The 72,089-nt window shown below is 44.2% G+C and overlaps 1 protein-coding gene, 1 long non-coding RNA gene and 1 pseudogene across 3 annotated transcripts; all 3 read left to right on the forward strand.

The window, feature by feature from the left end:
* Positions 1-4,318: 4,318 nt before the first annotated feature.
* On the forward strand, positions 4,319-17,149 carry Fam156b (family with sequence similarity 156 member B). Its single transcript, XM_074062439.1, has 2 exons — positions 4,319-4,756; positions 15,282-17,149. The coding sequence occupies exon 2, from the start codon at positions 15,403-15,405 to the stop codon at positions 16,039-16,041; it is 639 nt and encodes a 212-aa protein (XP_073918540.1). The 5' UTR covers positions 4,319-4,756; positions 15,282-15,402; the 3' UTR covers positions 16,042-17,149.
* Positions 17,150-17,156: 7 nt separating this feature from the next.
* On the forward strand, positions 17,157-25,258 carry LOC141419538 (uncharacterized). 2 transcript variants are annotated; one of them, XR_012444188.1, is made up of 4 exons: positions 17,157-17,352; positions 21,125-21,260; positions 24,757-24,816; positions 24,973-25,258. It is a non-coding gene; the product is annotated as an uncharacterized lncRNA (long non-coding RNA). The 2 variants fall into 2 exon arrangements; XR_012444187.1 differs by having other exon boundaries at positions 24,757-25,258.
* Positions 25,259-26,210: 952 nt separating this feature from the next.
* Positions 26,211-26,279, forward strand: LOC141420006 (small nucleolar RNA U3; annotated as a pseudogene).
* The last annotated feature ends 45,810 nt before the right edge of the window (positions 26,280-72,089 follow it).

Consider the following 72,089-nt stretch of genomic DNA (forward strand, 5'->3'; position numbering starts at 1 on the left):
TGGTTCCTGTATACTAAATATATTTATGTTTTTCAAGTATATCAAGCCTTCTAAAATACAAAATTTAGATAAACACAGTAACAAAAAGTTGATGGCGCTGATATACTGTTCTGTTAGTTGCTAAACTGTCCATCAGAATTTTAACCATGGCTCTTTAAAGTTTTTGTCATTACAGTTCTGATCCTTCTGGGGCATTTACAATCAAGTCCATAAAAAATGACTGTAATAAGTACTTATGTGTCAACCAGTAGCTTTCTAGACATCTGCTTTTGTTGGATTTTGTTCTGTACTGTCCTTGTCTAGAAGCCCATTGCCTAAGAGTCACTCCTTTTAAGCCTCTATTACTTAAATTTGGCCAAAAGTGTCTAGTTGGCACTAACTCCCACCTGATCTGCCTGTTACTTCCCCCACCCCCCAGACGTGGGACCAAAACCAACCAACCAAATAAAAATCCAGGTAAGAGCAAATCCTCACGATGAGGGAAAAAATGACCAATCTAGAAAGATTGGTCTTTGGCCATACCACCCCGAACACACCCACTCTCATCTGGTCTCGGAAGCGAAGCAGGGTCGGACCTGGTTAGTATTTAGGTGGGAGAAAGATCTTCAGGGGAGACTGCTCAGAGACAAACAGTTTGGAGACCGGGGGGTGGGGGGGGAATGCGATCAAAGTTCAAATGGAGTCGCTCGTGCCAGACCTCTCAAAATAACCACAGCCGAGAGGAATGAGGATATGGTTCTTATACGTGTGTAGCTATCTGGCATTAAAGCCCTTCCAGACACAAACTCATTTTTTAGAAAGGGTCTTCTACTTAGAGAGAAAAATGACTATTCTTACTGGCCCTAGACATGTCCTTTGATACTTAAAGATGGTGTTTTTAACGTTTTTTTAAACAACGCATTTTCTGGGACATATACACTGATAATATATTGTTGCCATAGTAATTGTACTCAGAAAAAAAAAAGATACTGTCTGTGTAAAAAAATAAAATGTCCAACCATTAAAACCCCATTGGATGGGGCCCTTTTGTTGTTATTTTATCTATCCCCACTACAGTTAAAGTAGCAAAAATTGCTCCTTAGATCCACCGCAGCCGAGTAAAGCCAGCATCTCCCAAGTGGGAGTGCATCCCTGACCCAGCCTCACCATGCAAGACCACCCTCTGGAACACCTGCACCTTCCTTGGCAGGTCTCCAGTTCCCAGGAGACAACAGGGGACCACAAACAACGGGACAACAGCCCTGCTCTCATCACTCTGGAACCTGACTAGTCTACGCACGTAGGAAGCTCAAACATGGGACACGCCCCTGCTCTCCTCTACACACTTGGACTCTCACCTTTTGGGTTGGCCCTTGCAAGGTTTCCCCACGTACTGAAGGTCGTAAGAGAGCCGTTGTTGGGACCTCCGAACAGCCATACTTTGTATCATGCACCCACCAACAGATTGGGTGTCACAACGGCTCACATACTCCCCAGGTTTGTGAGGTTGCTGGTAAGCGATACTAAAGGTCCCAGAGTAAAGAAAACAACACAGGCTATATTTGTTATGGAAAGCGGGACAACAGGTCTTGTCCTGGTGTTGGAGCCAACGTGGCTATTTTTCTGGGATTTACTGTGTGTCTAGAATTTGCCTTGGATTTCCTACTCTGGGGCCACAAGCAGCTTTCTGCAAGCTCAAAAGTGTCACAGACCTCCAGCTAGGCCCTTCAAGGTTTCCTGTAACTGTGACCACAGTCTGTACTGGGGATAGAGGGGAAACTCTGTGCCAGCTTGTTCCTCTGTAACTGGCTTGTCTTTCTGGCCACCTGTGAACCATCTACTGCAAAACCCCCCTGGTTACATAAACCACCTGGGGGTATACAACTCATTTCCTGACTCTGATCGGGTCTCAGGGCTTTGAGAAATTATTTCCCCCGAGTCTGCTAGTGTTATAAAAATTCCTGCTTCCTGCAAAGTGGTCTCGGTGACTTTGTTTCCCTTGCTATTTCCCGCAACACTGGGGGCATGTTTGATGTCACCCTGCTTGGTTTCCTTGGTATTGTGGTTCATCAGGATCATTATAAAGGCCACCATAGAAAGAAAAACAGCCTTCCATGTAATGATGCTATAAAAATACAAACCCCTAAATCAAGATGATTCTCCTTGACCCTAGGTGGGTCCGAGTGTCAAAGGGGGGGAATAATGTAGCAGGGAGGAGGGCCAAAAAAAAAGGAAGAAGAAACAAGCAAGTCTTCTGATAATGTGGGAATGGGGGGGGGGATGACATAGCAGGGAGATAAAACTTTAAAAATCTAAGTGTGAAAAGATCGTGTAGCACTGGGGATAAAGTAGCCAACAGAGTTACATGCAACCATATATGGGTGAAACCTTGCTTTTTGTTTCTGTAACCTGCTTGCAAGGGTATATAAGGTGACACCCCTCTGTTCTCAGGGCTCACTTTGGATATGAATCCGATGAGCTGCTGCCAGCACTCTAATAAATATTGCTTCCTGAAAAGCCTTGGTGTCTTGTGTCTCTGTTCCAGATTCATGTAACACAAACAAACAAACACGCTAGCTAGGGGTGTGGCTCAAGTCACAATGGACATTAGGCCCTGAGTTCAAACCCCAGTGCCAGCAAAAGAAAAAAGTAGTAAACACATTGGAAACAGTCAGTGTTGATCATCACCTGTGTGGTATACTAGAGCCCATCACTCTGTCTCTCAGAGAAACGCACAGTCCCCTCTTCAAACCTTCTAAAACTCTTTTGGTAGCCCCTTTTTCCCTCCAGGGTGTAGGTCAGGGCCTTTGGGCCTGTTCTCTATCACTCTCTCCTCTGTAAAGTCATGTTCACTGTCCTGGTGGTGGGTGAGTACAATGTGACCGGAAGGTTGTCAGTTGGCACCGGAGTTCTGTAGTTTAGGAGAGGACAGAGCAGGATGTGTGGATCTGGATCGAAGTGTACAGTTGCCTAGGATGGATACGAATCAAGGATCCACCACTTAATTCTTTACTAACATTGGACAGGTTACTTAACCTCTCTGTGGTTCAGTTACCACATACACTTTTTTTTTTTTTTTGGTGGTGCTGGAGATCAAACCCAGGATCTCACAACTATTAGTCAAGTCCTCCACCACTGAGCTACATCTCCAGCCCTCAGTTCACTTACTTGGGGGCTGGGGATGCAGCTCAGTGGTAGAGCGCCCACCTGGCTTGTGTGAGGCCCCGGGTTCCATCGACGCCACCGGCACAAAAAAAGTCACCTCATTTATAAAATGAGGATATGATGATATTCGGGGATAATTATTTGGTTTTCCCCCCTCCATTTAGACCACGCATATTCTTCCTTTTTCAAAGTATAAAGGGCTATTCACAGGTTACTTCCAGCGAAAAAGTGAAATCTCTCTCCATATCCATTTATCTGCTTAGACAGGTATGAAAGATGCCCTGCTTCTTTTCACCTTGCTGAGAATGTTTCACTTCACCTGCGTCCAGCGCCCCGAAATAAGTCCGACTAAAGAAATCCTGCAGGCTTCTGTGTGCCCGGGAAATGGCGGACCACAACCAATCACTCTTCACCATAGGACTCAGATTAAAGTTTGCTGTCTGCGCACTCTCTGTGCATAGACATGGGAGTGTGCTCCCATGACACTCGCGAATGGCAAGCCCTCCTGCTCCTTGATCTCTGTGCGTCTCACGGACGATCCACTTAGATGGGACGTATGTTCTCCTAAACTACCCGGGCACGGGGAAAAACATTCCCTGTTCAGCCGACTGCGCGTTCCTCTGACTACATAAACATCCCCCACCCTCGCCTCAGGAAATATACTCATCCGCGGCCTATTTCTACCTGTGAAATTGAAAGGCAAAGGAACTCCGCGGAGACACTCTGGTTCTCCTCCTGTGAGGCGCCGGAATAAGACTTTTGTCTTTGCCGGTGGGCTTCTTCCGCCCACGCAAAAAACGACGGGTAAGTAAACGAAAGGAGAAGAGCAGGCACCCGTCATCCTGTTCACACTCTAACCCAGAACCAACCGCCCCTCGCGGACTCCCACGGGCCCCACCCGTGACGTCACCTCCGCGGCCAGGAATCTCTTCCCAAGGCCTCAATAAGTGCATCGCCGCGTCCGGACCCACGCTGCAGAGGTCGCGCCGGGCCGCCGCGGTCCGCTGCTGGGAGGACGGCCGTGACGCCGGCTCTCCGCGGAGCCGAGCTGGACCGCGCAGGCCAAGACGCCCTCCGCCGCCCGCTCGGGCGGACAAACCCGCCACTGCCTCCCTTCCGGCTCGCACCGCAGCGGCGGCAGTGAACCAAGGCCCAACTTCTCTAAAGCGTCCCTTCCCTGTGACGCAGGCCGCGCCCGCAGGCCCCGCCTTTCCCGATGAGGCCTCTCTAGCCTGCGGAGGTCGGCTCCTCTCGGTGGTCTTAACCCTTCGGTTCCAAGCGTCGCGCTGCGTTTCCAGGGCTGAGCAAAGGAGGCGGCGCGCTGGGGACCAGACGGCAGGAACTGCTCCGGAGAAAGAACGCGCGTGAGACAGTCCGACAGAGACTGAGACAGAGAAAAGCGAGTGGGAGAGAGCCTCAAAGAAAGACAGAGAGAGCGTGAGAGACGAGGGAGAGACAGAGACCGAGAGACGACGGGGGTGGAAGAGACGCGCAGAAGGAGCGAGAGACTCAGACCTACAGAGGGATTGGGAGACAGGCAGAGGGACAGAGAGAGAAAGAGAGTCAGCGACACACACACACAGTCAGAGAGAGTCTCCCTAGAACAGGCCAGGTGAGAGAAGGAGAAGGGGTGAGAGAGACTCGGAGAGAATCTCCTACAACAGGCCAGCTGTGCGTTTGGATCCTGGGACCAGAATCCTGCTTTGGCCATCCGTGAAGGGCGCTTTCTGAGGGATCGGTTGATTTTCTCAGACGCCTCATCTCTTCGGTGTCAGAATGGCGGTTGGACAGTCTGCATGTGGCGTAATTCTCTTTCTCTAGCTGAGGACTGCTGTTTTTTAAGTGGACAGATGGGACCGAAACTTCCCATGGGCATCATTAAGAACCTGGGGTGTCATTGGGCTCCTAGCAGTGTTCAACAGGTTCACAAATAACCTGTTTCACGGCCATCGCCTCCCTCCCCGCCTCATCTCCCTTCGAAGTGTTTTCAACGAAGGCAATGTTTCCCAAACGGAAACGTCAGAGAAACTCTTCCTGGGATCCGTGACAAGGGAGAGGGGTCAGAATGTCACTTAGGAATAGACATGCTTTTAGTAAACTCTGTGATCCCAGCATTAGCATGCAAATATTTAGACCATTTTCCCCAGACAACTATGCCAGCTGCAGTGTATGACGCTCAGAGGAGGAAGGCATCTCTGGTTGTCCTCTTTGCTGGAGTGCATCCATCCTGGGCAGTAGACCTCTGTGGATCAGAAACTTGGTGTTAGGATTAGTCACAGATTTCCATTGGGATTTCCAATACTTGACGCACCCCTATTGGGAGTTATTGATTTGTGCATTGACCCGTGTGTGTCAGGGATGTTTCCTTAGTTTTGTCCAAAAAGGACAAATGAATGGCCTTGCTTGGCTGAACCTCTTGGTACCAGCAGTAGAGAGAAAGGCCAGAAAGGAAGGATTTCTATATTTTAAGGAGCAAAACGTCAACAGTTCCCCATCAAAGGGGCAGTGTCTCTTCACCTGCGCCATGTTGGCATTTAAGAAAACATTTTGTGAACAGTTTTTGTAGGGAAGTCTTGGTTTTACTCTGTTCAGCTGGGTGTTGATTACTTTGAAAATCATACTTGTGACTGTGAGAAATTGCTAGGTTGAAACTAAATCACAGGGATCTATTTGTTTACCAACATGTGGGTGGGAAATAAACTCAGGTTGTATATTCGGCTTTGAGCTGGGTAGCCAGTCGTGCCTTGCAAGGAATATTTATGTTCTCAAAGCAGTGGTCTTGCGCTCCCAACAGAATCTACATATGATATTTAGGAGATGGTGAGAATTTAAAGGTAAGGAGAGCCAGGGGTAATTAGAAGATGGTGAGTGCAAATTAAAACAGGTGACAATGGTGAGAAGAGAGAGGATTGAGGTAATGAAAATAGTAGGTGGACCTTTGTTTTTTAACAGACCTAAGTAAGAAATGGTCACCATCAAGAACTAGCTGTGTGACCTTCAGTGAGGTGCTAAACCCATCTGATCCTCAGTTACCGCATCTGAAAGTGGGGATAATAATACTGGCTGAGCATCCCTAATCTGAAACTCTAAAATCCAAAATGCTCCAAAAACCTGAAGCTTTTTGAGCACCAGTATGATGTCACAGGTGGAGATTCCACAGCTGACCTCCTCTGACAGCTTGTTAAAGCGCAGGTGGGGTTGGGGGGGTGTAACTCAGTGATAAAGTGTTGACTTAGCATGCTTGAGACCCTGGGTTCAATCCCAAGTGCAGCAGACATGCACACGCATAAATGCAAGCACGTTAAAATTGCCTCTAGGCTATGTGTACAAAATATGTATGGGAAACACAAATGAATGTCAGGATATTTCATTATGTAAATATTCCAAAATGTGGCGGGGTTGGTGGGGGCGGGGGGGGGAATCTGAAATTCAGAGTACTTCTGGCCCTAGGTCTGTCAGGTAAGGGATACTCAACCTGTAACATGTGTCACACCGTTCCTGACCACCCAGGCTGCGGGGCCTCCTCTGTGTTCCGGTCCTCCCCTGGCTCATATCATCACTTGTTGTGTAGTCATTTTCAGTTCAGCTCCCTGTCCACAGACTATGAGTCTTCTGAGGACTGTTACCCTGCAGAATATATTGCACATGAGTGGATGCAGAGAGTATCTCAGCTTAACTTTCTGTTCATCCACAGAGTGTCTGTGTCCTTTATCCCCACAGTGCCCAGAGTCCAGAACCATGTGGTATGAATGCAGTAGCCATGTGTTCCCTGTCATGGTGTGTGGGTTATGCCAGCTGGTTCCCAGCTGGAAATAATCTACCGTGAATGCATGGGCATGGTGGATCCTCTGGTGGAATACCTGCTCATTCAGTGGAGTAAGAAGGATTGTGTCTTCTGTCCCCACTGTGTTCCAAAATGTCTTAATATCAGCATAGTCCCCAACTGTTCCCCCTTTATTGTAGATCTTGGAGAGAATTTTGCTTCCTCAGACTGAGCTCTGTCCTTACGATGGGGCTGTTGGCTACCTCAGTGACAGGAATGCTGAACAGAGTGTGCCCTCAGTACAGACATGTTGGATGAATACACTCTGGCCAGTCAGGGTATGTTGTTTTGTAGGTGAGAACGTGTAAATGTCTCTGAGGCTGCCACCATCAGGATCTGCGATGTAAACCCCGAGACCGGTGGCCTTGGTGACTAGGTGGGCACTTCACTGGTGAGAGTAGACTCTCTCTTTGTCTTCCTCATGCTGCTTTGGTCCCTCCTCCTCTTCACCCTTCCCTGGGCCCTTCCTTTGCACTCCCACTGCTGTTCTGTGTCTATGTCTTTACGGCCCACCTAGCAGGAGATCCCTAACTTGAGGACTGTGTTTCACTGGCCTCTTTGTTTTCTTCCTTCATACTCGAAAGTGGGCATCACTGGACGTTTACTGACTTCAGTGTTCTTTTGTAGTGATGCTGTTAAGAAGAGTATCCTTTCCATTCTAGATCCAGTGAGATAGAGGCTGTCTGTGTGGGTACCAAAAATACAGAGCATCTGCGTGCCAGGGGCCGGACACGCTTAGTCACCTGCGGGGTGGTGCATGGCTGGAACTCTGACTCCCTTTTCCCTGACATTGCACAAGGTAGGCACACAACTGCTTCCACACCCATCACCATGCAGAGATGTCAGTCCTTTCTGGGAAAACATCATTGTATTATTTGACTGATAATATTAAATGAATTAGGTTCCTTTGAATGGAAATAAATTCTTTTTGTAAGCATAGTTCATATCACTGGGGAAAGGTGGAGAAAGTATCCTGTGTCATGGCTTTAATTTTCAAAACCAGTACAACTGTCTTCATCGTGCTCAGCACCAGGACACAGCATGCATTTTCTCATTTAGCTGCTTGCTATCTCCTCGCCCACACCAGAACGCAAGCTAATGGGAGCAGGCGCTTCTCGAGGTTTGTTTGGGTGGCATTCCAGGCACTGAGAACACAGACTGGCATGAGTAAGGAATGGTAAATATTTGCTGCATCGGTTATCTGATCCGTGGGCCAGCTTGGGATGCATGGGTCCAGCCTCCAGGACTTTCCTGTCCAAACTCTCCGCCTCTGGATTACTTTCTAGCTCAGGCTTCCAAGGAGGCCGGAGAGTGCAGAGAGGCAGTGCCCTGCCACCAAGGGCACGTGCATCTGGAGTCAGGCAGTCCTGGGCCAGAATGCTGACCCTTCCTGCTCTTGTTATCTTAAGGACAGTACCCAATCTCTCAATGCAGGAATTTCCTTCTTTGCAACGGGACAATACGGATCCTACAGGGTCGACATACTGAGATGTTTATAACGGGCCCCAGATTCTCCTTACTTCATTGGATAGATATCTGTGAATGTCCACTGGGGTTGAGCCTCTGTGATGGGTGAACCAGAGAAACTCACTGGCCTCTGTTGGCTCCCAGGCCAGTGGGTAACAAAGACAGGTAACCATCTATTGCCAGCTGAGTGGGGTTGGGGCTGGGTGAGGGGAAATACAGGGTGTTTCAGGAGCTCTGAGGAAGGCCTCCTGTCCAGAAGTAGTAGGAGAAAGCTCAGGGAAGGCCTTGTGGAAGAAGTGCTGTATCAGCTGAGTCCTGAAGAGTGAATGGGAGGTGAAAGTCTGGCAAGGAACCATCCTATTCCTAAACCTTTACTCTAAGACCACTATGACCATCCATTCCACTGGCTCCCAAATAAATGAGGAATGGGGAAGTGACCCAGCACTGGCCAACATGAAAGGATGAAAATGTCTGCTGGGGGCGGGGCGGAGCTTCTGGGATACTTGTTCACAGGAAAGATACACTAATAGAAAGTGCCATCTTGCACTTGGATATTGCCACATGTGGATGTCAGTCCTGGACCGAATGTAACAGAAGAGGACCCGTGGTCCTTGATGGCATCAGTGGGTCACAGATGATGTCTGGCTGGGGCCCACCCTTCTCCTGACTGTTTTGTGAGATAGTGAATTGCCTCTCTGGTTAGACTTGATTGAGGGGGTTTTCTCTTTACTTATTGCCAAAAGCAGACTTCCCTATGTTGTGGATGTTTTTGAGAGAGCATTATAGTGTGGTGGGTTAAGGATACCAGCTCTGCTTCCAGACAGACTTCCTTGCAGTTCACTTCTGCCATGTGTGTTCCTGTCATTCTGAGGAAGTAATTGTCCTCATCTGTGAAATGACTTTGTTATTAATAATCACAATACCTAACTCAGAGGGTTGTATTTGTGAATATGTAATGAGGTAGTGCAGGGAAAATACGTAGAAAGGAGCCTGGCACTTTTCTTATTATTACATCTACTGATGCTGCCGTGGGATACTTTGGAGGGAGGGCTTTACACTACACTCGTACTGTAGAGCAAAGAACATAAAAGTCCCATTAGACTTCTCTGGCAGCCCGAGAGCCTTTCTTTCCCTGCCCCTCTTCTCAGCCTCAGGTGGATGACCCTTCCCCAGAATGCTGGCTGGGCCAATGTGGGCCCCTGTCGAGGGACCACATCTTCCCAGTTCAGCTCCAGCTCTGTCCTCAGGTCAGTTGAGGCTGCTTCTTAGTTTGCAGGATGCCCCAGGACAGGTCACAGAGGGTGTGACTTTGTGTTGCTCCTTCATAGCATCGGAAGCTTTCCGAGACCTGGTCCCTCTTTCTCTCTCCAAGCTCATCTTCCTCTGCTCACACCAGATTCCAGCGTGGGACCCTGCCACTGAAGTCTGTCTCTCCCGCCATTCAGACTCCCCATTTGTGAAATGACAGTCACTCTGCTGGTCTTGAGGTTTGTTGGCAGATCCAAGTGAGATAATTAATTCTTTTTTGGGGGGGGCGGTGCACACTGGGGTTTGAACTCAGGGGCTCGTGCTTGCTAGGCAGGCTTTCTTACCCCTTGAACCACTCTATCAGCCCAAGTGCGATAATGGGATGGATGTAAAACACCTAGTTCACATTTCCTGGCACGTGGAAGGCACTAAATAAGTGGAAGCTGATTTCCGTCACATTTCTTGTAATCCACATCACCTGGCATTTGATAGTAAGCTAGCCCAGTAAATATTTTTGGATTGGACTGCACGAAGATATGGTATATTGTGAATGTGTTAGTCGAGGCTTTCCAGAGAAACCAAACCAGTAGGATATGCATACATCTATGGATCTGTGCATATCCATGTCTATGTATGAATAGATTTATTTATTTCAAGGACCTGGCTCCATGGGATTGGGAGTGCTGGGAAATCCAAAATCCAGAAGGCAGGTAGCATAGCTGTATATTCGCATTAAGAGTTGATTGACAGTCTTGAGTGTGAAATCCACAGGCAGAGTTGCTGTGTTACAGTCTTCAGGCTGAACTGCTTCTACCCTGGGAAGCTTCAGTCTTTGCTCTTGAGGCCTTAAGCTGATTCGATGAAGCCCACTCACATCAGGAGGGTAATATGCTTTACTATAAATTCTAGTGACTGTAAAATTGACCATCATGGTGGGGAAACAGTACACTGAGGGACAGCGCCTCTCAAACTGAAGCTCTGACCAATAAACGTCCTGGGTTCATTCATGTCCAATGGTCTTTTTCCCTCTCTTTGGAAGCTGCATGAGATGAAAATGAAGGAAACTCGAGGCCAAAGTGTTTGAAGCAGAAATTTGACACCGGGTCTTTATCCCGCTGGGTCAAGAGACTGTTGAAGGAATGAAATGGAGTAAGATGCTGAAGGAAGGAAGGAAAGTCACATTTATTGCTCCGGCTGTTGCCTTCCCCCCAAAGAGGGGACTTCTCTCTGCCTCTGGAGAGGATCATGAGTAACTTCATGTGTGTGGTTTGAGAATCTTGGGGTGCACCCAGAGATAAGATAGTAAAATATTTCACAGACATGATGGGAACAGGATGGGGGGGAGGGTTGGGCGGAGAAAGGGAGAGCAAAGAGTGGTAAAATCTGGGTCATTTGTGAGCTGATGTTTCTAAAGTCTCAGTATTTCTTCATAAAAAGAGAATTGTGAGAATTACTTTATTTCTGTGAGAACTGGCTTTCTAAATGAAGAAATATGATCCCAAGAGAGTCCCTGTGACGTGTGAAAATTGTTTGGGAGGTAATTGGCTTAAGATCCCATTCCAGATAAACACTTACACATACGTGTTTGTGTGGAATGGCGATGGCCCACAAGATGTCATTGACAAACTTGTTGGAGATATAGCTTTCGGTAACTATTATGAGACTCCCTTTCTGGGATGTTTGTTTGTGTTTGTATGTGTGCACAGCCAGGTCATATGATTTGAAATGTTTTAAACTGTTTTGTGTTTCCTGCCCCGATATTTAATTACTAAACATTTCTAAGCACCTAGTGTGCTCTGAAGAAACTAGGAAATTCTTGGTTTCCAACTCTGCTGAAAAGACAGAGGTTGGACGGCTGCTCAAAAGTTTCAGTTCAATGTGTTTTTTTCTTTTTCTTTCATCCAAGGCATGTTTATTGAAAGAATATGGAGAGGTGCTCTTACTGCAGCATGGACCACTTGGGTCTTTTTTCAATTAACATACGAGAAAGACTGCAGTATTTTGCTTTCTCATCAGCAAAGTATGAGAGTTCCAATTGCTTGGCATGTTTTCCAGCCCTTGGTGTTGCCAGTACTTTTCTCATTCTAACAGAATTTACTCATTCTAACAGGTGAGAGGCGTACATCACCACACCTTTAATTTGCTTGTATAAATGGTTCGTGATGTTGAAGACTGTTGCATGTGCTCGCATTCTTTCCCCCATTTTCTAATTTGGCTTGTTTCTCTTTCTATTAACTTTGCAAATACTGTCTATATTCTGGCTCTGTGATTCGCAAGCATTTTCTCTTAGTGCATAGCTTTGCTTTTCATTGTCTGAACTTACTGCCTTTTCCTGAGTCAAAGTTTTAAATTTTGATGATGTCCAGCTTGTCAATTTTCTTCCTTTCATGGATTGTGCTTTTGGTTCAAGACTTGCTCTTGCCTATTCTCTGGCCCTGAAGATGTCCTTGCTTACTGTTTTCCGAACGTCTTTTTATTGTACCTTTGACAGTTACCTCTGAACCAATTTTAGTGATTGTATATACAAACTATGAGGTGGAGGTTCACATTTTTGCATATGGATATACAAGACCATTTGTTGGAAAGATTCTCCTTTCTCTTGTATCCCTGCCAAAGCTCATTTGTCCATATTTGTATGGACCTAAGTGTCTATTCCTTTCCAAGACAGCAGTCTTCATTACTGCAACCCGATAGCAAGTCTTAAAAGCGAATGGTATGATTTCTCCAAATTCATTCTTGTTTTTGAAAGTTTGTAAGTTCCACATGAATTGTAGAATCAGCTTGTTTATATGTACAGGATTTTGATGGGCATCGGACTAATTGAACTTGGGGTAATTAACTTTTTTTCCCCATAGTGAATCTTCTAATCCGTGAACACATTGGTTTTAATTAGGTCTTCTTTGATTTCTTTCATTAGCATTTTATGGTGTTCTGCGTACAGATCTGTGTATATTTTGTTAGTTTTCTATGTGCCTATTTCATGGTGTTTGTAACTATCGTAAATAGCATTGCTTTTAAGTTTAGTTTTGTAGTATTCATACAGTTGTTTTCTGTGTGTTGACCTTTGTTTGTTTGTTTGTTTTCTTGGGTTTTGAGACAGGGTCTCACTGTATAGTCCAAGCTGGTATGGAACGCGCTGTGTAGCACAGGCTGGCCTAGAACTCAATCCTCCTGCCTCATCCTCCTGAGTGCTGGGGTTACAAGCGTGTGCCACCATGCCTGGCTTGATCTCGTCTCTTGTAACATTCCTAAACTCACTTATTAGTTCTAGGAATTTGCATGGAGGTATATTGGGTGTTCCACGTGGATAGTCATGGAATCTATAAGAAAGGGCAGTTTTATTGCCTCCTTTCCCGTTTGCACACTCTTACTTCCCTGGTATTGCCTCACTGACTTGGACTTCCAGCATGGAGTCAAATAGCCATGGTAAGAGTGGCTGTCCTTGCCTTGTTCTCAACCTTATGGAGAAAGCATTCAATTCTTGACCATTAAGTAGGGTATCGGTTGTAGGTTGTTTTGTGTATGCCCTTTAACAGGTCCAGGAAATGGTCCTCTATTCCTAGTGTGGCAGGCTTTTTCATAGCATCAGTGGATTTTGCATCTTATCCTGTTAAGACTTTTTTTTTGCATATCTTGATATGATGCTGTCATTTTGCCTCTTCACCTAACCTCACAATCCATGGATTACATTGACTGTTTTCCACTTGGTGAAAGAATAACGTTGGCCTTCTTGGCATAAAACCCTCTTCATCGTGGTTTTTGGTTCTTTTCATATATGGCTGGACTGGAACTGTTGTTATTTTTTGTTGAAGAATTTTGTGCTAATGCTAAGAAAAAATATCGGTGTGTGGTGTTCCTGGTATCAGTGTAATAAAGTCATTTGGAAATGCTCCCTCTACTTTGTTTTCTGCAAGGAATTATATAGAATTGGTATAATTTCTTTTTTTTTTTTTTGCCTTTGAGCTATTTTGCACCTTTCTTTTCTTTTTCTTTTATTCATATGTGCATACAATGTTTGGGTCATTTCTCCCCTCTTCCCCCTGCTCCCTCCCTTACCCCTCCACCTCCTCTCTCTCCCCCCCCACCCCTTGCTACCAGACAGAAACTATTTTGCCCTTATCTCTAATTTTGTTGAAGAGAGAGTATAAGCAATAATAGGAAGGACCAAGGGTTTTTGCTAGTTGAGATAAGGATAGCTATACAGGGAGTTGACTTGCATTGCTTTCCTGTGCATGTGTGTTACCTTCTAAATTAATTCTTCTCAAAATAACCTTTTCTCTAGTTCCTGGTTCCCTTCTCCTATTGGCCTCTAAAGCGTCATTTAAAGTATCTGCATTAGTTTCTCTGCATTGAGGGCAACAAATGCTATCTAGTTTTTGGGTGTCTTACCTATCCTCATACCTCCCAAGTGTGCTCTTGCTTTATCATGTGATCGAAGTCCAATCCCCTTGTTGTGTTTGCCCTTGATCTAATGTCCGCATATGAGGGAGAACATACGATTTTTGGTCTTTTGGGCCAGGCTAACCTCACTCAGAATGATGTTCTCCAGTTCCATCCATTTACTTGCGAATGATAGCATTTCATTCTTCTTCATGGCTGCATAAAATTCCATTGTGTATAAATACCATCTTTTCTTATTCCATTCGTCAGTAGTGGGGCTGGTAGAATTTGCCAGTAAAACTCTCTGGACCTGGAGATCTTTTTGCAAATGTTTCTAACTACTAATTCAATGTTGTAAACAATATAGGACCATGCATACTATGTCATCTCGGGTGAATTCTGGTAGCTTGCTTATGATTTTCCAGTAATTGGTCCATTTCTAAGATTTGGAATTTATTTGTGTAGATGATTGTAGATGACCATTTGCCCCTTTTCTGTTTTCTGGGTCTGTAGTGAAGTCTTTTCTTTTCCTTCCTGCTATTGATAACTTATTTTCTTTCTTTCTCCCCCCACCCCCGGACAGTCCTGCTGCAGGTTTATCAATTGCATTAATTATTTCAAAGAACCAGTGTTTGATTTAATTGAATTCCACCTCTCTCTCTCTCTCTCTCTCTCTCTCTCTCTCCCTATTTTTTAGTAAAAGGAATTCTTATTTACACAGAGTGCTAATTGTGAGATGATTTCCATAGGCAGGAGCACCCTTTGTAACCAGATATAAAACCAGTGATTGTGAAGGTAAAAATTCCAAAGACTGTGTCACCATGGAACAAATACTTACAATTTCATAATGTCTACTGTATGGAAATATATGAATGCTTATGAGAAGAGCACATGCTAGTCAGGCATTGCTTGTTCTTATAATTATTGTTGAGAAGGATTACAAAGAGTCAGCAGGGAACTGACACCGTACATTACATTTCATCATTTTACGTTACATGCCTCTTAGATGGAATCATTGGTGTCACTTCTGAAACCTTTGTGGTATGCCATCAACATTCTAAGCTCTGGACTTGTATTATCTCATGGAATCCTCAGAAGGAGCCCAGGAGATGGGTCTTATTCTCAGCTCCATTTCATAGCTAGAAGAGGCAGAACAGGAAGGTTAAGTAAGATGAGTAATCACAGGCATTCTTTCTTCTCTTGTCCCCTTTTGTCACAGTCTCGCTTCTCCTGGCCACACACGGTCCTCGCTATCTTCTAGTTATTCCAAAACCTCCAGCTTCATCTTATGGTCTAAACCCCAGAGGCCCAGTGGAGCTTCCAGCTCATACTACACTCCCATGGATCCACTCCAGAAATGGGAACCAGCATTGATTTCCAGGTCTGCCCAGACAACCTCTGCAGCCGCCTCCCAGAAGGGCACGGGGGCCTCTCAGCCTTTCTCCTCAGAACAGCTCTTCAGTGAGCTGAGTGCCAGGGCTGACTCTATCGCCCATGCTCCTCTGCCAGAAGGGCCCCTCCAGCAGGAATACAGGAAGGAGAAGAGCCTGCAGGAGCAGCGCTGGGAAAGGCTGGGATTCTCTCAGAGGAAGAAGGCATTCCTGGGCCACCTGAGACGCAGGCACCATGATCACATGGCACCTTACCCAGTCGAAAGGGACACCAGAGTCTCTCCCTCCGGTGACAGAGCTCAGAATCTGTTCCGATGTGAATGTCGATACTGCCAGGGCCACGGGTCTACTATTGCTGAGATCACTGGGGAGAGAAATGGGGCCCCCAATCCTTCTTTCTGGGAAATGCTAGTGCAGGGCCTCAGTGGCTTGACCCTCAGCCTGGGCGCCAACCGGCCAGGCCTTCTGCCTGAGGGGGCACAGCAGCAGCAGCAGCAGGAGCCTGAGGAGAAGTGCCAACTGGAGGGGCAGGAGGAGAGCAAGAGGATGTTCCAGAGGCTGCTCAAGCAGTGGTTGGAAGAAAACTGAGACCCAACATAAACAGACAGTGCTGTGTTGCCAGCTCCTAGGTGTGGGCTCCTCTGGGGAACCAAACAGTGAGCTGTCCTCGCAGGATTCCCAAAATCTGCATTATGATTGGAATCCTCCCAGCATGAGATTTGATCACTCCCAGGAAGGCCCCTGTCTTTCCTGCCTGTTGTCTGTGGAGTGCTGAGAGGCACTCTGGGGCGAGGGAGTCTGCGCACCAGTGGTCCTCACCTCATCTCATGTGGCCCCCGTGATGCATGTTGTCTTTTCCCCTTCCTGGATCTCCATCTCTGCTCCCTACCTACCTTGTTGTCAGTAAGATGTAAGATGTCTGTGTAGTGTGAACGCCTTGTTGATGTCCCTGTGCTTTTGTGCCATTTTATTGACTGCCTCCCAGGTGAGTGCCATGTCTGTTTGAAATGGAGGTATGTGACACTGAGATCCAGGCTCAAGAATCTGCAGCTAAACAAAGTGTGGGAAAAGGGATGTGGAATTAGATCATTGTATTGTATGACTATGATAAGCTAACTGTAAGTAAATGTCTCCATGTTTCCTTGCTCCTTAACAATTGAGTAGTATTCTCCCACTCAGGACTTTCTGATGGGGTACCTCATCATCAATGCCGAATAAACATATATATGAAAAGGAAAGTAACTTTAGAATTCAGACTTGTTTATCAATACTGGTTTCTTTCTTGTGTGATCTGAGATCACCGCCTTCAAACCCTTGACCAGTAGAGCAGAGGGCACAAAGAGGAGCTCGGCACAGTAGAGACTCAGAATGAGGGTGGTCTGCAGTGGGGATGGGGGGCAATGAGAATATAGTCCAGTTGCCATTGGAGGTGCCGCCATGGGATCAGCCTTCAGAACAGTCAGGTAGAAAGGTTGGGAGAGTATCCTTTTGCCCCACAGGAGAGCTAGAAGCAGAGTCTGCTGGCCCCAGTAGGAGCCCTGTGGGTTGGCATAGTGCCCTGGCTGAGGGATCCAGGGACTGTTCCTTGTAGCCTGATGCACCAGTTTGGTGAACAGCAGTTTTATGCTCACTTTCTGAGAACCAGAGCATCATTGAGTTGTTTCAAAGTCACCTTGGAATTTAGATATGTGTCTTTTAATTTCAGGAGACCTGAATGATTAAATCTACCTTTTCTCCCCTACAGAATGCCATGATGTGTACCCAGCCAGGGATCGTGCTGTTCCTCTGAGCTGAAAACAAATTCTGCTTTGTGTCAGTCTGTGCTTTTAGGGAAGCCTCGGAGCTGCATTGCTGCAAAATTCTATGTGTCTCCTGGCAACAGAAGTGCCTTGGGAACAGGTGAGTTTCTTAAATTCTGGACTTGGGATCTCATCAGAGATCAAGAATTAAATTTCCCCTATCAGGATTCTCTCCCAACTTCTGGGGAAAAGAATACATATATATATGTATATATGAAGGCTATACTTTCTTGAAACTCAAAGGCCTAAATTTAACTGGTGATTCAGGCTGTGTTTAGAAGAGATAACGTGACATTGCAATTTGGCTGATTATTTACCAGTTGTCAGACATCATTCTATGTATTTCCATACATTAGCTCATTTCCCCTCTCCCATGGGCCCATCGTTTTAGCAACAGTGTCAGTTCCATGTTAGGGAGCTTGCCAAGGTCACACGTACAGCAGAACTGGAGGACAAGCCTAGGCAAGCTGCATTCTAGCTGGCACCCTCCACCAGTTCCCCCTCTGTCATGGCCAGGGTTAAGTGCAAGACCCAGTGACCTCAGTGGACATTACATACCTTAAAGGGCCAACTCTTGGTAAGATGCGTTGTTGAATCCTCACCACAAGGCATTGGGGCAGGCATAATTATTCCCATGTTGCAGAGAGTTCAAGGAGGTTGTAAAGTGGTGGCCGTAGACACAGCCCTCTGTCTGACTCCCCACATACCAACCCGTACTCTGCAGACTTTCTAAATCAGTCCATATGGCACACTAGGTACATTTTGCCACCAACAATCAATCGTTGAACCAATCACCAACTTTTTGTTTTGTTTTTGTAGTACTGGGGTTTGAACTCAGGCTGTTTGCTAGGCAGGTGCTCTACCACTTGAGCCACTCCACCAGTCTTTTTTTTTTGTTTCCCCCGCGTGGCTTATTTTTGAGATAGGGTCTAGCTTTATGCCTGGGCTGGCCTGGACCGTGATCTTCCTGTGTGTGCTTCCTCAAGTAGCTGGGATGACAGGCACACGCCACCATGCCTAGCCATTGGTTGAGATGGGGGTCTCACAGACTTTTCTCCAGGGCCGTCCTCAAACTGTGATCCTCCCTCAAACTGTGATCCTCCCAGTCTCCGCCTCCTGAGGGTCTAGGATTACAGGCTTGAACCAACGTTTTAATTGTCTCACTTTACCTCTCCATATTCTATGCTGCGCTGACTGCCATGGTGGGGGAATGAGTAATTGTGGAGGTAGTCCTTGCCCTCAGTTGTTGAGCAATTAATCAGGGAGAAAGATCGGACATAGTCCATTTTTTTGTGCTGCTATGACAGAATACCACAGACTGTGCAGTTAGTAGAGCTCAGAAGATTATTTCTCACAGTTCTGGAGCCTGGGAAGTACAAGATCAAGGTGCTGACATCTGGTGTCTGGTGAGTGCCTTATCGCTGTGTTCTCACATGGCACAACATGGAAGGGCAAGCACAGATGAACGTTGCATCCTCACATGGGTGCAGAGCCACACACACTCCCACAGACCTCTTTTATAGCCCTGTTTATTCACCAGGATAGAACCCTCATGACAGCTCCCATTAAGCCCTGCCCCCCAGCACTGCTACATTGGGGGTTAAGTTTCAATGTGAGTTTTAGAGGTGACCAAAGTGGTCAAACAACAGCAGGGACCATGGATAGGTTAGAAAGTGAATAGTTGATCCCCTCTCTGACACAGGTTGCCAGGAGATGAGATGAGTGAGAAGGATCCCAGTTGAATGAAGTAGACATGGAGGGCTTGCTGAGGAGTTCCGTTGCTGCAGAACCACAGTGTGCAGGAAGATGCGTGGAGAATGGCTATGTGGGTGTACTTCAGGGAGTCAGGCCCCCCCTCCCTGTACCCACCTGCAAGTATTTGCCTCCATACCCAGGTATGGGGTGTAGGAGTGGATAGAGGATGGTGTCCGAGACATGGTACTATCCCAAGTTACAGACTAGGAGCTGGAATCCTGTGCTGCCACACAGATCTCCAACATGTCAAAATCTAGACCAGATATTCAATTAAAAGCGCCAGCAGATAAGAAAGTATGGGGGCAGAGTAGGGTTAAGATGGAATGCACCAGTAGAAAATCTGTATAGACTTAGAACAGGTAAAGAAATGGAAAGAGGAAATGAAAAATCTTCCCACAATTGAAGCAGCCAGGTGCAGCTGGCTTGAGGGGTGAATTTTATCCAACATTTCAAAGAAGAAATAATACCAGACCTTCACAAACTCTTCCAGAATATGGAAGGGGTGGTGGGGGAGGGGACATTTCCCAATACATTCTACAAGAATAGTATTGTTCTACTACTAAAGCCAATATCCATCACGAATGTCAATGCAGAAATCCTCAAGAAAATATTGGCAAACCAAATTCAAGAACATATACAAAAGATGACACAACATTTCTAAGTAGGATTTCTCCTAGGAATCTGCAATTGGCTAACATTCAAATTTCAATTAAGGTGTATATTAAAGGACAGAATCCATATGATCATCTTGATAAGGGGTTTGGGAGGCATCTCACAAAAGACCCATTTGTGATTAAAAATGGGTCTTCAACTTACAAAGGGCATCTACTGTAAGCCTACAGGTGACATTATATATTGTGGAGAAAGAAGGAAAGCTTTCCCTGTAAGACTGAGGACAAGGCAAGGATGTCTCTTGGCACCACTGTTGTCCACTGTTATGCTGTGGTTCCTATCTAGTGCAGTCGTGCAAGAAAAAAAAAATGAAAGAAAGAAAAACAAGAAAAAAGGAAACATGGAAAAATTAGAAAGGAAGATATATGTCCACACAGAGATGTGCTAGGGTTTGTCCACTACAAATTCATGTTGAAATTTGATCCCTCGTCAGAGATTGAGATGGGACTAGGAGGGACCTTTAAGAGGAGATAGTGCTCTGCTCTCATGAATGAATTGGTACATTCGTGTAACTAATAGGGGAGTGGGACTGGGGATGTGACTCAGTGGTAGAGCATTTACTTAGCATGTCCAAGGCCCTGGGTTTGATCCGCTGTGCCTCTAGTGTGGAAAAGAAAGAAAGAAGAAAGAAGGATGAATGTGTTAAAGCGTTATCTGGAGCATGGGTCTTAGAAAGTCAGTTTGGCCAGGACTCTCGTGCTCCATGACTCCTTGCCACATAATGTCATCCTCCTGAGGACTGTGCCAGCAAGAAAGCCATCACTAGATGCGGCTCCCTAACCTTGGACCAGGACTGTAAGCCCAAATAAACCGTTTTTCTTTATACCTTTCCAGTCTGTGATGCTGTGTTACTAGCAACCCCAAATAGACTATGACAACGTGTATTCTGACGTTCATAGCGGCATCATTCATGATGGCCCCAAAGTGAAAGCAATTAAATAGCTATCAGTTGGTGAAGGGATGAAGGAAAGGCTGAATATTACTGAACAATGTACACGGAGAAACTACTGGTATGTGCTACACCATGTGCTACATGTTTGAACCTCAAAACCATTTTGCTAAGTGGCAAATCCAGGCACACAGGACCATTTATTATGGGAGTCTGTTGACAACAAACGCCCAGGAAGGGAAATTCCACAGAGACAGGACATAGATTCGGGGTTTCCTGGGCCTGGAGGAAGTCATAGAGGTTGGCTGCTTATATGGGTAGCAAGAATCTTTTCTTTGGGGAGGAGAGATAGAAGTATTCTGAAACAGGATTGTGGTTTGCACAGCAGCTGTATAAATTTACTAAAAGTCACCTATTGCACCTACCTTTAGTTAGATGAATTTTATGGCATGACAATCATGCCTCAATAAAGCTGTTTTAAAAATGTTATGCACATGTGAAAGTTAGTCATGGATGAAAAGGCATGCAATCTTTTTTTTTCCTTTTTTAATAATAGTGAGGAATTCTCTGCCCTTTCTTCCCGTGTTTTGGGTCCTGCCTACGTCTGCTACCTCATTGCCGTCCTCCTCTGTGTATACTTGACGTTCCAGCCAGACGGAGTCATTGTGCACATCTGGGCAGAAAGCGTGCTGGTGAGTGTGCACATTATGTGCGCATGCATGTCTGTGCGCATGCATGTCTGTGCGCACAATCAGAAGCAGGCACCCTTGGGGTGATCATAGTTATTGGCTCGAAACTCCATCTCTCTGGGCAGGTTTCCATAATTCATCCCGCATACTAAATTCCATGTACTCCTTTTCTATTTGCAAATCTCAAGGACCTGGCTTTGGTGTCCATAGTTAAGCAACCTCAGCTCTCAGCATCAACCTCTGTTCTAAGGAAGACATTGGAGTGGGGAGGGCTGTTGTCTCACCCCAGGGCCCTCTGCCTGAGCCAGGGACCCCGTGGGGATGAGCATCAGCAGTTTCCAAGACAACAGCATTCAGATGCCTTCCCACCTGTGAGGCTCTTCTCCTCCCCTCTGCCTGCCTGGCTAGCAAGTAGGAAAGGGGACGTTGTGGAATAAACACGCCGAGTCCTAGAGATTGTTCTCTACATGGCCGTAAAATAAGTACCTCAAACATAGCTCTTGAAAAAGAAGTTTTAAAAACCCAGTAACAACAAACAAGGCTACAAAGTCCAAGATTATATTTGAAAACAAGACAGGTGAAGTGGAGCATGTGCTTATGGTTCTCAACCTCGTCTGTGATTCAGCTCTCCTCGGGACCATTTTTAAGGAACAGGTGGCAAGGGCTGCATCCCCAGACATCCTGATTTAGACAGCCTGGAATGGGGCCCCAGCACGAACCTTACTTTACACTCCACTTAGGAAAGCCTAGGCTACAGCTCTAGAAATGGATCTGTCTTGATAGGAGGAAACCCCAAATCAGACATTTGAGGCCCCTCTATTAAAAGGAAAGCAAGCTTTTTAATGATTCACTGCTGTGCTGGATGGATTTCTTAGGACAAGGAATGGAAAGATGCCTCAAAGTAAATGCATGTTTTCAAATTTACACCATCCTTGATATCCTCTATGTTCCTGCAGTCGCAATTTTGATGTGACGTTGCCGCATTTGTTAATGAAACATCTGACTTGTAATTTCTTGGCACGATGCCTTGTGCTTGAGTTGTTTTCATAGTGAGTAAAACCTTGCACAGATACCTTCAGGAAACACAGCACGATAGTTCTTTGAAAATGGAGGATGGCTCCGATTCGTATCAGTTGCTGTGGATGATTCAGCTGTTAGGCATAGTTAGTAAGCATGCTGAGTTGCATTTTTGACTCTTTGGGACAATTTTTTTTTGCCAAATTTATACATGCACTTAGATTAAAAGGCCAAATAGTACCAGGAGACCTATGATGAAAAATAAAATCCAGCCATCCTCGTCTCATGCACATCCAAGGAGATGTGTCTCCCCAGATTTTCTCTTCCTAGCTGTTTCTTCTGGATAGTGATCTCTGTATTGGTTATATGCTTATATGCTGTGTTCTGATGTACCTTGTTAAACATTACCTGTGGAGGTTTGTTTTTGTGGTGCTAGGGTTTGAACCCAAGGCCTCATGTATGCTAGGCAAGTGCTCTACAACTGAGCCATATCCCCAGCTCTGTCGAGTTCTTATAGCACTTGAGAATTTTGTCCACTCAGATGTATTATTACAGGTCCCAGGTCTTCTGCTTGGAATTCATGGGTTGGGGGGGGCACCCAAACCAGGGCATAAGGCTCTGCTCACATGTGTTTAGAGCTACTCTGCCAAGAAGCAGCCCTCACAGGAGATCATCCTGGCATCTGTGCCAATGTGGAGTTCATGGTTGGCCTTGAGGCTGGTGGAGTGGCTCAAGTGGTAGGGCGCCTGCCTAGCAAGCGTAAGGCCCTGAGTTCAAGCCCCATACCGCCAAAAACTGGGGGAGGGGGGAGGGGGAAGAGTCCATGGTTTGCCTTTGTTGAGGACTCCAGGGGAATGATGGAGTGATCAACAGCAAATGGAGGTAGGCACAGTGACTCACACCTGTAATCCCAACTACTCAGTTTTGAGGCCAGCCTGGGCAAAAAGTTAGCAAGTCCCCATCTCAAGCAATAAAGCTGGGCATGGTGGCGTGTGCACCTTGTCATCCCAGCTAGGCGGGAGGCATAAATAAGAGGATCAAGGTCCAGGCTGGCTCAGGTAAAAACGCCTGACCCTATTAGAAAAATAAACAGAAAGGGCTTGGGGGCAGGTCTCAAGTGGTAGAGCCCCTGCCTAACAGACTTAAGCCCCTGAGTTCAAACCCCAGTACCACCAAAAAACAAAAAAACACCAAAACATGTAAACAAACAAGACACAGGGTACTAGAAACCAAGGGCTGTGGACTTTTCAGGGTGTAGTACTTTCTATTCCCCCAAGACACCTGAGAAAAATAACAGGATGCAGGTGCCACCAATCTGTGATCATCGTGAGGACGGGTGAATAGACATGGAGACATACAGACTTGGGATGAGTCTCACGGGTGTTCCTCTTGAGCTGAGGATGGAGGCTCAGTGGTCTCAAAGCAGCGGTGGGGTTGCAGGAAGGCTGACATCATCTCTCCAGTACCATTCTTGCTTCTGATGCATAGTGCTGTGGGCTGGGAGATACCATGTCTTCTATGGAAAAGGCCTCAAGGGGTGGTGTCAGGGGAGGTCCCAAGATTGAGTTAAGTCAGGAAAAAAATGAGATGGGGAAGGGAGATGGGGTTGGGAAGGTTTGGCCCCTGTGGTAGCATCAGGAGGAGGAGCAGCCCTGTTGGGCGGGCACAGAGCAGTCTTGTGATGGAGGGCAGCGGAGGTAAAGGGCTTGGGTTTGGGGTGAGGGCAGGGGCTGGATTTATGGGGTCCTTTCCTGGCCTGGAGATTCAGAACAAAGGCTTGAAGGGCAAAGATGCTTCTTTGTCCAGGAGGGTGGCATCACAGGGAGCCGTCAGCGGCTGGGAGAGTTTGCCTTGTCTGTGGCCCTGGCCAGGATGGATTTCAAGCCTCTGTACAACTCAGACCTGACCATGAGACTGGCCTCAATGTGTCACAGCTGGCGGCACAGAGACTGTGCTTTGTACACTTCGGGGGAAGAACGAAAGGCTGAACCACTTTATAGTGACAGAATTGAACTCTCTTGTGATCCTGATCTCTGCAGAGCTGGGGTATCAGCCTGAGTCCTCGGCTCACCAGAAGGGGATGCAGGACCTAGTGCTGGGTGGGGGGGGCGGTCCTTGGAAGTACAGGGAGAGATCCGAATCTGGAGGTTCAAAGACCTTACTGGTGACCACCTGTGTTAGGCCATCATAAAATAACCGAGGTCTGTGCTCTCCAGTGAGTGAGCAGGGTCCAATCTGAGAGAGGTTTCTGCCATCACTACCTGGCACCAATCAGAACCTAACGGTCTTTGCCAAGGGAGCCCCACCTTTGCCAAGCTCCATAAACTAGTTGGTGGGGGGTGGGGTGGGGAGGTAGAGTGGTGGAGTCCCAGATCTGAGAGGGAGCTCCAATGACAGGAGGAGACCAGACGGGACCACAACAAGAGAAGTGTTATTACTGATTTCGTTTCTGCTGCTTCCTGTTGCTTCTGTTATGAAACAGGTCTCCTAGATGCAAAACATACTCAAAGGGGCTGAAGATGGCACACTTGCTGGAGTCTGGGTGAGATGTCCCCCAACTCTTTTTTCCTTTTGTGGTAGGGGGGATTGAACCCAGGGCCTTGCACTTGCATGCATTCTTCCACTTCAGCCACACCCCCAGCCCTTTTATTTTCCTGTTAATTTTGTTTTTGACATAGGGTCTCCCTCACTTTTCCAGAACTGGCCTCAAACTCTCAATCCTCCTGCCTCTGCCTCCCAAGCAGTTGCGATTAGGGGAGTGTACTACCACACCTGATTGGGATGTGCCCTTGAGTAGGAGACTTTCATTGCTCCTCCCTCAGGACAGAGGACAGCGCCGGGCACTTGGGCATGTGAGGTGTGAGGAAATGAGTAAAACGTTTTCTGACAAACCCACATGATGGGCAAGAAGATTCTGGGAGACATTTCTCGTTCAGTCTGGAAGTACTGAATGCCCCACTGGTACCCCTCAACCCTTGAGAGGAAACTGATATTATTTACCTTTATTTATTTTTTTTTCCATAGCCTTTGATAATTCCAAGCTTGGTTTCTTTTTTTTTTTTTCATTTTTCTTTTATTAGTCATATGTGCATACAAGGCTTGGTTCATTTCTCCCCCCTGCCCCCACCCCCTCCCTTACCACCCACTCCACCCCCTCCCGCTCCCCCCCCTCAATACCCAGCAGAAACTATTTTGCCCTTATCTCTAATTTTGTTGTAGAGAGAGTATAAGCAATAATAGGAAGGAACAAGGGGTTTTGCTGGTTGAGATAAGGATAGCTATACAGGGCATTGACTCACATTGATTTCCTGTGCGTGGGTGTTACCTTCTAGGTTAATTCTTTTTGATCTAACCTTTTCTCTAGTACCTGTTCCCCTTTTCCTATTGGCCTCAGTTGCTTTAAGGTATCTGCTTTAGTTTCTCTGCGTTAAGGGCAACAAATGCTAGCTAGTTTTTTAGGTGTCTTACCTATCCTCACCCCTCCCTTGTGTGCTCTCGCTTTTATCATGTGCTCATAGTCCAATCCCCTTGTTGTGTTTGCCCTTGATCTAATGTCCACATATGAGGAGAACATACGATTTTTGGTCTTTTGAGCCAGGCTAACCTCACTCAGAATGATGTTCTCCAATTCCATCCATTTACCAGCGAATGATAACATTTCGTTCTTCTTCATGGCTGCATAAAATTCCATTGTGTATAGATACCACATTTTCTTAATCCATTCGTCAGTGCTGGGGCATCTTGGCTGTTTCCATAACTTGGCTATTGTGAATAGTGCCGCAATAAACATGGATGTGCAGGTGCCTCTGGAGTAACAGTCTTTTGGGTATATCCCCAAGAGTGGTATTGCTGGATCAAATGGTAGATCGATGTCCAGCTTTTTAAGTAGCCTCCAAATTTTTTTCCAGAGTGGTTGTACTAGTCTACATTCCCACCAAGACTATACTTTCAGGGATCATTTCTATAGTATGTTATTTACCTTTAAAACAAATAATAATAGTTTTGTTTTTTAAAAAGTACTTCTTTTCGTAGGGAATATTGACTTTCTGTGTTTCCTCCAGGAGTCCTTTTCTGACTCTGGAAGAATTTTCTGAGTCCAGATCCCAGGACTCAGCCCCTAGCAAGTGGGTCTGTGTTGGTAAAGGTCAGTGGAGCCTAGCATCACTTGTGGAGGACAGTGACAAGCCTTGAGGAAGCTCTGTCACCTCGGTGACAACTCTCATCTGTTACTCCACTCCGTGTGTCTGTCTTCTGGTCCTCTCCTCTCTCTGTGCTGTTTTGTGGATCTATTAATGGGGGCCAAAGGAGAAGAGGCAAGGATGCCCCACTCCCCCATTTGGGTGGACTGGTAGAACAGTGGGCAGAAGGGGTGCAGAGACCACAAATCCATTCCTGGTCCTCAGACCACTCAGGCACATGGGTTCATTTGGTCTCTCTGACTGATCTGATCTTCATCCTGAGTATCTACCCTCTGTCCTGGAAAATGAGGGAGGAGGTAAACACTGAATTAATGTTTGATTTGGTAGGTGCCATCTGTTGCTACTGTGGGAAGGTCCAGTTAAATAAGCACTCACTCAATCCATTTGTGTGAAAATTCTCAATCACTCGGCATTTCACTGTCACTGCCTACTGCTTTTCAAGGTGGGCTAGGGTCCTGTATGGCTTTAGAGTGTCTGTGGTGATGCAAGAAGGGGGGGGGTCCTGCTTGTCATGCTGACCTGCCTGCCCCTGTCACTTACATTTTTGTGTCTCTCTTCTTTTGCTCCCTGATTGACTCAGCCTCAGCTCACCTGCGCTGGCACCTGCAGAACCCTCTGAATTGGGTCTCATCCTGGGTCTCTCCAGTCTGCCCCTGCCCATGACTGTCCACTCCTCAGCCACAGCTACAGGGTCACCTGGCCAGCCCCTAGCTGGGTTAGGCTTCCTTGATGGAAGCACCCCTGGCTCTTGACTCGGCTGCTTTCCACATTTCTCCCTCAGAGAAAGCAGTTCCCGGGGTCTCACCCACAACACAGTAGGAGCCAACATCGGCTCCATAAGTGGAAATTTGTAAACTCCAGCCAGCTCTGTGCCCAAAGAGGCTTCTGGGTCATTCTGTTAAGTGAACTGTGGTGTATGGGGTAAAACCCCTAAGTAAAATTCTTACTCTGACACCCCTTCCTCATCAGAGATGTGTGACTCTGCCCACCAGTGCCTTTGAGGACCTTCCACCCCATGTGATGGCAGTGGATCACTTCTTTTGGTTTTGTTTCATGTTGATCCAAGACTTGTCATGCTATCTGCACATCGGAAAGGGAGGGAGGAGGGAGAGAGGGGGAGAGAAAGAGAATATTGAATGGTTAAATATGCCTAAGATGCTGAAGACCTTGACTAAAAGGGTTAGGTATCATGGTTATTACTGGTGGCCTTGACAAGACCCATTTCATTGAGGTGACAGGGACAGAAGGAAGTTGAGGAGTTGAGGGGGCTGGTGGAGTGGCTCAAGTGTTCAAGTGCCTGCCTAGTAAATCTGCCCGAAAAAGAAAAAAAAAAAGTTGAGGTGCAAAGTGTCTCAGGAGTTGCAACAGTTTTGTATTAAGGTTAGCAAATAATGTGCCAGTAGCTGCTAAAGGACCTGTGGGAAGAGGGTGAGCCCCTCCCCCTCCCCTTCCTTTGTGGATTTCTGCAATACAGAGGGAGCAGTTGATGGTTCAGGAGAGAGGAGTGATCGGTTGCAAGAGCAAAGTGCTGAGAAGGGGGGAGGCCTGGGATCCTGAGCAGAGGTGGGGGCTGGCTTCAGTTAGGAGTGTTGTATGCAGAGGGGTGCAGAGAATGGCAGGGCTGGTCACAGGCAGATTGGGCTTGGGAATTCCCACCTGAGTGCTTCTGTCTTCTTGAAAACAAGTTTTGGACCCAACACCCAAACTGCTTGGCTTCCAGATGTCAGGTCCAGCCACTTGCCCCTATACACCAAATAAAGAGGCATGGTGAAGGGCAGATAAAGGAGATTTGTTATTACACGGCTCGGGACATGCTGCGGGAAAAGGCAAAGTAAGCACTCAGCCCATCTTCAGCCATCTTTGGGGTACAGAAATGAGCTTTAGCCTTAAATAGACAAAGAATTAGGGGCAGGGGACAAAAGGCATGCATAAACAGTCCCAGTCACAGGGGTGTTCTGATTGACCATTATCTCAATTTGAGGGTTCCAGAGAAGTTTTTATCACAGTCATCCCTTGAGGGGAGCAATCTGGTTCCCATGAGGGTGATTACTCCTGCTCCAGAGTGCAGCCTCATTATATTATAGGTTATTGTCCTCATTTGGAGGGGTGGGCTGTCCTGCAAGGCTCCGCTGTTCCTTAGGGAAAGTTTCAGTTCCTTGTCAGTAAAGATGGTATCTGTCATTCCTGGCCTTCTTTGATTCCAAGGTGGCTGTGGGAGAGAATGGCTGAGAGCAAAGGACAACAGGTACAAAATGGAGGCGGAGACGCCAAGCTTTTCTCCTGCTTTTAGTTACTATAGAGGCCCAAGTAAGGAGTCAGTGCTTTTCAGCAAAAGCAATTTAAGCACCTCTTACATTCTTAGGGAATCATTAAGGGAGGTGATTCCAATACAGGAGGGTTGGTCGCTAGTATTGTGGTAGTACAGAAGCAATCCTCTTGTGGTCACAGACAGAGGTTAAAAATAATTCATAAGGCTTTAAGGGTTTTCTCATCACTGCTCAGGTGGTCAGATACAGGAAGGGCGCCTGTGTATTGCTGGACATCACTGAGTGGCCAGCCCTCGCCTGATGCCCAGGGCATGACCGCGGGGCGTGGTGGGGACACTTAGGTGGGGAAGACCAGAACATCGCTGAGGAGAGGTTCCAATGGCTGCTGCTCAGCCCCGTGGGCTCTGAAGCGTGCAGTCAGGATCAGAAGGGTGAGGGCTGACAGGAAGACAGCGAGTGTGTGCGCCGCCGCGTGACAAGGCCGTCCACACACTGTAGTGAGCCGCAGCACTACATAAGGGGAGTGGCACGGGTCGCGATCGTGGGATGGTGGCGGCAGATCCTGGATACCCCGGGTCCCACCCCTGGCTTACAGGTAGCAACAGCATTGGAAGGAAAGTGCAGGCGAACTCCGGGTGGGAGACTGGCAGCGCCCTCACTGGACTCCCACGCGCACGCCCAGAACCCGCCAATCCTAGGTCAGGAGCCGCGGCCTGCTTCCGGCGAGTTCATGCTGCTGTTGCTATGGTTCCGAGGGCGGGACCGAGGAAAGGCTTCCTTGCCTGGGATTGTTCCCCGACCCACATCGGCAGGTATCAGTGCATACTGTGGTCTTCTCCCTCATCCAGCTTGGCGTTCCCCGCTTCCCTCTCGAGGGGTCTGCACGTAAAAGCAGCGGAACGATGGAGCTGCTTCCGGTGGCGATGGCTCCCGGTTTCGCTGGCCGCTAGGTGGTAGTGTTGTTCCATCCAGCGGCCCTGCCCCCGCCCTTCGTGCTTGAAAAAAACACGCTGGAGCCTTTTTTTTTAAATTGTAAATTTAATAGTTTTTTTCTGTTTTGTTTTCTTTTTTTCTCCCCCGCCCCCACCCCCACCCCCTACGTTGTCCGCCGCTGGCAGCCGGAGGTGTGGATTGTGGTGAGGTCTTCTGGCAGTTCCCTGGGTAAACCTCCCACCTTTGATTTTCAAGTATGCATCTGTTCCCTGGTACTACCGTGGCTCCCAACTATTTGTATTTCGGCTTCTCTGTAAATTCTTGTTATAGACACTATGCAATCTGAATTGAAATTGTCTTTAATAAAATAGGGAAAAATGAAAATCATTTCCAGCCCGGTCTGGCTTTTTTCCGGGGCCGGCCTAAAGGTACATACTTATCTTTATTATAATTATTTACCCTTAATGGCCACAATGAGAAAACATCTTTAAAAAGTATAAAAGAGAATCAGGGGTAAAGGTGTTTCAACAGAGGATCAAGCTGGGAGGCAGTAGTTGGAGAGCCACCAACTTTGAATAGCGGGGAAAGAAATTTTTCTAAGCTCCTAAGTAGAAAACGGCTCCAGGGCGTTTTTTTCAAGCACGCAGGGCGGGGGCAGGGCTGCTGCGTTGAACAACACTGCCACCTAGCGGCCAGCGAAACCGGGAGTCATGGCCGCCGAAATAAACTCCATTTTTCTGCTGCTTTTACGTGCAGACCCCTCCAGATGGAAGCTGGGAACGCCAAGCTGGATGAAGGAGAGGACCACAATATGCACTAATACCTGCCGATGTGGGTCGCGGAACAATCCCCGGAAAGACGCCTTTCCTCTGTCCCCGCCTCGGAACCATAGCAGCAAAAGCAGCAGGAAGTCCTGGCCTTGCTGGAAGCAGGCCATGGCTCCTGACCTAGGATTGGGGAGTTCTGGACACACCGTGGGATGGACATGAACAGATGTCCCAGTCCTAATTCATCTCAAGGACCCCTCCTGGTTTCCCCACCAAAAACAATATCCTTAGGGCTGGTGAAGTGGCTCAAGTGGTAGAGTGCCTGCCTAGCAAGGGTGAGGCCCTGAGTTCAAACCCCAGCACTGCCAAAACCAAAACAAACAAACAAACAAACAAAAACAATATCCTTTAAAGCTAGAAGTTAAGAAGGGGCTAATTCCTATCATCAAAGATTTAAAGAGACAGGGACTGCTAATAGAATGCTCCAGCCCATATAATACTCCTATTCTCGGTGTCAAGAAGGGACCTAACAAATGGAGGCTAGTCCAGGATCTCCGACTGATCAACGAAGCAGTAGTGCCTCTCCACCCTGTAGTTCCAAATCCCTATATGCTTTCAGCCCAAATACCTCCAAGGTACTGCTTACTCCTCGTCCTGGATTTAAAGGATACCTTCTTTTGCATTCCCTTACACCCTAAAAGTCAACCTATCTTTGCCTTTGAGGACCCCACAAGAAAGTCTGGACAGGTCACTTGGACTGTCCTCCCCCAGGGATTCAGAGACAGCCCCCACCTCTTTGGGTTAGCTCTAACCCAAGACTTGGCAGAATGGCAATATCCACAAGCTACTCCACTACAATATATAGATGACCTCCTGCTGTGTGGACCCACTAGGCCTGTCATTTCATGAGCCACTGAGTCCTTACTAAACTTCTTCTTAACAGATAGAGGTTATAAAATCTCTAAAGAAAAAGCCCAATTGTGTCAGTCTAGGGTTACATACTTAGGTCTTGTCCTGGAGAAAGAAATGAGTCTCTAGGAGAAGTTAGAATCTGTTCAATCCTGACGTTTCCTCTACCTAAAATGCTAAAGCAATTGAAGGCCTTTTGGGGGTGGGGGGGTCACAGGATACTGTAGAATTTGGATCCTGGGATATGCAGACCTAGCCAGGCCCTTAATATCAAATCCTTAAGGAAGCACAGAAGGATACCCAGCCCTTTATTGAGTGGGATGACAAATCAGAAAATGCATTCCACCAGTTAAAAAAGGCTCTTATCACAGCTCCCGCCCTGGGTCTCCCAGTACAAGACAAGTTTCAATTATATGTCTATGAAAAGGGAGGACTGGCCTTGGGCGTGGTGACTCAGCTCTGGGGCATCACTCCCCAGCCAGTAAGTTACTTAAGCAAAGAGTTAGATCAGGTAGCCAAGGGATGGCCAGGATGCCTTAGAGCAATGGCTGCAGTAAGCCTTCTAGTGCTTGAAGCTCAGAAACTTATCCTAAACCGCCCCCTAACGGTTTATACCCCACACGACCTAGGGGTAATTTTAAACTCAAAATAAACCCCACATGACCTAGGGGTAATTTTAAACTCAAAAGGAGAACTTTGGCTGGCAGCCGTCTCCTAAAATACCAGGCCCAGCTTCTGGGAGGAACCGAAATAACTTAAGGACCTGTCAGAGCCTAAATCCTGCATCCCTTCTACCAGAGCGGAGGGAAGTCCTGAGCACTCGTGTGAGGAGGTACTTATGGAAAATTATGCTGCCCGACCTCACTTAACTGATCGGCCCTTAAAAAACCCAGATCTAGAATTATACACTGATGGCAGTTCCTTTGTCAAAAATGGTGTCAGACATGCAGGGTTGCAGTTGTGACAGAATTTGGCATCCTCAAATCAGGTCCTCTTCCTCCTAATACAAGTGCTCAATTGGCAGAATTAGTGGCCCCAACAGAAGCCCTAAAACTGTCAAAAGAACAGAGAGTAAACATCTATACAGATTCTAAGTATGCCTTCCTGATCCTGCATGCTCATGCAGCCATCTGGAAGGAAAGGGGAATGCTAACTACAACAGGCTGTCCCATTAAACATGCTCCTAATAGTTTTAGGGATAACAGCATTGATTGCAGCCCTAGCTGGAATCAGCTGTGGGGTGATTGCCAATCATGTAACTGCAAAAAACCTAACCAAAGTGGTAGAGGACACCTCAGACCAGGTAGGCCTTGCTATTAAGGACATGCAAAGGTCTTTGTCATCCCTTGCCCGTATGGTCATGGACCACCGCCTGGCCCTAGATTTTCTTTTGGCTAAACAAGGAGGGGTATGTGCCATCGCCAAAACCTCCTGCTGCACACATATAAACACTTCAGGCATTGTAGAGGAATGTGCAGACTACATTCTCCATCAGGCTAAGTGGCTCCCGGAACAATCTCTTGAAACTCAGGTTTCTATTCAGGTATGGGACCAAATAAAATCCTGGCTCCCCTCCAGGACTTGGTTCCTACCCTTTCTGGGCCCTAGAAAGGGTAGGAACCTTCTCTTATGTTTGGGCCCTGCATTTTAAACTTACCTGTCAAGTTTGTTTCTCCTTACCTAGAATCCATCAAACTACAAATGCCTCTGATGGAGATGAAAACGACCTACTACCTCAGTCCCCTTGACAACCCCTCTTAATGGTCAGCCCTGATGCTGCGGCCCCTTCATTGCCCCCTATCAGCAGGAAGCAGTTACTGAGTAGACTTCCTCCTCCCTATCCCTAAGAGCAATTAGGGTGACCATTGAGAAGGGGGGGATTGAAGGACAGACTGCAGGGGTCCCAAAAGGTGATAAATGGTCAAGGAGACACCTCTCCTCCCTAGGGAACACCTGTCTGCATCTGAAGGGCATCTCCATCCTCAGGTAATACAAAAAAGGCTATAAAACCCCACTCCCCACCCTGACCCAAGGGGTCACCGGTTTCAGGGTCCCCCAGCATTCCCCAATATGCAATCTTTATCTTCTCTTTCCTACAAATAAAATATTTCTGACCTCTGTTGTTGGAGTCTGTCTGTGCTTTCATTCTCACAGCTGGCTTAAGAACCCTGAGCACCTGAAATTCCTGCACATGTCATCCGTGCATCAGGCCCAAGTAAGGAGTCAGTGCTTTTCAGCAAAAGCAATTTAAGCACCTCTTACATTCTCAGGGAATCATTAAGGGAGGTGATTCCAATAGAGGAGGGTTGGTCGCTAGTATTGTGGTAGTACAGAAGCAATCCTCTTGTGGTCACAGAGGTAAAAATAATTCAGACGGCTTTAAGGGTTTTCTCATCACTGCTCGGGTGGTCAGATACAGGAAGGGCGCCTGTGTATTGCTGGACATCACTGAGTGGCCCGCCCTCGCCTGATGCCCAGGGCATGACCGCGGGGCGTGGCGGGGACACTTAGGTGGGGAAGACCAGAACATCGCAGAGGAGGAGAGGCTCCAATGGCTGCTGCTCAGCCCCGTGGGCTCTGAAGCGTGCAGTCAGGATCAGAAGGGTGAGGGCTGACAGGAAGACAGCGAGTGTGTGCGCCGCCGCGTGACAAGGCCGTCCACACACTGTAGTGAGCCGCAGCACTACATAAGGGGAGTGGCACGGGTCGCGATCGTGGGATGGTGGCGGCAGATCCTGGATGCCCCGGGTCCCACCCCTGGCTTACAGGTAGCAACAGCATTGGAAGGAAAGTGCAGGCGAACTCTGGGTGGGAGACTGGCAGCGCCCTCACTGGACTCCCACGCGCACGCCCAGAACCCGCCAATCCTAGGTCAGGAGCCGGCCTGCTTCCGGCGAGGCGGGGAGGTCATACTGCTGCTGCTATGGTTCCGAGGGCGGGACCGAGGAAAGGCTTCCTTGCCTGGGATTGTTCCCCGACCCACGTCGGCAGGTATCAGTGCATACTGTGGTCCTCTCCCTCATCCAGCTTGGCGTTCCCAGCTTCCATCTGGAGGGGTCTGCACGTAAAAGCAGCGGAACGATGGAGCTGCTTTCGGAGGCGATGGCTCCCGGTTTCGCTGGCCGCTAGGTGGTAGTGTTGTTCCATCCAGCGGCCCTATCCCCGCCCTTCGTGCTTGAAAAAAACACGCTGGAGCCTTTTTTTTTTTTTTTTTAAATTGTAAGTTTAGTAGGCGTTTCTGTTTTATTCTTTTTTTCTCTCGCCCCCTGAGTTGTTCGCCGCTGGCAGCCGGAGGTGTGGATTGTGGTGAGGTCTTCTGGCAGTTCCCTGGGTAAACCTCGCACCTTTGATTCTCAAGTATGCATCTGTTCCCTGGTACTACCGTGGCTCCCAACTATTTGTATTTCGGCTTCTCTGTAAATTCTTGTTATAGACACTATGCAATCTCAATTGAAATTGTCTTTCATAAAATCGGGAAAAATGAAAATCATTCCTAGCCAGGTCTAGCTTTTTTCCGGGGCCGGCCTGAAGATACATACTTATCTTTATTATAATTATTTACCTTTAATGGCGACAATGAGAAAACATCTTTAAAAAGTATAAAAGAGAATCAGGGGTAAAGGTGTTTCAACAGAGGATCAAGCAGGGAGGCAGTAGTTGGAGAGCCAACAACTTTGAATAGCAGGGAAAGAAAATTTTCTAAGCTCCTAAGTAGAATAAGGCTCCGGAAGGTACTCCATCTTTCCGCTGCTTTTACCCTGAGTTCAAGCCCCAGTGCCACCAAATAAAAAGAAAAAAAGACACTTTTGTTTGTTTAAGATAGCTATACTGGGAGTTTCACTGTGACATTCCCATGTATATATTATAACCAGAATTGTTACATTCCTTCTATTTTTCTCCTTTCTACCTAAGTTCCCTTCTTATGGTGATTTCAACAGGTTTAAAAATTCTGCATTTATTCTTGTATAGGAAGTACATCAACCATATTCACCTTCTTAACTTCCATATTTTTACCCTCCCTCTCCCATTAGTGATATCCCCTTAGCGTGACCTGTCTTTCATAATATTGCTTATATTTGTATTGGGAACATAGAAATGGGGAACAAACATGTGGTACTATAGAGTCCACATTTGAGAGAAAAGATACAGCCTTTGGCTTTCTGATCCTGGCTAACTTCACATCCTCAATATTGTAAAGGCTATAGATGACAAACCTATAGCCAACATCATGCTAAATGTGGAAAAATTGAAACCATTTCCTCTAAAATCAAGAACAAAGCAAAGGTGTCCACTCTCCTCACTCTTATTCAATATAGTACTTGAATTTGAGCCAGAGCAAGAAGACAGGTAAAAGAAATAAAAGGGATTAGAATAGGGAAGGCAGAAGCCAAATTATTCTTATTTGCAGATGACATAATCTTACACCTCAAAGGCCCTAAATACAATACCCCAAAACTCTTAGCTGTCATAAACACGTTCAGGAAATTATCAGGATACAAAATCAGTTGCCAAAATCAGTAGCATTTTTGTACACAACAAATATTGTAAAAATATCTATACTACCAAAAGCAATCTATATGTTCAATGCAATCCTCACCAATTCCAATGACATTCTTCACCAATATAGAAAAATCAATCCCCATGTTCATTTGGAAGCAGAAAAGACCTCGAATAGCCAAAACAATCCTGAGCCAACAAAGCAATGCTTTTGAGGGATCACAATACTTCACCCTATGTGGATCCCTAGTAATAAAAACAGCACGGTACTGGCACAAAAACAGACAGGAAGACCAAGGGAACAGAATAGAAAATCCAATACAAGCCCATTCAGCTACAGGCATTTCATTTTTGACAAAGACCCCAAAATATGTATTGTAGAAAAGACAGCCTCCTCGACAAATGGAGTTTGGAAAACTGGGTATCTACCTGCAGAGGATTAAAACTAGATCCCAGTCTCTCACCTTGTACTAGTATCAATCAAAGTGGACCAAACTCTTAATATAAGATCTGAAACTGAAATTTTTCCAGGAAATGATAGAGAATACACTGGAACATATAGGCACAGGCAATAACTTTATGAGTAGAACCTATATAGCTCAGCAGTCAAGAAACAGGATTCACAAATGAGACTGCATCAAACTAAAAAGCTTCTGCACAGCAAAGAAAGCAGTCACCAGACTGAAGGGACAGCCCACAGAATGGGAGAAAATCTTTGGCAGCTATACATCTGACAAGGGATTAACAACCAAAATATACATGGAACTTAGAAAACTAACTCTGCAAAGAATCAACAACTCACTGAATAAATGGGCAAATGAACCGAACAGACAGTTCTCAAGAGAACTACAAATGACCAATAAATACATGAAGAAATGCTCAACATCCTTGGCCATAAAGGAAACACAAAACAAAATGACACTGAGATTCCACCTCACCCCAATGAGAATGGCTATCTTCTATAGCACAAGCAACAATCAATTCTGGTGAGGATAGAAGGGTGAGAGGAAGGAACCTGTATATACACTGTTGGTGGGGATGTAAATTAGTACAACTGCTGTGGAAAGCAGCATGGGACTTCCTCAAAACACAGAAAATAGGTACCACTCCTGGGCATATACCTGAAGGCATGTGTGCCAGGATACAATAGAGCCACTCTCACACCCATATTTATTGCAGCACTATTCACAATAGCCAAGTTTTGGAAACAGCTCAGATGCCCTCAGCTGATGAATACATTAAAAAAATGTGGTATATACACACAATGGAGTATGTGGTATATACACACAATGGAGTATCATTCAGGCATAAAGAAGAATGAAATCATGTTGTTTTCAGGTAAACGAAAGGAAGTGGAGAACATGTTAAGCTAAGTAAGCCAGGTTCAAAAGGTCAAATATTTTCCCTCATATGTGGAAGTTAGACCTAAAAGATAAGTGCACACATAATTACATACACATTCTTCTATACATGTATGTGTGTGCATATCTATATATACATATATATAGAGAGAGAGAGAGAGAGAGTGAGAGAGAGAATAGAGACAGAGAACATTATCGTATTAGTGCATCTCTCCAAGTGTACTATGGGGAGGCTGGAAAGGGAAAGAGAATGTTAGAGAGTGAAACATATTGAAACATATTGCATCTGTGTAGAAGATAATATAACACAATGCACCGTAAGCTGTGAACCACAGGGGAGTAGGGTGATAGAGAAAGAGTAAGTAATAGCTTAAATAGATTAAAGCATTATGTATACATGTCTGAAATACCAAGACAAAATACTCTTGTTTAATGTACACGTAAACAAATAAAGGACAGGCATGAACTACCATGGCCAGCTATTTTTCTGTTGAGATGGGGTCTCACAAACTTTTTGTTTCAGGCTGGCTCCAAACGGTGATCTCCCCAATCTCAGCCTCCCATGTAACTAGGCTTATTGGCGTGAGCCACCAGAGTCCAGCAACTTTTTCTGATTTTTTTTGTTTTTTCTATTTTTTTTTTTGTGTACCTGATATTTATGCAATTTTATTTAAATCGTTTTCTCAACTCTAACTCAAGGAAGCTGGAAAACAAAAGTAAGTAAAATGAAACAAGCAAGTCTGTTTGAGGAAGTTCTTGACAGAAATCATAAATAAAGAAAACTTATTTTAATTAAGTTACATTTTTTAGATTAATTAAAATTAATCTGATAGAATGGCTATTATCTAAAAGTCCAAAGATTACAAGTGTTTGCAAGAATGTGGAGAAATGTGAAGACTTGTACAAAAGACAGGTAACTTCCAATGCAACAGTTAAAAATATCTAAATCAATGCAAAAGTAAACAAAAATGATAAACAAAACCTAAAATTTCAATAGACAGGATCTGTTTTTAAAAAGTGAATTTCATTGTTTATGAATTATGCCACACACACGCACACAAAATCCAACCAATGTTGCAGGAAGATGCCATTCTCATGACCCTGCTCCAGTCTCCTTTCTTTCAATACAGAATCAGTAGGACTTAAAGGATGACAAAAAATGAGCATGTCCTGCTGAATCAAGACCAATGCAGGGGCAAGGATAAACTGTTGGGAAACCCGCTTGGGGTTTGCTCTGCACAGGCACCAGTTATCTTCCACACCCACCTCACAGGGTACAGTCCTATCCTTCACGGAAGTGTACTTTCTTGTTTCCATCATTTGAAACATTCAAAATTGCAAGAGGATTACAGTAGCACCATGAAATCACTGGATATTATCTGTGGATAATATTTATTTTTAGGTTTTCATACATACTTACATAGATATGCAGACATATAATTTCTCAGTTAATGATAAATCGTGTTAATTAAAAACCCGGGGGAGGCCTGGAGGTGTGGCTCTAGTGGTAGATTGCCTGTCTCGCAAGTGTGAAGCCCTGAGTTCAAGCCCCAGTACTGCTCTCCACCCCCTCAAAAAATCAGGAAGAAACCTTTGAGATAATCATCCTTATCTTCCCCTTTTTTTTTATTATACTTGGTATAATAAACTTATTACCGAAAAACCTGACTTTTTGGTTCATCTTGTCAATTTTCACTCGATTGCACATTTCAGTCAGTTCCATGTGAAGGTGTTGGAACGAGGTCAGTACACAGAGATGTAGTTTTACCAAGACATCACTAATGCTCTCCTCCACACAGCGGTGCAGTGGACAGCCTTACAGGCATTGGACTGCGTTATGTACAATAGCTTCTTGAGGGTGTGTATACTAAAGCACAAGTGCCAGGTATCCCAGCATCAGTATTTGTTGCCAAATTAGCAGGAGTTACTGCTCCTGATATGAGCCGGACCTCCACTTTCATTCCTGAGGGAAGGAAAACACATCTGCATATGTGCACACACACGCTTGTACACACATCTCGTGGCACAAACCTTCTTGAAATGATTCTGATGTAGTTGTTTGGCAGTGATGAGACCAGGCTTACTTTTATTTTTAAATTGTTCTCCCAGATGATTCTCATAGGCAGGAAAAAATGAGAAAGCACTCCCTGCATCACTCATCACTTCCCCATACTTCCTACACATGTGGACAGAGTTCTCCTAGTTATGAAAGCAAGTGTGATATTAGTGAAAGGACTTTATCTATATTTGCGTCTTCATCTACAACAGTATATCTGTCTATAACTCCATGTGTTTTTTATTTCATGTGTTCATACATGTACAGTTCTATGCAAATTTATATCTTCATTTGCATCTATATTACAACCACTTCTCCCAGGCCTACTCCTCTCTATCCTTGTCTCTAAATCTACATGTCTATCTATATCTACTTATCTATATCCACATGTCTATATGCTTTTGGAGGGAAATGGATAGGATTGAATTCTCTGGAAGAAAAAGGAATCTGAGCTTCTTTTTTTTTTTTTTTTTTTTTTTTTTTTTCTCAGTATTTTAATTTGCATTGCTTTGAATGAAGATATGTATCTCTTCGTATGCTATTGTCCATTTTCCTTTGCAAATTGTTTTTTTTTTTTCATTTTTCTTTTATTATTCATATGTGCATACAAGGCTTGGTTCATTTCTCCCCCCTGCCCTCACCCCCTCCCTTACCACCCACTCCACCCCCTCCCGCTCCCCCCCTCAATACCCAGCAGAAACTATTTTGCCCTTATCTCTAATTTTGTTGTAGAGAGAGTATAAGCAATAATAGGAAGGAACAAGGGGTTTTGCTGGTTGAGATAAGGATAGCTATACAGGGCATTGACTCACATTGATTTCCTGTGCGTGGGTGTTACCTTCTAGGTTAATTCTTTTTGATCTAACCTTTTCTCTAGTTCCTGGTCCCCTTTTCCTATTGGCCTCAGTTGCTTTAAGGTATCTGCTTTAGTTTCTCTGCATTAAGGGCAACAAATGCTAGCTAGTTTTTTAGGTGTCTTACCTATCCTCACCCCTCCCTTGTGTGCTCTCGCTTTTATCATGTGCTCATAGTCCAATCCCCTTGTTGTGTTTGCCCTTGATCTAATGTCCACATATGAGGGAGAACATACGATTTTTGGTCTTTTGAGCCAGGCTAACCTCACTCAGAATGATGTTCTCCAATTCCATCCATTTACCAGCGAATGATAACATTTCGTTCTTCTTCATGGCTGCATAAAATTCCATTGTGTATAGATACCACATTTTCTTAATCCATTCGTCAGTGCTGGGACATCTTGGCTGTTTCCATAACTTGGCTATTGTGAATAGTGCCGCAATAAACATGGATGTGCAGGTGCCTCTGGAGTAACAGTCTTTTGGGTATATCCCCAAGAGTGGTATTGCTGGATCAAATGGTAGATCGATGTCCAGCTTTTTAAGTAGCCTCCAAATTTTTTTCCAGAGTGGTTGTACTAGTCTACATTCCCACCAACAGTGTAAAAGGGTTCCTTTTTCCCTGCATCCTCGCCAACACCTGTTGTTGGTGGTGTTGCTGATGATGGCTATTCTAACAGGGGTGAGGTGGAATCTTAGTGTGGTTTTAATTTGCATTTCCTTTATTGCTAGAGATGGTGAGCATTTTTTCATGTGTTTTCTGGCCATTTGAATTTCTTCTTTTGAGAAAGTTCTGTTTAGTTCACATGCCCATTCCTTTATTGGTTCATTAGTTTTGGGAGAATTTAGTTTTTTAAGCTCCCTGTATATTCTGGTTATCAGTCCTTTGTCTGATGTATAATTGGCAAATATTTTCTCCCACTCTGTGGGTGTTCTCTTCAGTTTAGAGACCATTTCTTTTGATGAACAGAAGCTTTTTAGTTTTATGAGGTCCCATTTATCTATGCTATCTCTTAGTTGCTGTGCTGCTGGGGTTTCATTGAGAAAGTTCTTACCTATACCTACTAACTCCAGAGTATTTCCTACTCTTTCTTGTATCAACTTAAGAGTTTGGGGTCTGATATTCAGATCCTTGATCCATTTTGAGTTAATCTTGGTATAGGGTGATATACATGGATCTAGTTTAAGTTTTTTGCAGACTGCTAACCAGTTTTCCCAGCAGTTTTTGTTGAAGAGGCTGCTATTTCTCCATCGTATATTTTTAGCTCCTTTGTCAAAGATAAGTTGCTCATAGTTGTGTGGCTTCATATCTGGATCCTCTATTCTGTTCCACTGGTCTTCATGTCTGTTTTTGTGCCAGTACCATGCTGTTTTTATTGTTATTGCTTTGTAATATAGTTTGAAGTCAGGTATTGTGATACCTCCTGCATTGTTCTTTTGACTGAGTATTGCCTTGGCTATTCGTGGCCTCTTGTGTTTCCATATAAATTTCACAGTAGATTTTTCAATCTCTTTAATGAATGTCATTGGAATTTTGATGGGAATTGCATTAAACATGTAGATTACTTTGGGGAGTATCGACATTTTTACTATGTTGATTCTACCAATCCATGAGCATGGGAGATCTCTCCACTTTCTATAGTCTTCCTCAATCTCTTTCTTCAGAAGTGTATAGTTTTCCTTGTAGAGGTCTTTCACATTTTTGTTAGGTTTACACCTAGGTATTTGATTTTTTTTGAGGCTATTGTAAATGGAATTGTTTTCATACATTCTTTTTCCGTTTGCTCATTGTTAGTGTATAGAAATGCTAATGATTTTTCTATGTTGATTTTATATCCTGCTACTTTGCTATAGCTATTGATGATGTCTAGAAGCTTCTGAGTAGAGATTTTTTGGGTCTTTAAGGTATAGGATCATGTCGTCTGCAAATAGGGATATTTTGACAGTTTCTTTACCTATTTGTATTCCTTTTATTCCTTCTTCTTGCCTAATTGCTCTGGCTAGGAATTCCAGTACTATGTTGAATAGGAGTGGAGATAGTGGGCATCCTTGTCTGGTTCCTGATTTTAGAGGGAACGGTTTTAATTTTTCTCCGTTAAGTATAATGCTGGCTGTAGGTTTGTCATATATAGCTTTTATAATGTTGAGGAACTTTCCTTCTATTCCTAGTTTTCTTAGAGCTTTTATCATGAAATGATGTTGGATCTTATCAAAGGCTTTTTCTGCATCTATTGAGATGATCAAGTGGTTTTTGTCTTTGCTTCTGTTAATGTGGTTTATTACGTTTATTGATTTTCGTATGTTGAACCACCCCTGCATCCCTGGGATGAAGCCTACCTGGTCGTGGTGAATAATCTTTTTGATGTGTTGCTGAATTCGATTTGCCATTATTTTGTTGAGGATTTTTGCATCAATGTTCATTAAGGAGATTGGCCTATAGTTCTCCTTTTTGGAGGTGTCTTTGCCTGGTTTTGGGATAAGTGTAATACTGGCTTCATAAAATGTGTTTGGCAGTTTTCCTTCCCTTTCTATTTCATGGAACAGTTTAAGGAGGGTTGGTATCAGTTCTTCTTTAAAGGTCTGATAGAATTCAGCAGAGAATCCATCAGGTCCTGGACTTTTCTTTTTGGGGAGACTCTTGATTGCTGCTTCAATTTCATTTTGTGTTATAGGTCTATTCAGGTGATTAATTTCCTCTTGGTTCAGTTTTGGATGATCATATGTATCTAGAAATCTGTCCATTTCTTTTAGATTTTCAAATTTATTTGAATATAGGTTCTCAAAGTAGTCTCTGATGATTTCCTGGACTTCCATGGTGTTTGTTGTTATCTCCCCTTTTGCATTCCTGATTCTACTAATTTGGGTTTTTTCTCTCCTCATTTTAGTCAGGTTTGCCAGGGGTCTATCGATCTTGTTTATTTTTTCAAAGAACCAACTTTTTGTTTCATTAATTCTTTGTATGGTTTTTTTGGTTTCTATTTTGTTGATTTCAGCTCTTATTTTTATTATTTCTCTCCTTCTATTTGTTTTGGGATTTGCTTGTTCTTGTTTTTCTAGGAGTTTGAGATGTATCATTAGGTCATTGATTTGGGATCTTTCAATCTTTTTAATATATGCACTCATGGCTATAAACTTTCCTCTCAAGACTGCCTTAGCTGTGTCCCATAGGTTCCGGTAGGTTGTGTTTTCATTTTCATTGACTTCTAGGAACTTTTTAATTTCCTCTTTTATTGCATCGATGATCCATTCTTCATTAAGTAATGAGTTATTTAGTTTCCAGCTGTTTGCATGTTTTTTGTCTTTACTTTTGTTGTTGAGTTCTACTTTTACTGCATTGTGGTCAGATAGTATGCATGGTATTATTTCTATTTTCTTATATTTGCTGAGGCTTGCTTTGTGCCCTAGGATATGATCTATTTTGGAGAAGGTTCCATGGGTTGCTGAGAAGAATGTATATTGTGTAGAGGTTGGATGAAATGTTCTGTAGACATCTACTAGGTCCACTTGATCTATTGCATATTTTAGATCTTGGATTTCTTTATTGAGTTTTTGTTTGGATGACCTATCTATTGATGATAATGGAGTGTTAAAGTCTCCCACAACCACTGTGTTGGCGTTTATATATGCTTTTAGGTCTTTTAGGGTATGTTTGATGAAATTGGGTGCGTTGACATTGGGTGCGTACAGATTGATGATTATTATTTCCTTTTGGTCTATTTCCCCTTTTATTAGTATGGAATGTCCTTCTTTGTCTTGTTTGATCAATGTAGGTTTGAAGTCTACTTTGTCAGAGATAAGTATTGCTACTCCTGCTTGTTTTCGGGGGCCATTGGCTTGGTAAATCTTCTTCCAGCCTTTCATCCTAAGCATATGCTTATTTCTGTCGGTGAGATGAGTCTCCTGTAAGCAACAAATTGTTGGATCTTCTTTTTTAATCCATTTTGTCAAACGGTGTCTTTTGATGGGTGAATTAAGTCCATTAACATTAAGTGTTAGTACTGATAGGTATGTGGTGATTCCTGCCATTTAGTTATCTTAGTTGTTTGAAGGTTTGATTGTGTGTACCTAACTTGATGTTACTCTCTACTGTCTTGCTTTTTCTTATCCTGTGGTTTGGTGCTGCCTGCCTTTTCATGGTTAAGTTGGGTGTCACTTTCTGTGTGCAGGATCCCTTGCAGAATCTTTTGTAATGGTGGCTTTGTGGTCACATATTGTTTTAGTTTCTGCTTATCATGGAAGACTTTTATTGCTCCATCTATTTTGAATGATAGCTTTGCTGGGTAGAGTATCCTGGGGTTGAAGTTATTTTCATTCAGTGCCCGGAAGATCTCACCCCACGCTCTTCTTGCTTTTAATGTTTCTGTTGAGAAGTCTGCTGTGATTTTGATGTGTTTACCTTTGTATGTTACTTGTTTTTTCTCTCTTACAGCCTTCAATATTCTTTCCTTAGTTTCTGAACTTGTTGTTTTAATGATGATATGTCGTGGAGTAGTTCTATTTTGATCTGGTCTGTTTGGTGTCCTGGAGGCCTCTTGCATTTGTATGGGAATATCTTTCTCTAGATTTGGGAAATTTTCCGTTATTATTTTGTTGAATATATTACGCATTCCCTTTGCTTGCACCTCTTCTCCTTCTTCGATGCCCATGATTCTCAAGTTTGGTCTTTTGATGGAGTCGGTGAGTTCTTGCATTTTCTTTTCACAGGTCTTGAGTTGTTTATTTAGTAGTTCTTCGGTTTTTCCTTTAATTACCATTTCATCTTCAAGTTCTGAGATTCTGTCTTCTGTTTGTTCTATTCTGCTGGATTGGCCTTCCGTTTTGTTTTGCAGTTCTGTTTCGTTCTTTTTTCTGAGGTTTTCCATATCCTGGCTGTTTTCTTCTTTATTGTTGTCTATTTTTGTCCTGAGTTCATTTATCCATTTATTCATTGTGTTCTCTCTTTCACTTTGGTGTTTATACAGTGCTTCTATGGTTTCCTTTATTTCTTCTTTTGCTTTTTCAAATTCTCTATTTTTATTGTCTTGGAATTTCTTGAGTGTCTCCTGTACATTTTGGTTGACCCTATCCAGTATCATCTCTATAAAATTCTCATTGAGTACTTGTAGTATGTCTTCTTTTAAATTATTCTTGTAGGCTTCATTGGGTCCTTTGGCATAGTTTATCTTCATTTTGTTGGAGTCTGGCTCTGAGTTTCTGTTCTCTTCATTCCCCTCTGGTTCCTGTACTAATTTTTTGCTGTGGGGAAACTGGTTTCCTTGTTTTTTCTGTCTTCCTGTCATTGTCCTTGGTGTTGTTACTGTCCCTGTACTGTGTGTAATTAAGTATTTTCTAGCTTGTAAGAATAACAATGGTAATATTGAGAATGGAAGAGTGAGCTGAGATGGAAAGCAAGAAGTTAAAGAAAAGGGGAAAACAAATATACAGACAAGAGGGAGAAAGCAGAACAAGGTATCAGACAAGAGAGTTTCAAAGGTATAAACAGGGAGTGTTAGTGTACTAATCGACAGTAAGCTGAACAGACAATAGAGAGACAGAGAGAGGATTGAAAATCAAAGATAAAAAAAATAAAAAATAAGTATATGAAAGTAATATCTATTTATAAAAATGAATTAAAATAAAATGGAAAATAGGAAATTAAAAAAAAAAAAAAACAAAAAACTTCCAAGTTTATATGCAATGCAATTTCAGTCTTAATAATTTGGATGTCTGTCTTAATCTCCAGTCCTGGAGTTGGTGCCTCAGATGTTGTTCTGTAGTTGTCTCATCAAAGGGGATGCATAAAGTAGAACAAAACTACACTCACACACACACAGAAGAAAAAAAAAAAAAACCCCACCAAGTGTCCCCAGTTCAAATGCAATGCAGTTTCAGTAAGTTTTTCGGCTTGCAGGTGTAATTCGGTTGTTCTCTCATCAAAGGTAGGGAGAAAAAGAAAAAAAAGCGTCTGGAGACAGTTCTGAGAGTGGTATCTGCAACTGTGGTTTGCCTGCCTGCTGCTCTCAGCCTGTAGCTGGAGGCGTTATTTATGCAGATCTCTGGGGTGAGCTTAGCACTCACCTGGTCCCACAGGCTTTGTTTGCTCAGAGTTCTCCTGTGCGGGGGAGGGGGGCCTCTGCTACAGCCTTTCCCCTTTCCAAGCACTGGGAAAGGTGCCACTGCCCCGCGTTGTCAGGCCTGCGTGTTTATTTACAGTTCACGTGGGAAGTGGGTCTTCCCTCCTCTCACAAGCGTCCCCCCGCTCCCGCCAGAGCCTCTCCGGCCCGCCCGGCTCGTTTATTTCCAGTCCCGGGAAGGAGTCCCTTCCCCCAATCTTCAGCGCTCAGGGCGCCCCACCCTCTTTCCAGCGTGTCTTAACTGTTCTTATTGCTTAGTACTCAGTTTCTCTTTTTTTCCCGGGTGGAGGTCAGTCTGTCCAGGGGGCTATGCTGCTCTGGCCCAGGCTTGTCTGTGGGGCTACCGCGGTACCGCGAAGCTCACCTGGTCCGCGTCTTCCCAAGCCGTATGGGCGCCGGCCACTGGCGGCCCCGGGGGGCCTCCTCGGTTCTCCGTTTAACGTGAAGTGGAGATTCTCTGCGCCGGCTGGAGATGTGGAGGGGTCAAAGTTATGCCTTTTCTCAGTGATTATGCCTGCAAAGTGTGTCTCCAGCGTCTCTCCAAGATTTCACTATAGGAGGCTCGCTTTCTGCTTCCTACCTCTAGCCGCCATCTTGGAATTCCCGAATCTGAGCTTCTGTAGCAAGAGATTCCATCCAAGTCCCTAGAGAAAAAGGTAGGGATTAGGTGTTGAGGATAGAGCTCAGTGGTACAGTGCTTGCCTACCATGTGGGAGGCCTGGGTTTGATCCCCAGCAGCACAGTTAATTAATAAAAAGTAGGAATTAGTGTCTGCTGAGAGATGTCAGGTCTATCTTTTCATGTGCAAGGTGACCAGATGTCCCATTCTTAAGTTGTATTGAAGAGATGGCAGGATGTGCAAAAGGGTTAGTAACATCCAGGCCTTAAGGATTATTGTGGGAAGGCCTCTGTGGATGGGAGACCAAGCTGAGAGATGGATGCTATAAAGTTTGGGTCCAAGGTGGCAAGTCCATGGGAGCCTTGGTGTCCAGACCTGGAGCATCCAGTTGCCTCCTTAGAGGCTATCTGCTAAAAGGTATCTGTCATCTGCTTGCAGACCCCAGGTGATGCAATGAGTCTGTCCCTTTATTCTTTGACTTCCCCGCTATGAAAATGGACTGGAATGACCATAGAGGAGGTCATGCGTTTGGCAAGATTGCCTAGATTGTGGGGCACTGCGGGGTTACTGGCCATCAAAGTGAAGACCATGTCCCAGGGACAGAAATAAGTATTCAGTCAATGGCTAAGGCCATGGTGAACATTGCAATGTGTGGAACAGAGCCTGATAATCTTCCCCATTGAGGGGGCTTGTTAGGGTCCTGGAGGGTCCTCTTCCTGTGAGCAGGATTTGAGGAAGGTCTTCCATTACCGAGACTCTGTGAATGATAGCAGTTGATCTAAAGGCTTGAGGTTTCTATGTAATGCTGGTGTGGCTGGCAGATCGGAGGACATAGCAGTCAAACTGACTGTGCCTGCTATTGCCACACATCTGTCTCAGTGTGTCCCCTTGAGAGGTTCCCATTCTGCAGTCAGAACTGGTGGCCCTTGTCCCACCATTGCATAATGTAAGATATGTCCATGTGACCAGGATCCTCAGACTGTTGTTCCTTGTGCTCAAGATGAGTCTGTGAATGGTCCATTAGCAGCAGGACTCCTGTGTCAGTGTGTTCTTTGTGACTTTGGCATTTTTCTTGGTATTGGTGCCTGAGTATCTGAGAAATCCTCTCCAGGAGCTGGAAATTCTGGAGAGCGTTTCATACAAGTCAGAGGTGGGTCAGGGTTCTCTCTTCCCTGCACAGCCTGTGTAGGTTATGTGATCATGACACTTGGTTCTTCATGACACAGACTTTGATGGGATCACACAAAAAAGCAAGGGACACAGGAGATGGAAGAGGAGCGGGTACATGTGTTTGGATGTTACAGAAGGAAGTGGAGGAAGGAAATTGATGAAGGTTCCCTGGGAGAGTGGAAGGTTTATTTGCTACTGCCCAGTGGTCAGATCTAGTCTCCCATTTGCACCATCTACTGAGAAATTCATGGGCTCCCTTGTGCTCTGCTAAGGAACAGAGATCTTTGTTTCTGAAACCACATTTGAATTCTTGACTCCTGAACGCCCGTTTGGTTAGCCAGTCTCTTCCTGGTAACAATAGCAGGGAATGAGTTCTTCTCAAATGCTTTAAGTCCGATCCCTCCTTGAGTTCTTGTTAAGGGTGCCTGGTGTTGTCTGGGTGTTTTTGTAAGTATTTTTGAGTCGACAGCTGAGACTGGTTGTGCTCCTAGTTTTGCCATTTTCCTAAGGAGCATTCAGATTCTATTTTTCTCTGTGTCGCTCTTTGCCTTTTAAACCAATTCTGAATTTTAGATGACAAGTTGTTTGTCCAGTTGGTCCTTGATAGCTTTATTAGGGAGAGGGTTGTACTCAAGCCATGCTAGGTTTTGGTTTTGGTTGTAAACCATCCCACCTTTCCAGGCTTCTTTTGTAGTTCTCTTGTGAAAACAGAAGAATTGGATCCCAGTCACAGCACCAAAAATGTTACCAGGAAGTTTAGTGCTGCTGTATACCTCGGTTCTTACATCCAGAGAGATAATTCAAGCAAGATGCGAAAATATAGTAACATGATGGTAAAGTTTACTAGGGTTGGTACCAGTGAGAGAGGCGAGGATAAAAGGAAAGGGCGTAGGAGGGAGAATGTGGTGGAAATACTATGTACGCATGTATGAAAATGGAAAAATGAGACCTGTTGAAACTATTCCAGGAATGGGGGAGGAGGGGTAAAGAAGAATGATGGACGGGGTGAATTCAATATGATATATTGTAAGAACTTTTGTAAATGTCACAATGTACCCCCAGCACAACAATAATATGATAATTAAAAAGTTTATTAGGAATTTAGTATAACAGGACAAAAGTGGGGAGAAATGAAGGAAAAGGAGAAACGTTTTCTTTTCTGTAAAAACTTCTGTTTTTGTTAGAGAAAATTCTTTGTATGGTTTTGAAAGGAATAGGAGGTCTCAGCGGGCCCCAACCCCCTTGTTGCAGAAACCAGTACCAAACACCCCGTGTAGATAAGATAAGCAATGTGGCAGGGCTCGGTTAGGGCATATAGAATGTGGGGAATGTGAGCGGGAGGTACGTGCAAGATGTGAGGTACGTGCAAGATGTGAGGTACGCGCAAGATGTGCTCTGCCTGCTTGCCCAATGTTGATAACGAAAATATGCACGCCACCGCGGTCTATATAAGATTTCCCCTAAAGAGGCTCAGGGTCGTGTTTTTCCTAACTGGTCCTGCGTGTCCGTGTGGGAGCTCGACCCTGGCTAGCCAGCCCAATAAACTCTGCTTTGTAGATTGCATTCACGCCTGGCTCTCTGTCTCTCGGGGAATAGGATTCCGGGTCCTAACATTTGGAGGTCCCACCGAGATTCCATTTTCTCGAGAGACAGAACCTGCCTGCGAGAAAGCAGGGGCGATCCCAAGTCCTAGGCGTTGGGAGGGCATCCCAGACCCTCATTTGGAGGAACTTGAGTGTTCCATTTGGGCCACGGCGGGGATTCGGCCAATCCCCAGGGAGATTCATTCTGGGAATCTCGCAAGGAGGACCACAGGGTCCTATTGGGAGAGGCTTTCCTCTCATTTGGGCTCAAGCATTTTAGGAACCCTGGCGCCAGGTGAAGAACTAATTGAACTAGTTGACCGACCACCCGTCAAGTGGACGCCTTTTGGCCTGATATCCCAGTTGGACGGTGAGGAGGTTGAATGGGGTGCGCACCAGTGTGAGAGAAGGACCGGTCCGAGCGAGTGCTGGAGAGTGTTTTGTGTGTGTGGAATTATTGTTGTCTTCACCCTTTTTGTTCTCTCTCTCCTGGTGTTTGATTCTCCTTCCACAATGGGACAGGGGCAGACAACCCCAAAGTCTTTGATCCTTTCTCACTTTTCAGAAGTTAAAGAAAGGGCCTTAAATGCGGGTCTGGTCATCAAGAAAGGTAAGTTCGACACCTTTTGTTCTACAGAGTGGCCCGACCTTTGGAGTCGGGTGGCCCATTCAAGGTTCCCTCTCCCTAGACATGATCACTAAGGTTAAAGCGTCATTTTTCAGCCAGACAATCGAGGCCATCCAGACCAAGTTCCTTACATTTTGGTTTGGGAGGATCTGGTGAGGAACCCTCCCCCTTGGTTAACAGTTTTTCTGACCCACCCCTCCAGTTCGGCCCCCGGGGCTAAAACCCCAGTCACGCCCGCCTTGGTCATAAAGGAGGAGGAAAAACTTCCTCTTCCCACCCTGACCGGTCCTCAAATTAGGGCATCTCCTTCACCATCTCCAGTCTTACCAGAGAGTTCCCCCCTTTACCCATCCCTCGCAGGGGCAGAGGAAGATCGGCCGCCTCCATATATGACTCCCCCTGGCCAAGCCAGTGCCCCAGAGGAGGAAATTTCCTCATCCACCTCAATAGGACTGGCAGCTGGAGGAGGAATGAGTCGAAGACTTCGCCCCCGAGGGATCCGGGAAAGGGAGGGGGAAGACGGGCCCTCCTCATCAACACAGGGGGAGGAAACTGTCCCTACACTTCCAGTCCGGATGGTGGGCCAAGGGGGACCGGGAGGAGGGCAACAGTTTCAGTACTGGCCCTTCTCCTCCAGTGATCTATATAACTGGAGGACGCAGAACCCGCCCTTTTCTGAAGACCCCAAGTGTCTCATAGATCTCTTGGAGTCCATCATGCATACACACCGTCCCACTTGGGATGACTGTCATCAGCTGCTCAATACTCTTTTTACGACGGAGGAACAAGAGCGCATCCTCAACAAAGCGAGGAAGAACGTCTTGGGGGATAATGGGAGACCCACAACTCTCCAACCGGCCATAGACGAGGCTTTTCCCCTACGCCGCCCTGATTGGGATTTCGGGACCGCAGAAGGTAGGGAGCGTCTTCGGATCTACCGCCAGATTCTTATGGCCAGTCTCCGAGCGGCCGCTAGAAGGCCCACCAATTTTGCAAAAGTGAAAGCAGTCATTCAAAGGGAAAACGAAAGCCCGGCCGGTTTCTTAGAGCGCCTCTATGAGGCATACCGTCAATATACCCCTATTGACCCTGAGGCGGACCTCCACCGGTCTGCTGTGGTACTCTCATTCATTAATCAGGCAGCTCCAGATATTAGGAGAAAACTCAATAAACAGGAAAACTTAGGGGAGATAACCATTAGGGAAATGTTACAGATAGCAGAGAAGGTCTTTACCGCAAGGGAAACTCCAGAAGAAAGGGAGGAAAGGTGGAGAAAGGAAGACAGGGAGGCCCAAGAGAAATTGAGAAAGGAGGACCGGGAGTTCCAGGCTAAGGAAAACCAAAAGCAACAGAGAGAAATGGCCCGTATTTTCCTAGCGGGTGTCCGGGACCAACCCAGGGGAGGGGCCACGCCAGGACCCCGGATAAGGAACACTGTTTTTACTGTAAGGAAACTGGGCATTGGAAGAGAGAATGTCCTAAGTTAAAGGGAAGAAGAGGGTTTGGAAGGAGACCGGGGTAAAACAGGGAAAGGGAACGAGCAGTAGAGCAGGCCAGAGTCCTCCTAGCCGGAGAAGAGGACTGAAGGAGACGGGGCTCGGACCCCCTTCCTGAGTCCTGGGTAACAATACATGTGGAGGGGAAGCCGATGGGGTTCATGGTGGATACCGGCGCCCAGTATTCGGTTTTAAACAAGGCACATGGACCTTTGAACAAGGCACGAACAAGTGTTGTTCAAGGGGCCACCGGTACGCAGTTATGTACATGGACTACCAAAAGAAAGGTAAACTTAGAAAAACACCAGGTCACACACTCCTTCCTGGTTGTCCCTGAGAGCCCCGCTCCCCTGCTCGGACTGGACCTACTCACCAAAATAGGGGCCCATATCCATTTTAAACCAGATGGAATAATTGTGACTGATCGAAAAGGGAGCCCGATTCATGTCTTGTCCCTATCATTGGCTGACGAGCATCGTCTGTTTGAGAGTCAACAAAAACCAGGAGGGGACATGACTCATTGGGTAAAAAGATTTCCCACGGCCTGGGCAGAGACTGCGGGAACCGGCCTCGCCAAACACCTCCCGCCCGTAGTTATACAATTGAAGGCTTCTGCTCTCCCCATTCGGGTGAAACAGTATCCTATGCCTGAGGAGGCCCGAAGAGGCATAGCCCCTCATATCCACAGGCTGATAAAGGAAGGAGTACTGCGGCCTTGTCAGTCTGCCTGGAATACTCCTCTGCTCCCCGTCCGAAAGCCGGAAAGCAGGGACTATAGGCCTGTGCAAGACCTACGAAAGGTAAACGAGCGGACGGAGGACATTCATCCCACCGTTCCGAATCCCTATACCTTGCTCAGCCACCTACCCCCCTCACAAGTATGGTATACGACCCTTGATTTAAAAGATGCTTTCTTCAGCATTCCATTGTCAGAAATTAGTCAGCCGCTATTTGCTTTCGAATGGCAAGAAGATGGGGGCCAATCCGGACAGCTCACTTGGACCAGACTGCCGCAAGGATTTAAAAACTCTCCCACCCTGTTTAATGAGGCCCTGAGCCAGGACCTGGAACCTTTTCGCCGGAGCCACCCACGAGTCACTCTATTACAGTATGTTGATGACTTACTGTTAGCGGCAGAAACCCGAGAGGAGTGCATCAAGGCTACTGAACACCTGCTAACAGAATTAGGTGAGCTGGGGTATCGGGCAAGTGCCAAGAAAACTCACATCTGTAAAAGGTCAGTGACATATTTGGGTTATCGGATTGCAGATGGGGCAAGATGGCTGACTGATGCCATGAAACAGACTATTCTGGCTATCCCATCCCCGACATCCACTAGGGGAGTGAGAGAATTCCTGGGCTCCACGGGGTTCTGTAGACTCTGGATTCCAGGATTTGCGGAAATAGCCAGACCCCTATATGAGGCCACCAAAGAAGCTCCAGATTGGAGTTGGGGAGAGAGAGAACAACAGGCCTTTGATCAGCTAAAAGACGCTCTTTTGCAGGCCCCTGCCTTAGCCTTGCCAGATCCTACAAGACCATTCACTCTGTTTATAGATGAGAAAAAGGGGGTAGCCAAAGAAGTCTTGACCCAACAGCTAGGTCCCTGGAAGAGACCAGTGGCATACTTTTCCAAGAAATTAGACGCAGTAGCGGCAGGATGGCCCCCCTGCCTCCGCATCATAGCGGCCATTGCCGTGCTGGTGAGAGAAGCCGATAAACTAACCTTTGGACAGGCCCTCTGGGTAACGGCCCCTCACCCGGTGGAGGAAATCCTTAAACAACCCCCTGGAAAATGGATGACGAATGCCAGGCTCACCCACTACCAGGGGCTCTTGTTGGATTCCCCTCGGATCACATTCACAGATCCCATAATCCTGAACCCTGCCACCTTGTTGCCTAACCCGGAACTGCAGACACCTGTCCATAACTGCAAAGAATTCCTCTCTGAAGTTACACAGGTACGGGCTGACCTAAAGGATACCCCCCTGTCCGGCTGCAAATTAAACTGGTACACGGATGGAAGCAGTTTTTTCCAAGATGGAGCCCGAAGGGCAGGGGCAGCTGTAGTCGACCAAGAAGGAAATACGGTATGGAGCAGCGCCCTCCCACCCGGAACATCAGCCCAAAAAGCGAAATTAATTGCCTTGGCAGAGGCCCTGGAGAGGGCAAAAGGAAAGCGAGTCAATATCTACACCGATAGCCGCTATGCTTTCGGTACCATCCATGTCCACGGGGCCATCTATCGCGAAAGAGGATTCCGCACAGCAGAAGGAAAACATCTAAAGAACCTAGCCGAAGTCCAGCGTCTATTAATGGCAGTGGAAAAACTGAAGGCAGTGGCAGTGATGTATGTCCCAGGCCACCAGTCTGCCAAGACGCCGGAAGCTGTCGGTAACAACAGAGCAGATCAAAAAGCAAAGAGAGTAGCAATGGTGAGTCCTCCCATGGAGACAGGGCAACCTTCCACGGTTGCGGCGATAGACGTGCCGGTCCCAGAGCTCCCTCCACTACCCTCCCGACCAGAATACTCCACAGAGGATTTCACTTGGATGAGAGCCCACTCCCCCTTTAGAGAAGGGGAAGACGGATGAAAAAGCGACTTGGAAGGCAAGTTAATTCTGCCTAAAAAACTCGGACGATTCCTGTTGGCTAACTTACATAAGTCCACCCATTTGGGGCGGAGAAAATTACTAGACTTGTTGACATCTGCGCAGCTCCGATTTCCAAACCAGACCATAGCAGTCCGCCAAATTGTGAAAGATTGTGCCAGCTGCACAGTCATGAAACCAGGACGAAGGGAGGGGCACCATACAGGTACTCGGGAACGGGGGAGGGCTCCGGGAAAAAGTTGGGAAGTGGATTTTACTGAGGTAAAACCGGGAAAGTTTGGGTACAAATATTTGCTGGTATTCATAGATACCTTTTCGGGCTGGGTGGAGGCTTTTCCTACAAAGAAGGAGACGAGTCAGGTAGTGGCAAAGGCTTTGCTAGAGAAAATCATACCCAGATATGGGGTGCCCAAGGCAATTGGGTCAGATAACGGTCCGGCTTTTGTTAGTAAAGTCCTGCAGGGACTAGCCCAGACTATGGGGGCCAATTGGAAGCTACATTGTGAATATAACCCCCAGAGCTCAGGGCAAGTAAAAAGGATGAATAGGACACTAAAGGAGACCTTAGCCAAATTGGCCCTGGAGACTGGCGGTGATTGGGTGACGCTCCTTCCCTTGGCCATCTTCCGAGTCCGGAACTCTCCATATGTCCACGGGCTAACTCCCTTTGAGATCCTGTATGGGGCTCCACCCCCCATCATTCAGAAGACCTTAAGCCCAGGACTAGGTGATCTGGCCCCAAATTATCGTGTTACTCTACAGGCTTTAGCTAAAGTACAACAACAAATATGGCCCCTAATTCAAGCGTACCATACTGCAGAGAGGACTCCGAACACGGAGCATGGCATAGTCCCGGGGGATATGGTATGGGTTAAAAGACATCAGTCCAAAACCCTAGAGCCTAGATAAAAAGGACCTTATGTTGTACTGTTTACTACCCCTACCGCCCTCAAGGTCGACGGGATTGCAGCATGGGTACACCATTCCCATATAAGACGGGCTCACCCTCCGGAGAAAAAACAGAAAAATTGGTCTACACGAAAGCATCCAACAAACCCACTCAAACTCCGGCTGATACGGGATGCTCCGAAAAACGAAAACACTCCAGATGCTCCGCAGCCCTCCTAGAATGGGATTATCACCTGGGTCCACTACACCCACATCAGACCGGCAGATCCGGTAGCTATAAAGAAAGGCTTCCTGCCAACAAGAAGGGTGTCCCACCACAAGGACAATTCTTTCAAACTCAAACTTCATACTGGACCTCGGTAACTTTATTCCTTTTTCTAACCCTGTCCACCACTTGCTGGGGGCATACAAATCCACATCAACCTTTTAACCTGACCTGGATGATTGTAGATGTATCCACAGGAGACATTCTTAACCAGACCTCCAAGGTGACCCCTCCCAGCACCTGGTTCCCAGAATTATACTTTGACTTAAGGGCCTTATTCACTGGCAGGGGACAATGGGACTTGCGCCAAAGTTACTTCTATGTCTGTCCCGCTCCCCAACCCAACCACAAAAAAATATGTGGAGGAATCGCAGACTATTATTGTAAGTCATGGGGTTGTAAGAGCTCAGGGGATATATGGTGGACACCCCCCAAACAGGGGGACCTTATTCAATTAAGTAGAGTCTCTCAATCTGGCATTACATACCACCAACCTAGACCTATAAATAAGGGATGCCCAACTCCCCCCAATTGTAATCCCATTATGATAAATTTCACTGATTTAAAAAAAAAGGCAACAAATTGGGAATTGGGCAAATCCTGGGGAGTCAGACTCTACAAAACAAATCATCCAGGAGCCCTTTTTACCTTGCGGCGTGTGCGACAACCAGTCTCTACTCTAACAATAGGCCCTAATAAGGTACTTAGGCCACCCTATGTAAAGCCACCTCCCCGACCTCCCACAGCTCATCACCTTCCCTCAACCATAGCCTGGGCTAATGTTACAACTCCAAGACCATCAGAAACCAGCCCTCCCCTGGTGAGGCCCAGTCTCATGACCGGATCTAAAGACCCCCTCTGGGAACTAGTGGGTGCTGCCTTCCTGACGTTAAACCACACCAACCCTAACATGACTAACTCCTGTTGGTTATGTTATGATGTGAGGCCCCCATTCTATGAGGCAATAGGGCTAAACACCACTCACGATAACTCATCTGAGGAAAACCCTACTCAATGTTCCTGGGGAGACCGTAAGAGAGGTCTGACCATACAGCAGGTAAGCGGCCAAGAAACCTGCTTAGAAAAAGTGCCAAAGAACAGACGGGACTTATGTACTGTTATTAACGCCAGTTCTACCTGGGAAAATGCTATTAAATGGGTAATTCCAAAGGACAATGGGTGGTGGCTATGCTCGCGGTCTGGACTCACCCCATGCCTATCAACTAAGGTGTTTAACAGCTCTAAAGAATTCTGTGTTATAGTGACTGTGCTGCCCCACATCCTCTATCATTCAGAAGAGAGTCTATATTCATACTGGAATACAAAAATGGTTAAAAAAAGAAAAAAAAAAACCTATATCCGCAGTAACTATTGCTACCCTACTCAGCCTAGGGTTAGCGGGAGCAGGAACCGGCATAGCTTCTTTGGCCACCCAGCAAAAAGGGATGTCTTCGCTGCGCGCAGCCATAGACGAAGATATAAAGAGAATAAAAACCTCCATTAGCCACCTAAAAAAATCCCTCACTTCTCTGTCAGGTAGTACTTCAAAACCGACGAGGTCTGGACTTGTTGTTCCTCCAAAAGGGGGGACTATGTGTTGCTCTAGGGGAAAAATGTTGTTTTTACGCTGACCATACCGGAGTTGTTCGTGACTCCATGTCTAAACTTCGAAAGAGCCTGGAACAAAAAAAACGAAAAAAAGAGGCTGGGGAAAGCTGGTTCGAGTCTTGGTTTAACCAGTCCCCATGGTTGGCTACCCTTTTATCTGCACTGGCAGGGCCAATAATAATCATCCTATTACTTGTTACCATAGGACCCTGGATTCTAAACCGACTTATGACTTTTGTCAAAAGTCAAATTAATACTATCCAACTTCTGGTCCTCTGCCAACAATATCAGGCTCTTCATCCCCTTGAGAATGATTCCTCAATTTAAGCCGTAAGAAAAGGGGGGAATGAAAGGAATAGGAGGTCTCAGCGGGCCCCAACCCCCTTGTTGGAGAAACCAGTACCAAACACCCCGTGTAGATAAGATAAGCAATGCGGCAGGGCTCGGTTAGGGCATATAAAATGTGGGGAATGTGAGCGGGAGGTACGTGCAAGATGTGAGGTACGTGCAAGATGTGAGGTACGCGCAAGATGTGCTCTGCCTGCTTGCCCAATGTTGATAATGAAAATATGCACGCCACCGCGGTCTATATAAGATTTCCCCTAAAGAGGCTCAGGGTCGTGTTTTTCCTAACTGGTCCTGCGTGTCCGTGTGGGAGCTCGACCCTGGCTAGCCAGCCCAATAAACTCTGCTTTGTAGATTGCATTCACGCCTGGCTCTCTGTCTCTCGGGGAATAGGATTCCGGGTCCTAACAGTTTCAAGTATCTTATACTCTCTTGGTGAAACTTCTATATGTACTTGAAAAGAATGCATAGTCTACTACCATAATGTGGAATGTTCTATACATGTCAATTAGTCAAGTTAGTTCATGGTGTCTCAGATCATCTCTATGTTGCAGTTCTCTCTGATTTGGTTGTGTATTTTGAATATTTGCTGTCCAATTTTGTACAAAGAAAAAGTTAACATAACAAGCGCATACTTAGAAAGGTGAACTTACAGGATTGGCCTTTGCCTGTCATGTGGAACCATGGATTTGTTTTTTTTTTTTTTTGGAGGGGGGTCCCAGCATTACCTACTTGATAAGCAAGAGTGGCTAACTCATCCTAAACAGTTCATGCAATATGTTTTATGTGAAACACCCATTTTTCTTCTGGGAATCTTGGTACTTGTTTGGCATAGTGTGCCTACATGACCAGCCCCTGATAGAAACCCTGAGCACTGAGGTTCTAGTGAGTTTCCCTGGTAGACAACACTTCACACATGTTCTCCTAATTCATAATTCATTGTATGACTCCACTGGGAAAGGACTCTGGGAAGCTTGTACTAGTTTCGTCTAGACTTTGCCCAGTGCACCCTTCCCTCCTGCTGATTGTGCTCTATGTGCTCTGGTTGTAATAAGTCTTAGTCACAAGAATGACTGTATGTTGAGTCCTATGAGAGAACCATTGAAAGTGAGGGTGGTCTTGGGGACCCCTGACATAGTGGTGGCAGCAGTGCAATTCAGTAGCAAGTCCCCGACTACAATATGGCAAAAGTATTGTTTGAGTAAAGGAAGAATGAAGGGATACATTCTTCCCCTGAGTCTGGGTGACTATGGGCTTGCCCATAATATGAAAGAGCCAGCCAAGCTGTTGTCTGTCATGAGAAGTACATGCTACATACAGAATTTAAAAACAATACATCCTACTGCAGGAGAATTGGCTTATGGGAATCCCTTGGCTGTTTTCGCAAGGATAATTATTTGCTGGATAATGCAAGGGAGGAAAGGGGCAGGAGAGTGCTGACTGTGGTGTTTTTTTCTCCAGGCAGGAGGAGAAAAGACCCAAATGTTCCTAAAGGTGAGCTTTAGATAGGCCAAAAAATGCTCAGATTTTTGAGTTGCTTTCTCCTTCAGGTGAGAAGGAAACAAATTCATTAATTCCCTGGGCTGGAGCAAAGCTGGATGAGGCGGAGGGGCAATGCGGGGCGGGATGGGGCAGAAGCACACTCCAGCCTGTCCTTCAGCTCGGCAGCTGCTAAGAGCTAGGGAATGTGCCTGTAGGTCAGTGACACTGACAGTGGTTTGAGAGTAAGATGCCTATGCTAAGCATACCCACTGCCCCACTGTCAGTCTTCAAGGCGGTGAAGTAATTCCTCTATAGATACTACACTATAGATCACTGTTACAAGTTTCTTCTTTGAGACATTAGATGGTAAAATCTGAAGTTCAAAGGTCATGACATTGTATTTCCTGAGCAGTCAAATATTTTTTACATACATACTTTGTATTTTAATAAAGCACTTGATGTTTCAGGGGAAATTATCCACATCAGTCTTCTAAATGTTTTTGCTCTATACTGCTGTATAGTGTTTTCCACACTACCTCCAGGATCACAACTGAAAAGTACTCTTAAGAAGAGCATAAACCTTTAAATTAGTATGTTATTAACATAGATCATAAATTATATGAGCATTCCATACAAGAATAATAAAAGCAACAGAAAATGCCTAAGGAAAAAATGAAAGAGGTACTTGATAAAACACAGGTATGTATCATTAGCAAAACAAGAAAAGTAATTCGACTAATAAATTTAAACAATTATTTTAATAGCTATGAATAGAATATCCAATCATTTTCACAATACTGAAGAAAATGGGAAAAGTGCAACAAAAAATATACATAAGACACTCCAACCCGTTGTAAAGAGGAGGGTGGGGAAATTGAGTGATTCACTGGGATTGGGTTTAGAGCTCTCAGTCCTGCCTGGCAGCAAACTACATGCAGCTGGGAGGCAACTCTGGAAGCAGTCCACTTCCATGGGCTCAGGCTCAGAGCTCTTAGTCTGTAAGGTGATCTGTGGTGTTGGGGCTAGCTCTTTGAAGTAGAGGGCAGGGCCATGGATCGCCATGCTCTTCACAGCCTAAGCTCCCCAATACCTGAATATCTCCACAGGGCTGAGTCTGATCCTCCTCTTCCCCGACAACTGTCTTTTGTGTATGTCTTCCATCCAGACACTGTGGGAATGTGTCCCTAGGCACCCTAACTTACTTGTTTTCAGGTTTTCAGAGTAACTCAGTCTGACATAATAGGCTCCTTCTCCATATGGTGTCTAGTTATAAGGTATCTAAGATCTGGGGAATGACAAAATCAATTTCTTCTCTATTGGTGGCCTACCACACAGGAGGAGTCACTGTCACACCAAATCTCCACACTGGATTTAAAGCTTGTGAGACCTGTGGGCTTATCTTGCAGCAAGGGCTGCCAGTGTGTTATTACCAGGTATGCCTTGGTCTTGGCTTCAGCTTCCTCCCCCACACCCAGAGGTTGGAGTTGGACTGTTTCCTTCTTTTCCCTGTTTTCCTTGCTTTTCAGCTGTCCTGTCACCCCTTTCGTAGTTCCTGATGCTCTTCCTCTCTTTCTCTCTTCAAAGTATAGTCTGTCCTTTGTTATCCTGACTCTTCTCTTTCACAAAGTCACAGGGAGAAAGCTTCTGATCCACCATTTGCCCTGGAAATCAACTCCTGACCCCAGTTTTTGAGGCCAAAATATATACTTGCATGTGGTTTATCACCTGCATCTCAGAAACCTGTGAACTTTGTGGAGCTCCTCTGTTTACCAGGGGAACCCTGTGCTCTCTGTAAGGACTGCCTTATGGGGCCAGGCTTTCAACATACACCATTGTTTACTAAGTAAATCATTTCCTCTCTCAGGCTGGTGATGTCTTTGGGGAGGGCTGCAAAGTATGATTAAATGAACCAGTGGCCCTATTTTGTGCAGCTGTATGTGACAGGCACTGTCATTTATGCTTCAAAATTCTGTCTTTATTACCTTCTTAACTTCACAGTGTAGCTTTTATGGTGCCTTTTAAAGTAAGTATGAAAGTTGTGACATCAGTTAGATTTTTGCCAAATTAAGGAACACTGTTTAAACTTCCTTGCCATGTGTTACATCTCCCAATGCCCAAATGTTAATTTTTTTCCAACAGTTGTATTTCTTTGGAGTTAAGTCCTCATTGCAATATTCTGATAAAGAACAATATAAAAACAGCAAGTGAAATTTGACTGTTCATTGATGGAATTAGCTCATTCTTTTTTTACATGAGCCTTCATATTCTAGTATTGATTTAATTACAAGACAGTTTCAATTTTCTTCACAGAGAAAAAGCATGGGAAACATACATTCCAAGGAAATAATTAGTTGGGGAAACATGGAGGTTGAGTTTCATGAGTTTCTTGGTAACTACATGCAAGAGGAAATACTTGAGATAGTCTTAAATTGGTGAGCTTGGTAAACTTTATCTAATGGCACCCACTCCAGTTTGCTTTTCATTATAAAGCAAATATTACCCTAATACATTTTTAATTTTCTAAGAAAAATAAAACTGAAACAGTGTATTATATGAGCCATAAAATAAAGGTTGAGAACAAGAGAGGTCTGGGAATTCTTAGTGACAGCTACGTAGAGGGCTCCTTTTCTGAATTTGAAATTCATTTCAAGTGAGGTCTGGGCATGAGAAACCTCAGGTTTCAATTCACTCCAAGAAATTTCTTGGAGATCCAATTCCGTTTAGACACTGGAATTCAGAAACTCAAACTTGGCATGATCTACAGTTCTTGAAACTTTCTGGTCTATACTGATATATCAGGGGCATAAAGTTCCTATACCTCTGCAATCTATCAGGAGTCTAGCATGTGTTTCCTATATCCCTGGAGCCTGGTAATGTTTGTGACCCTCATTCTTGGTTACATCAGGAAATGTCACTATTCTCCTCTTACTTGCCACTATAGAGAGGCTTGGGTAGTCTAACTGGTCACCCTAGGAGATTCTGAGAAGAGAAATATGGGTGACACCCATACCCTGTTTTGGCACAGCTAGAGGGACAAACCTGGTGACCATAGTTAAAATCACATTTCTACTTTGCTACTAACCTGAACAGACTTTGAGTTGCTTGTTTGTTTGTCTGTTTTCCTTTTTTCTTTGTATATTAAGTGTACACATTAATAGGCTTCATTGTGACATTTTCATATATGCTATTATCTTGAGATGAATCATAGATGCTGGACACACAGGATCCCTAATTCTTATTATTATTGTTAGTCTAAGAACTCACTGACCACATGTGTTCTAGGGTCAAGGATTCAAACATATGCTATTCCAGTAAACATCCAAAACCTTCCAAGCATGTTTTAATTCTTTTTTCTCATTTTACAGAAAAGAAAATGAGGAGATGAGAGATGACTTGCATTCTATTTTTTCCAGGTTCTGACTATATGATGTTGTACTGGTGGCTTGCCCTTTTACTAGCCTCAGATTCCTCATCTATAAAATGGGATCAGTTACAATATTTACTCTCTCTGGGTTTTTCTTTTGTAGATTCAATAGAACATATTGCTTTTGTGTTCATGTGGATCAAATGTGATCACATATGAGGCACTTATTCCATTTATTTGCACAGAGTAAATATTCAACAAATCATAATAATTTTGATCAGTGTTATTTCCAATGCTACTACTATAGAAATGTCAGACAGTGCTCTATCACTGGGCAGAGACATAGTGTAGTCCACAGGTGAAGCTTGGAAGCACTAATTTGCCAACTCTCATCACAACAATCTTTAAGAAGAATCTCAAAAGAATCCCTCTTTCTCGGGATATCTTTATAAGTTCAAGGCAAGGTGAAGGTCCTTACAGAGCTTATGGAGATGGTAGACAATGCTTCTTGTCTCCTTCATTTTCACAGTTGCTGCCAAAGACCATGCTTCCTGACAGGATATATAAATTTCATATTATATGTACTTTTCAAGACACAGATAATGTCCAAGATGAGCATTCTTGTTTTTTGGTATTGTGTCTTTGAATGCAGATATGTGCACTAATTTCTGAGGTAAACAGAGATAAAGAAAAGTTTTTAAAGTTGAAGACACTTGGTTAATATTATTTCCCCACAATATCTTGGCAATAGATAAAAGCACCCACATGTCATAGAACTGAGGCTCAGTTCTATGAGACTTTTCCTCAATCACAGTGTAGTGTCACTGAATCCCAAAGCTATCTTGGCTGTTCTGACACATGATCCAAATCAGCCCTTTCCCAGCTCAGTAACTGCCCAGAATAAGGACAGAAGTTAAGTCTGCAAACTGAACATTTACTGGTCTTAACTGTCATGGCATTCTTTGCAGTAACATTGCTTCTTTCTGTGATCCATCCACTTACATAATTTGCTTCAGCTTCAACAAGTTTGGGAGCTGTGGTGATTATGTGATTTCTAATAGATATGTAATAGGTAAATCCTATGGTTGCTCTGGATTGTTTTCTAGGAACCATACAGCTCTCTGCCATGGGGGTGAAGGATCCTTCATCGAACACCCATTCCTAGTTTAGAATTCAGGAGTTGCCATAAACTTTTTCTTTGGGCAAGAAATGACCAGCGATAAGAACCTGGTCTCTTCCATCTTCACTCAATATGACCTTTAGCAAGACAGTCAATCACTCTGAATCAATTTCCTCCTATGTCATGTGTGCTAGCATCTGCTGTGAAGATTGTTTCCTGAAGATTTCATGGAATAACACTTGTTAATTACCTGACACAGTGCACAGAGAGTGCCAATAAGGAATGGTTCTCTTTCTTCATCTTCCTACTGCCTATTCTATCCTTTGATTCCATTTACTATCCCCAGACCAAATCTCTGCTTAAATCACCCTTACCTTAAACTTCCTTCATCTGATTACTCAGCTTTGAAGAACAAAGATTTCTATGAACCCTGAAGGAAAGTTCCAGGTCACAGTTTCAGCTTGCAAGGCAATTTCCTTATATGCATTCTCACACTCTACCATACATCTCTTTTTGGTTAGATCTCAAGGATGTTTAATGGTACCCACTGAAGCTAGGCACTGTGCCCTCTCTCATCTTCTGCATTTCTTGCAGACCACTAGTTCAGTCTTAGCAGCTTCCATCCAGGATCTAGCCTCTAGATCCTGCAGGCTCCCGCTTCACCTCTGTCCTTTACACAAACAGAATAATTTCCATCTCTCCTGAGGCCCCTGTCTATCAATTTTTGGGGGCAATACTGGAGTTTGAACTCAGGGCCTTGAGCTTGCTAAGCAGGTGCTCTACCACTTGAGCCACTCCCCCAGCCCTTTTTACTTTAGTTATTTTTCAAATAGGGTCTCACATTTATGCCCAGGCTGACCTCCAATTTATGCTTCCCGTGTGGCTGGGATGACAGGTGTGCACCATCGTGTCTGGTTTTTTATTGGTTGAGATGGAGTCTCCTGATTTTTTGCCCAGACTAGCCTCAAACCATGATTCTCCTGATCTCAGGCTCCTGAGTAGCTGGTGAGCCACCATGCTCTGCACCCTATCTGAATTCTTGCTCCTCAAAAACAGCTCTGTAACTAAGAGTCCTCCTCAGAATGCTCACTCCTTAATGGTCTATAGGAAAGTGCAAATAATGATTGTTCTATGTTCTCAAAAAATTGAAAAATAGATGCCTAGCAGGTGTGAAGTCTTGAGTTCAACCCCCATTACCACAAAAAAATTGTTTTAAAAGTATCCATCTTTCCTCCATTCTAGCAGGCCTCATTGTTGGATTTATAGGCAATGGACCAGAGGACCTGGGAGTGACCTGTGTGGTGAGGAGTTGCTGAAAGTGTGAAAAGATGAACTGAGAACCAGGGAGAGTTAGATCAGGGAGAAAAAGAGAGAAGGAACTAAGGGGAGTCACTTGGGACTACTATAGTTGGAGACTTCCTACACTGCATTCCATGTAGACGTTAGGGTCAGATAGATTGACTTAGAATCCTAGTCCTCCCTGACTTTAGCTGTGATTCTGAGAAAGTTACTTGACTTCTCTGAATCTCTGTATTCTCTCATCTGTGACAATAGAGCATAAAGCATATAGAATTATGTTTTTTTCTTATGTAATTTAATTTTTTAGTTTTTACTTATGGTAAAAATATACATAACAGAAAATTTACCACCTTAATCATTTTTAAACAGTTCAGCAGTGTTACATGTATTTATATTATTTTAAACCAATTTAATCTCATTTAATCTTCCAAAACTGAAACACTATACCCATTAAACAATTCTCCATTGTGCCTTCCTCCCAGCCCCAGCAACCATTATTCTATTTTCTGTCCCTATGAATTTGAAAAAATTATACAATCTTACTATCATTTATTATCTTCATTTGTTCTGGATACTGTAAGAAATACCACAGTCTGGGTGATGGATACACAACTAATTTTTATTTCTCATAGTTTTGGAGACTGAGAAGGCCAAGATCAAGGCACTGACATATTTGGTGCCTTGATAGGGCCCACTTTCTGGTTCATAGATGGCACCTTCTTGTTGTGTCCTCACATGGTGGAAGGGGGAATGCTAATCCCTTAGGCCTATTTTATAAAGGCACCAACCCAATTAATGAAGGCTCTGCCCTCCTAGACAAATCACTTCCCCTAAATTCCTGTTTCTTAATGCCATTACTTTGGGGATTGAGATTTCAACATATGAATTTGAGAAGAGAGACAAAAATATTCAGCCCATAGCATTCATAATCAATACAAGCCTTTTTTAAATGTTCAATATTGTTTTGCTAATACTTCATTTTAGTTTTATTTTGTCGGTAATGCTTTTACTTAAAGTTAGTAAGTCAAGTCACAGTTCAGGTGGAATGTAGAGAAAATAACTTTGAAGGTGATACTTTTATGTCTTAGATCTGGAAATTAATTGATTGACTCAACATTCAGGGGAGTCTAACAGGATTCAGGCAGTCTCTTAGATGGCGAATTTCCCAAACCTAGGGTCTTTCCCTAGACATTCACAAAATTTCATGGCAGAGACATTCATTTGTTTAATCTACATGTTTTTATTAAGTGCCTACTGTATGTCAGACAATGTTCTGGAAATTTGGGATACAGTATTGCACAAAACAAAGACCCCACAAAAGTTTGTATTTCCTCAGGAGTGAGGTGAAATGGGTGAAACATAATAATTTATGGTTCATTTGTTGGAGTTCCCCTGGTCTCTGCCAATAATACTTGGGGACAGGAATGCCACCATACCTCCTTCTCATATACCTTATTTTCTATGCCCCACCCTCTCTGAGGCCTAGCAGGGGCATCAAGAAGCAAAATCTGATTGGTCCTGATGAATTACTCCAGCAAATGGTACCTCTTGTGTTCCATGACAACACAGCCCTCTATTATGACATAGATCCATTATGTCAGTGGGTCCTTGGGGAGGGATTTACAACTACAGAGGGCCATGGTGACTATCATCCCATATTAACACCCCAGCCAACCACGAGCCTAAGTACCAAGCTATCTTACGAGTCTCATGATTCATTTAAACAATCTTTTAGAGTGGTAAGTAGCTCATCATTTACTTCTACGAAGTACTACAGATTTCATTTTAGAGGTTGATTTTCAGTATTCTATTTTTCCACTTGCTTTTTTTGATTTTGTAGGCAAATGATTACTACTATTGATTACACAAAAATCATTTGCTTATTTCAAACAGACAGTATTTAGTATCTTGGGTTTTTGTTTTATTTTGTTTAGTTTTTTAAAAAGCTTTTTATTAGTATATAGTAGTTGTACAGGGGATTTCATTATAACTTTTCCATATATGGGTACAGTGTACCCTGGTTAGGTTCATCCCTACCATTATTCTACTCCATCCCCCTCCTCCCTTCTTAAAATGACTTTGACGTGTTTCAGTGTTGCATCTTCATACACATACAGAAAGTACATTGACCATATTCACCCTCCTTTACCCTCTTAATTTACCCTCCCCTTCCCGCTAGTATCCTTTCCCTAACATGAGCTATTTACATTTCTGTCTTTCATTGTTTAAGTGTATGTTCATTGTTCCGTGAGGTTTTGCCAAGGTATTTCACCTGTGAATATGTTGTATTTTGATCAGTCTAACCCCCTCTATTACTATGCTTTACCCTTTCCCCCCTACCCCATATTGTTCAACAGTTTTTACTATATTTCACTGTGGATTATTTGGTTGGTTTGTTTTTGTTGTTGTTGTTTGAGACAGTCTGACTGTGTAGCCCAAGCTGGTCTTGAACTCGTGATCCTCCTGCTTCAGCCTCCCAAGGGCTGGGATTACAGGTATTCACCACCATGCCTGGACCTCACATAGATTTTAATGTGAAATTTTATATTAACAGTTCTCTTTCCTCTCTCCCAGATGTCCTGTGCTAAATATTTGCTCTTATTTACCCAAACAGGCTAGGGAAAATTCTATATAAAATATAACTGTAATTTGTAAAGTATCCACAGAAAAATGACTAGACAGAGATATGCCAAAAGGTTAGTAGTGTTTGCTTCTGAGATTTTTTCCTTCTTTGTGTCATTGGAGTTCTATGATACCTTGACTATTCTTCTTTTATACAAAAAAATGGCCAGTGAGATAACATTAAAGATTATGCAAACAAAATAAAATATTTCATATAATATAATGCATACTATTTGGCAGAAAAAAATTGTAGTTCTAATGACCTTTAAATGAGCCAAAATGACATCTTTTTTCCATTCAGAGTGTTTTTAAGCAAACTTCATTAGATTCTATTAAGTAAAAATTTATTATCTTTTACATTTTTCTTCTCTTCAAACCCATATCTCATTATATTGAGTTTTTTACTATTTTTATTAGCACACATTAATTGTACAAGGAGGTTTCATTGTGTAATTCCATAGATACATATGATGTACTTTGAACAAATTCAACCTCTTTATTATATTCCATTTAAGCTTCTACCCTTCTCCCCCTTTTTCAAATAGTGTTTGCTGGGTTATGTTATGCTATCTCCATATATATGTATATATACATATATATGTATATATTATTGTCATCACCATCATATCAGGTCTAAATTCTATGCATGAGTGCAAACATATGATTTTTGGCTTTTTGAGCTTGGCTTATCTTACTCAACATGATGTTCTGCAGTACCATTCATTTTTCTGCAAATGAAATAATTTCATTGTTCTTTATGGCTGAATAATACTCCATGGTATAAAGATATATATATACACTAAAAGTCACATGCTGACAAAGTACTATTCATTTCCTCTAATATAGGTAATGCTTGTAAAATTGTCTATCTTTCCAAAACTACTGGACTGTGATTTAAAAATTGTAACAACTGTGCTCAGCTCAGTGTACTAGTAACTTACAGTGCACACACTCATCTTTAGGACTGTTCCTCTATGCCTGTAGCATTTTTTGCCTAGAAATTCCTGAGCCCTAATTTCCTCACCATCTTCAAGTATCTGTTCACATTTTTACCTTCTCTGTGTGGCTGACCCTGAACAACCCATTTAAAACTGCATTGCTCACCTATCATCTCTGCCAATCCCTTTCACCTGTTCTACTTTTCCACCAACACATACCGCCTTCTACTGTGCTGCATAATTTGTTGATTTATGTGGTTCTGATCTGAACAACCTGGTGGGTGATGTGACCACATCCAAGCATTTTCCTCCCTCTGGGGTTCAGCACATTGCAGGGCTTCCTCATGAGTATCTCCTCTGCAGCGTCACTCAACCAGGAGATAAGCTAATAATAAAGCCTGCAGTTCACAGAGCCCTTCTTCTGTGCCAGGTACTTCAGTCCAGGGATGTTTCTAGGACAAGCTGTCTAGAATGCCTGCTCTTTTGGAGCTTCTGTTCTAGTGGTGGAGACAGTAATAAACATTGAATATTATAAATCAACAAATTATGCAGTACAGTAGAAGGCAGAGAAAAGGGATAAATAGAAGCTTCAAGAATCTAATGAAAATGAAAACACACCTTATCAGAGCTTCTGGGATATAACAATGGCAGTACTAAGAAAAAAGTTTATAGTTATGAGAACTACATTAAAAAATAGATCTCAAATAAATAGACTACTGATGCACCTCAAGCTCCTAGAGAAGTAAGAACAAGCGAATATTAGCAGAAGGAAATAAATAATAATGATTAGGGCAGAAATTTATGAAATGGAGACAAAAAAATAAAGAACCAATGAAACAAAAAGTTGGTTCTTTGAAAAGATAAATAAGATTGATAAAGCCTTGGCCAAACTGACCAAAAAGGAAGAAGGGAAAGACTCAGATTAATAAAATTAGAGATGAAAAGGGGATATCACAACAAATGCCAACAAAAGCCTGAGAATCATTAGGGAATACTGTGAAAAACTATATTCTAAAAAACTGGAAAGTCTAGAATAGATAAATTTCTAGATACATTTGACCTATCAAAACTGAACCAAAACAATATAAACCACTGAAACATATCTACAATAAGCAATGAGAATGAAGCAGTAATAGTCTTCCAACAAAGAAGAGCACAGGATCAGATGTATTCACTGCTGAATTCTACAAGACCTTTAAAGAAGAACTAACACCAATGCTACTCAAACTATTCTATGAAATAGAAAAGGAAAGAATGCTACCAAACTCATTCTATGAAGCCAGTATTACTCTGACCCAAAACCAGACAAAAATACAACAAAAAAAGAAAATTACAGACCAATTTCTTTGATGAACATATTCTCAATAGTGTGTTCAAATATTTGCAAACTGAATCTAACAACACATTAAAAGATCATATACCATGATCAAGTTGGGGTTGCAAGGATGGTTCAAAATATGCAAATCAATGAATGTAATACAGGGTTGGAAGTGTGGCTCAAGCAGTAGAGTGCCTGCCTAGCAAGTGCGAAGCCTTGAGCTCAAACTCCAGGACCACCAAAAATAAAAAATAAGTGTAATACAACACATAAACAGAATCAAGGGAAAAAAGCGCATGATTATCTCAATAGTTTCAGAAAAAGCCTTGACGAAATTCAACCTACTTTCATGATAAAATTTTTGAAGAAACTAGGAATAGAAGGAACATACTGCAACATGTTAAAGGCTATATGTGACAAGCCTACAGCCATACTAAAGGGGAAAACTGAAGTCATTTCCTCTGAAGTCAGGAATGAGACACAGGTGTACACTCTACCTACTCTTATTCAACATAGCACTGGAATTCCTACCCAGAGAGATAAGAGAACAGAGAAAAATAAAAGGGATTCAAATAGGGAAGGAAGAAGTCAAATTATCCCTTTTTGCAGATGATATGATCATATACTCAAAAGACCCTAAAGATTCCACCAAAAAACATTGATCTGATAAGTACTTTTGGCAATGTAGCAGGATAACGTACACAAATCAATTACTCTTTTATATAGGAACAATGAATTGGCTGAGAAAGAAATCAGGAAAACAATCTCATTCACAATAGCCTCAAAAAAATACCAAGGAATAAATTTAACTATAGAAGTAAAAGACCTCTACAATGAAAACTATAAAACCTTAAAGAAAAAAATTGAAGCAGACACCAGATGGAAAACCTCCCATGATCATGGATGGGCAGAATTAATATTGTGAAAATGGCTATATTACCAAAAACAATCTACAGATCCAATGCAATGCCCATCAAAATCCCAATGTCATTCTTCACAGAAAAATATCAAAGTATATATATGAAGATAGCATATCTTTGAAAAGGGTGAGGGGAATATAGTAGAGGGATGAACTTATTTAATGTATACTATATGCCTCTATGAAATTATCACAATAAAACCCCCTTTAATATTAATATATGCTAATGAAAATAGTAAAAAAAATAAAATAAAAGTTTTATGGGTGTAGTAGATCCAGGCCTGATGAATTTAGCAGCTCAGTGACATCAGAAAGTAACAAATTACATTTGTGAGCATCTATTCTTACCAGATATACTTCTCCTCAATCCAGATCTTCTTATATTACTAAAATCATGTCCACAGTTCCAGGCACCATATCCAGGCACAAGGACATTCAATGGAAAACAAGGGACTGACCCTTGCTGTATGGATTCTATCACAAATAAGGAAATCTTCCTTAAACACCCAGCTCTTATATTGTTTCTCTACATAGCACATTGTGAACCCAAAGAAAACAATTTTCTATTTGTGGAATTTAAAATGAATCCAACATGCTCTGACCACTAAAAATATAAAGTTTACTAACATGCTCCTTTTTTCAGATTTAACTTTTGTTGGATGAACAGGGATTTGATATATAGTTTCAGACTTGATTTATTACCCCTCACTGATATCTAACATCTAACTATGACACTGGATATCTAAAACAGTGCTCTAGATTAGGTTTGGTCCATGGATTCATGAAAGAAAAGGTACATATAAATGCTACTCTCAAAAAGCTTCTAATCTGTTGGGATAAGTTTGATTTTTTTAAAAAAAGTAGTGACAAGGAACTGTGATAAGTGCTTTCTCTCCGAGAAGGTAGTTGGAAGAACTCTGAACATAGCAGGAAATAACCTAATTTCTTAGGGATGAATAGAGGGTCCGAGAGAATGATAAAGATAACCTGAGAGCTGAAGGTAAGTAACAGTTAAATAAACGGAGAGGGAAAGCATCTCCAAGTGAGGGAACAGTGTGGGTGAGGGTGTATAAATCACTGCACAGGTAGTAATATCAGATGATCAAATGGAAAGGGGTGCAGATTGGCTAGAACATAGAGGCTGTTTCAGGATACTGATAGAAACATGGTGGACCTAAATGAATTATTAATGAACTATTGGGTTAATTAATCCTTTGTAATGACCTAATTGGAAGATCATCTCCTCAAAGTCTCAGGTCAATACTGATGGGTTATTTGTGTATGAAGCAATTTGTAACAATTTCTCAGTCTCTCTTGGATACTTAATTACATTTAAATGTCTTGTCTCTTCAGTCTTCTATAGTCATTTTTCTTAGAAGCACTGGTACTTTTTATTGGGAAATGGTATAAAGAAATTAAGACCTGGGTGCTGAGTGTGTTTGTTGTAGTTAATGATGCAGATTTCCCAAGACATAGCACAATAACTGGAAAGCTAGTGGATCTATGGTTTCCATGCTTGCAACAGAGCCTGAGCAAAGAATGTCACTGTTACTGGTGAAACT

This window comes from Castor canadensis, chromosome X, assembly GCF_047511655.1.
Source record: "Castor canadensis chromosome X, mCasCan1.hap1v2, whole genome shotgun sequence".
In the NCBI taxonomy this organism is placed as follows: Eukaryota; Metazoa; Chordata; class Mammalia; order Rodentia; family Castoridae; genus Castor; species Castor canadensis.

Coding starts and splice junctions, on each gene's coding strand:
- Fam156b (XM_074062439.1), top strand. CDS start 15,403: ATGGATCCACTCCAGAAATGGGAACCAGCATTGATTTCCAGGTCTGCC.